Source organism: Silene latifolia, chromosome 11 (genome assembly GCF_048544455.1).
Source record: "Silene latifolia isolate original U9 population chromosome 11, ASM4854445v1, whole genome shotgun sequence".
In the NCBI taxonomy this organism is placed as follows: Eukaryota; Viridiplantae; Streptophyta; class Magnoliopsida; order Caryophyllales; family Caryophyllaceae; genus Silene; species Silene latifolia.
The window spans coordinates 60,841,182-60,913,270 of NC_133536.1; the positions used below are offsets into that span (position 1 = coordinate 60,841,182).

General features: G+C 37.5%; 1 protein-coding gene across 1 annotated transcript; it reads right to left on the reverse strand.

Annotated features, from left to right (window-relative positions):
* Window positions 1-36,399: 36,399 nt before the first annotated feature.
* Window positions 36,400-37,022, reverse strand: LOC141613483 (uncharacterized). The gene is made up of 2 exons (XM_074432222.1): window positions 36,772-37,022; window positions 36,400-36,673 (listed from the first exon to the last, which is right to left on the reverse strand). The coding sequence occupies exons 1-2, from the start codon at window positions 37,020-37,022 to the stop codon at window positions 36,400-36,402; spliced, it is 525 nt and encodes a 174-aa protein (XP_074288323.1).
* Window positions 37,023-72,089: the final 35,067 nt, after the last annotated feature.

Below are 72,089 nucleotides of genomic sequence, written 5' to 3' on the forward strand. Positions count from 1 at the left end.
CCAAGGGCAAGGTGAAGAAGAGAATAAGTGACAAGCTCCCTTGGCCAAGCTTCATCTTGAATTGGAACAAACCGTATTTATGCTTATTTGAGGATTGTGCCCAAGCATTTGACCGGTTATTGAGAGCATTGAGCAACATGGACAAGATCTATAACCATGGCAACAAGTAATGAGTTTGGTGGAGTCCTCCCTCAAACCACCATTTGTAAGATATTCTTTCCTTTAACTTTGCATTATATTTACACTTGCATTTAGTTATTTACATATACATTTAGCTTGCACTTGTATTATATTTCATATTGCATTTTCATATAGTATAGTTGCATTGTAATATATCTCATATAGTTAGTTGCATATAGACTAGAATTCATGCATAGTCACTAATGACCAATCCTATTCTTTTCTACACTAGAGATAGTGTTTAAATCGGTTTGGGGAGGTTTGATCATAAGTGACCATAGTTTAAATCATGCATCATATAGTATAGTTTAGATTGCATTCATTTGTTATATATGTCATATAGAATTGCATTTAGTTAGAGCATGCATTCATTCATACAATATCATTGCATTTGTACTTCAATTTCCATAAAATCAAAAAACCCAAAAACATGTATTTCCTTTTTATTCCTACTCCTACATGTACATTGAGGACAATGTCCAAAATAAAGTGGGGGATGGGAATTTATATTCCAAAATGATAAAAATTGAAAAAATCCCAAAAATATGTCTTTTAATTTCATAAAAATAAAACCCATAAAAATTTGAAAAATTCAAAAATTCAAAAACTTGTTCATTTCCTTTGTAGTGTAGTCTTTATATATTGTTTTGTATATATTGTGTTTGTTCATCCTTGTCCACATTGATTGACTACGCCACATCCGAGACATGAGGATATTGAAGACCGCATGGTATGATCTTTCCAATCTCCTTTTTCCTCTTTATGTTAATGACTATGTGGCTTTATTTTGATTGATGCGGTAAAAACAATGTGAATTTAGGATTGCATTTAGTTTATTTGGCATATTAGTTGGTAGAATCATATGCATTAGGATGTTTATATGTTAGTTGCATCATGGCATGTAGTTTGCATGTTAGAAAAATTTTGCGAAACCGTCTATTTGGGAAGCTTGACAAGTGTATATAGGCCCTAGTAGATGCTTTTTATTCTTAAGACTTTGCTTGTTAGAATACTTGTAAAACACCCTAGGATGTGTCATGCTAGTATCCTTTGACCCATGGATTAAGGCCTAGTCAAGAGTACCTTGTGGTGTGATAACTCCTTGGCTACCGTTTATTCCAAGGTGACCCTTGAAACCATGCATACTTCCATCATTCATCCATGTTCTACCACATTTTTGTCAACAAAAGGGAATGGGCACAAAAAGAAATTGTTCAAATTTGAGTTCAATGAAATGAAAAGTGAAAGAAAGTTTGCAAAAAAAAAAAAAAAAAAAAATGCATCAAATGAAAAGAGGACCAAAAATAGAACTCCTAAGCTTCAAATACAAGGCACCCTCGTTACTAATTGGGGTGACTTTGAAAATGTTCAAAAAGAAATGCAAAAAGTTGTCAAGTATTGAAATGCCAAAAATCAAAAAGAAATGGCAAAGAAAGTGTTCTCAAATGTCAAATGCCACAAGAAATTGGGGGGAAAACAAAAACAAAAGCAAAACTCCCAAAGTGAAACTCAAATATCTATTGATCCCTTTATCCATCATATCCATTTTTGTGCATGGTAGAGAGGGGACGACCCTTCTTCTTGTCTAGGCAAGAGGGGGAATTCCGCGATCCTCCAGTGTTTCTAACACCATAGGGAGTCTACTCTTGACAAAAGCATTTAACGATTGAGGACAAAGGTACCCTAGCTTGACACAACTTGGAGGTGATTTATTGGTATCCTTCTAGGCTTAGTAGTTTGAACAAATTGCATCTATGAAGGATTGTGTACCCTTGAATTGCTTCCCTTGTAGATGATTTCCGCCACTTAGATGAGGAAAGTGGCTATTCTTTTGTAGATGCATCCATTACTTGATTTTGTGTGCTTAATGTTTGGATGTGTCGCCATTTTGGCAAGACCCACCTTGCCTTGCAAGAAGGCATCCTACCTCATGGTTGTCTTGTTGTGAGTTGAAGGGGCGGAGTGAGACCCGCTAATTGTCTCATATCGGCTATGTTATTAGGTTAATTTAAATAAAGGTCTATTTTTAGTCACCTCTTTACTCGGGACGAGTAAAGGTTCGGTTTGGGGATATTTGATGTGACCATAATTAGCGCACATTTAGTCCCCTAATTGAGCCTATTTTGCATACTATTATAGCATTTTATGGCCATTTTATCCGTCAAAACCTTCCTATTTGCTTTTCTATCGCATTTCATATGTTTTGTAGAAAAGGAGAGAATAAGGCGGAAATTCCCGTCTTTCGTGCATATTTGGAAGCTTATTGATGATATTAGATGGACTAGTATGAAGAGGAGGCAAGAATGATGACCAAAGATGTAGGAATAAAGTGTATGTAGAAGGATCAAAGGGTTAAAAGCAAGGATGACGAGAGGGAAGGCATTACAAGAAGAAATCGCTCAAAAACCGAACCAAGAGTTGCTCCTTTGGCTCTGAAAATATGCTAGATGGAACGGCATCGAAAAATCAAGTGATCTAGGCTTTTGAATCACTCCAATAGGAGTCCGGATGAGGAAATAACGTCCGTTTTACAATCCGAGCTCAAGATACAGCTCAACCCGCTCGGGTCAAATTCAACCCGCTCGGGTTGAAGCCCAGGACGCCCATATTTCGCTCGGGACGAGCGGATTCCTCCCTTGCTATAATCCGAGCGTCTTTCCCTTAAATCCGCTCGGATTCCCCTCTCTAATCCGCCCGGATTGTCCCCAATCCGCCCGTCTTCTGGCCGGGAAAAACAAGAAATTTCATCGGAAGAGAATCCGCCGGATTCCCTACAATCCGCCCGGATTCCCCCTCGCCAATCCGAGCGTCTTGCCCAAGAATCCGCTCGGATTCCTCAGCCAAGACCCGGCCGTCCCGACTCCCATCCGCACGGATTGTAGCACATCACGTTTTCATTCTTCTAGCAACGATAAGAGAAGCCCTTCTCTCGGAGAATCCCGGAGTCTCCTTGCTCAACTTAAAAAGTGTAATTACTAGTTTAGCCCTTAGTTAACCCTAATGCATCCCACCTAATTTCTACTATAAATACCCCATTTGTAAATGATAAAAGGGGATCTCTTATGTTGTTTTAGAGTAGAAAATCCTTCTTTAGATTAGATTAGGAGTAGATTAGAATAGATTACTCTTTAATCTTTCCATAAATTACACATTAATCTCTCCTTAATTATTGTTCAAGTTTATTATTCAAGTTTATTATTGGGTAATTGAAGATTATTGGGTTATTATTGGGAGATTGACAACCTTCCATCAATCAATCGAGTTTCTTCTATTATTCTTGCTTTATTATTTGGATCATCTTAAGTTGGTATAATTCCTTTACTCTTTAATCTTTATTGTTCATTTCTTCATTCTATTATCATGTTTATACTTGTTGTGATGATTGACACCATTAATGACATGTTTCCCATGATAATGAGTGAGTAGTCTCTTGCTAGGATTAGTGGGTAATTAGGGGAAACCAACATGGGATTGATTCATGCTTAATCTAATATGTTCACATGATTAAATTGCTTGCTTGTTGTGATGTCAACTTTATGCACATGTTATGTTTGATGAAATGCTAAGCCTATGAATCCTTGCATTTACAACCATCTCTTATCTACTCAACTTGACTTGTAAGATATAAACCAACTCGAGTCTTGTTAGACCATGCATAGAAGTTGATTAGGAGGAAAGTAAGTCGACTTGTAGGTGTTGTACAATCTAATCGATTCGGCTCCGGGACCCAACCCTTCCTAAGAACCGTAAGATATAACCCAACTCGGTTCCTCCACAACATTAATCGCTTGCAACCTTGTAAACATGTTTGTATGATCAACACCATGAATCCCCTATGACCCCATGATATCCTAGCACTTTTAACCATTTGTTTACATCCTTCCATTTATTGCTTGTTTTACTATATTGCATGCATTAGTTTAGACACAACTACAAACCCAACCAAATTGTGACACTAGCATAAATTGATATAGATAGACTTAGAACCCAAAGCACACCGTCCCATGGATCGACCTCGACTTACCGCTAACTAGTTGTATGTTGAGTATTATAAATTGTGTTTGATTGAGAGCCCCGACGACGCTCCACATCAGTCATTTCATCTTTTAGCTGCATTAGTGACAAGGCAGTGCATAAGGAATGCATACTCTTCCTGCTCAACGCGTCAGCTACAACATTAGCTTTCCCCTCATGGTAGATAATCTCCATATCATAGTTCCTAATCAGCTCCATCCACCTCCTCTAATGCTTATTCAGCTCCTTTTGAGTGAAAATGTACTTCAAACTCTTGTGATCTGAAAACACCTTAAAGGTTGCCCCATCGAGCTAGTGTCTCCAAATCTTTAAGGTAAAAACAACGGCACCCAACTCCAAGTCATAAATAGAGGAGTTCTCCTCATAAGATATCAGCTGCCTCGATGCATAAGTGATGACCTTCCCATTCTGCATCAAAGCACAACCCAGTCCATTCTTCGAAGCATCGGTATATACCTCGACGTTCTCACTTCCCTCGGGTAGTGCTAAGATAGGAGCTGTAGTCAAACACTCCTTTAATGTTTGGAACGTTATCTCACAAATCTCCTCCCAGTGAAATATGTTCTCTTTCCTCATCAAAGCTGTCATCGGCCTAGCAATGGTAGAAAAGTCTTTCACAAACCTTATGTAGTAACTGGTCAAGCCTAAGAAACTCCGAATTTCAGCCACATTTTTTTGTACTTCCGAGTTTGACACTGCTGCAATCTTGATAGGATCCAGAGACACCCCATCTTTCGAAATCACATGGCACAGAAAAGCCACTTTCTCCAACCAAAACTCGCACTTAGACAACTTAGCATACAACTGGTTACCACGTAGTTTTTGCAATACCAATCGTAGATGCTTCGTATGCTCCTCTTTAGTCTTGGAATAGACTAGGATGTCGTTAATCAACGCCACCACAAACTGGTCGGTCTAAGAAACGACCTAAGACCCAATTCAACAAATCCATGAATACAGTTGGTGCATTAGTCAACCCAAAAACCATCACCACATACTCATAGTGATCATACCGCGATCTGAAAGTCGTCTTAGGAACATCGTCATCTCGGATCTTAACTGATGGTACCCTGACCTTAGATCGATCTTAGAAAACACCCCAGCTCCACTTAACTGATCGAATAAGTCATAAATTCTCGGCAACGGATACCTATTCCTCACTTTGACATGATTCAACTCCCTGTAGTCGATGCATAACCTCAAACTACTATCCTTCTTCTTCACAAATAACATTGGTGCTTGATACCGTCGTCAGGTACCAAAAATAAATACCTAGCTACTACTAACAGAAGTCAGCGGTAAGTAGGGTCGATCTCCACAGGGAGGCGGTCACTATCTACTCGTCAATTTGGTCTGTCTATGGTCACAGGATGGGGGTTTTAATTTATTTAACTAAACTAATCAGATTAAGGCAAGAGAAAAGGTTAAGAGGAATTAGTAAGAGAGAAAGGAAAACTAGGATTGTCGGTTCATCAATGAATGTCAGTTAATTGCAGCTAAGATCACAGATCAGTCGATTGCATCGGTCTAAGGGGCAACGAATATCTCCTTCCGGTCTCAATTCGCCATAAAATACTATTAGCTTAGCTTCCGCCCTCACTAAAGCATCATATTGTTCACTGCGGGTCTCACCCCTTCCAACCTTCCGGTCTAGGTCAAGGCTTACCAATGTTAAAAAGGCTAAATGCATCGATCCAAATAGCTAGATAAAGTTTAAGGCAGTGATTAACAACATAGACTTAACAATAGCGAAAGATCTATAAACCTAATTAGCAATTAACATCAGTTCACTGACTCCCCTAAATCCTAGCAGGGAAATTAGCTAGACATAATAAATAAAATAACAGCAGAAGATGAAGCAGTAAATAACATTACAAAATAAATAGAGAATAGAGAAAGAATTACTAAATAAGATCCGGAAGAAAGGCAGTGTTCAACAGAGAGAAAGGGAAAAGATTAATGTATCAAGTGTTCTTTGTAGTAGTCTGTCGTCTTCCTATTTATAGGAAATACAATTTATTTGACCTAGAAACGAAATAAAACATAAAAGGCCCGAGCCAAATAGAGAATTACTCGATCGAGCAATTTAGAATCACTCGATCGAACGGAGTCCTGGCAAAACCTCTCGATCGAGTACAAAACCTACTCGATCGAGGAACTCCATTTATGCGCATTTCGATCGAACATAAATGTTACTTGATCGAAGACTTCTTCTATCTAAAACTACTCGATCGACCACCAAAGCTTTCGATCGAATGACTTGGACTCAACCAACTACTTGTTTCGTTGATTTCAGCATTGACTTGTTTATTTAGCTCCCGAAATGACTTCACGCATCCCATAACGACAGTCTTTCCGCTCCAAATCTACTCATCCTCTAAATGCATGCAAAACGGACGATAAAAGGCTTGATTCTACCACTTTCGGGTCCATTCCTACAAATAAAGCAAAACAAACCAAAGTAGAATATTCGGGGCATTTCGTAGCATAAAACTACGAGAATAGCATAGAAATACGTGCATAAAGAGGCTTAAAAAAAATATATAAAATGCACGTATCAGTTCTCCCCATGGCGATACACTAAGTCGACTGTATCTATGCTCTAACAGATCATCCAGCTGTTTCTTCAACTCTTCCAATTCTTTCGGTGCCATCCGGTATGAAGCCTTAGATATGGGTTTTGTTCTCGGCTAAAACTCCACACTAAAAATCGATGTCCCTCTTTGGCGATAACCCTGGAATCTCTTCTGGAAAGACATCCACGAACTCCTCAACAACCGGTATCTCCATTGCTATAGGTTCCTCCGATTGACTATCCTAACAATGACCAAGGATCATAGCTGCGATAGCCTTGAACTTCGGTTTGACCACAAACCCTCGGTAAGATACACTAGTTCCCTTAGGACCCCTCAAGGTCACCTTTTTTTCTAGATGACAATCTATACTAGCTTTATACTTACCCAACCAGGCCATCCTAACGATGACCTTAAACCCACCCATAGGAAACTCAAACAAATTAACTGGAAGGTTAACTTCCCCAATAACCATAGACACTTCTTTATACAACCTCCCACACGACACCGACTCCCCCGACGGTATGACAACATTATCTTTTACAGCCTCATACTCCCTCAAACCCATAGTCAGGGCATGTCCCCTAGATACAAAAGAATGTGAAGCCCCCGAATCAAATAAAACAAAGGTGGGCGTATTATTAAAGAGAAAAGCACCAGTGACGACTTGCGCATCCTCCTCAGCTACCTGTTTGTCCATCATGAACAACTTGCCACTATTATTTTGACCTCCACCATGTACCGTGCTTGCTGATGTAGTAGACTTAGCAACCGTATTCTGATTAACATTACCACCCTGAATCTGGTAAGCCCCTCCATTATTAAGGTTGAAGTAGAGGTTGTTGCTGTTGCTTTGACCACCCTGATTAGGCGACGACCATCTGGCTTATTGCTTGAAATGCTGTAACTCGGTGACTGAATATGCTTCCCCTGGTGTTGACTCTGAAATCCCAGTCCCCCATAGCTCGTACACTCAAATCTCTTGTGACCAGTACCGCCATAGTTGAAACATTGTAACCCGGAGTTGCCACTACTGGTACGACCGCCAAAAGACGACCCTCCACTGAATCCGAACCCTCTAGAGTAAGCCTTAGCTTGGTTGTAATTACCATGCTTGAACCCCGATTGCCCGTTGTTCTCATTATTATATTTCCTCTTCTTGCTCAGCTTTTCTCTAGTTTCCTTAGCCGTGTCGACTTGTGTCTCAGCATTCCCAGCACGTTCATACACATCTTTCAGACCCTTAAGAGTCCCAGCAAATAGCCTCTCCATAATCTTTAGTGATAACCCTTGCTCGAATCGGAGAGCCAAACTCAACGGACTCAGCTCCCAATCGTCCGTGTAGCATGCTACTTCATTAAACCTCTTGTAATACTCCGCCACAGTCATACTCTTAGTCACACGAAAAGTGCTGAACTCGGCCCTCATCTTATTCCGAATGTGCTCGGGAACAAACTGGACTCTCGTAGCCTTCTTGAACTCTGCCCACGGAATGGCAGGCTCACCCTTGTTCTTGTAGTACTCATGAGCCCCCTCTTTCTCTCTATTCAACCATGCTCCAGCCTCGTCCCTTAGGTAGAATGCAAATTCTTCCACTTTCATCTCTTCCGGACAGTTTACCACCTCAAGAACACTCTAAATCCCTCGATGCCGGTTATTGAGCAAGTGAGGCGCCTCTGTACCCTCATAGGTAGTAGGACTAAAGCGCGGGATAGTGGTGCCCATCTTAGTGGCATCGACAACCACTTACTTCGCCTTCCCAACATTCCTGAGAGCCTCAGTAAGAGCGTCGTGTTGCTCGATCAACCAATAAACCTCATCTAGAGTCATCTACGAAGCCTTAAGGTACGCATAAGATCTCTTTTGCGGCATTTGGAGATGATATAAGAAAATAAACCTAAGCACGTAGCCTACGGCTCCAAATAAGAACGCAGCCGCCCAAGCAGTACTTGGTCGAGTAGATGGCGGTACTCGGTCGAGAACAAAGGCTACTCGGTCGAGTACCCAAACTTTGCAAGCTGATCAGAATCCCACATAAATCATACTCGGTCGAGTACATGAAGAACTAGGTCGAGTACGCCCCACTCGGTCGATTTTCCCCTCTACTCGGTCGAGTGATCATACTCCAGAAGCTATTGTCAACTACACATACACCCTCACTCGGTCAAGTTCCCACTACTCAGTCGAATCATGCCGACACGACTTTCCAACCACATAGTTAACCAAGTAAAGTACCAAAATACAACCAAACATCCTATTCCCATGTTACTACCACAATAAAGCAAGAAATACGGTTATACTAATCATGCCATATTATTATCCCGGCTATTCCACAACAAATAAGGCCAACTCATGCCATCTCATCTCAAACCACAACATGTACATCACTCTATAAAGCACAAATATAAACACAAGCATACACCGATCCCCACGACACACCCTGTAATGACGGGTTCGAACTTGTAAGGGTCATATTTTGGTCTTAGGACGTCTCCCAAACCTTTGCGGTAGCTCCAAACAAATTTCTACCCGAGTTCATTTTATTAGACACCCTATGTTCATTTTGTTTATTGGTTTTAGGTTCCAAAATCGTCTCTTTGATACCACTTTGTGACACCCCTATATACCGAAGTGCCTTACCAAGGACCACCTTAGCGTATAAGGGTGCTACCATCTCGGTATCCCGAGGTAGTACACATCACTGAAACCATAATTAAACAACTTTATTAAAACAACTTAAAAAGAAAGGTTACAAGTCTTAAAACTACAAACGTTACAACCAAAAGTCATAAACTAGACTCAGCTACAACTAATCGATGCAACAAGTGATGACTTCGCCCATCCATATCCCGTGAGCTATCTCAACATCCATCACCTGCTAAGCCAACTTCTTACCATCCCCGAATAGATCACCACAGTTTTGAAAACATAAAACAAGGTCATTCAACTGTATAACCAAATCAAATATACGCAGCGGAAACAAATACAACAACACAATCAATCTATATCCAACTCCAACAATTACCAATAACTGACTACACACTAAAATGTGTTGTCCTTCTAGGTTACCCATCGCAACAGGTAACCCACACCGCCAGTGGGGACCGCAGACGTACCATCTAAGCCCCGCTCATCACAACGAGCAATCCCATCTCCTTAATGTGCACATCCCCCTTGTGACGGGAGTCACAAGGGGCGAACATCGGGTTGGAACCATCTCCCAACATGGTCCCACAACAACAACCAACCAACAGTATAATCCAATCAACCTCCATCAATTCCAAACAAGAGATAACATGCCAACAATTAATCACAAAAACCTTAACCAATTACACAGCCAACCGAGTAGGGAAAACTCTACCTTATTCGCAATCCAATCAACCACAACAATTAAATCAGAAAGGCGACTCTACGAACTCGTCACCAATAACCATATCATACAATCAAACTCTACCATAAACCCCCAATCAATCTGATTAGAGTTTATCAACTACAACATGACAACAATAACAAGAGTATGATGCTTGCCAATGAAATCGACGTGGACAAAAGATGTAAAAACCCTTCAATCGAGCGAATCTAGCCTTAGGAGTGATTAGAATGGTTGGGGAAGTTACACATAGTTTAGGTTTTTAAGAAAGTGATTAAGAAATGATTAAGAAACTGTTAACAAGCCTTTGTGTACTTCTCCAAATATTTTAATCCAAACCGCGGAAATTAACCCCTTGGACCGGCTACTCGGCCGAGTACTCGACGTACTCGACCGAGTACGCCCAACTCAACCGAGTACCAACACTCTCGGTCGAGTACTGACATACCAGAACCCAACCTTAGCACATCCGACAGCCTACTCGACCGAGTAAGCCCTACTCGACCGAGTACCCTATGGTCAGAAACCTGTGGTGTTACATACGGCACCCAGCCTTAAAAGGCCACTCGTGTATACAGAACCATCCATGACAAGTCTAATTGGCCCTAACGGGGCCATTCTCATTTCTCAGGGATCCACACTTCAGTTTCCTTTGGAATCATACCTCCCGCCTTCAAGAAATTTTCAAAGGTAGATTTTAGAAGATTGAATTCGTAAAAGCGCAAGAAAGAGACCTGATAGGAGAAAACCTGAATTCTTTGTGCATGATAGACAAAATTTGAGCAGAGGAATCAATTTTGACAACTTCATCATGAATAACCTAAGGCACACTGATTTCTTCAGATACTTTCGGAACCTCAGCTGGGTTAGAGGAGGGTGCTCTCTTTTTTGGGCCCATTTTTTATTTTCTAACTTAAGAATGTTTTTGAAGAATAATAAGCTAAATTTGAAGATGACTGTAACACCCTCATTTATTCAGGAGCCTTTAGCAAGACATTCCCAAATAAATGGGAATGCTACCATCTCGGTTGCCCGAGGTAGTGAATATTAAATTAAAACAAACCAAAGTACTTTAAACAATTTTAACAAATAATTATTTTATTACATGTCAACCAAACTTGACAACTGAAATAATTAATACATCTCGCAGCGGAATTTAAATTACAAATGACAACCGTCTGACACTATGTGATCTATACTTCTAGGTAATCTTGTCGAGTCCTCACGCATCCCCATAAGCTCCCAAGTCAGCTAACTGAAGTACCTGTCAAGTCTGCTCCCTAGTTACGGTTCATCATAGGTGTTCACGAATACACTGTCAACCACGAGGTTGAGTAGAATAATCACACAACATTAAACATACAAACTTAATAGTTGCAATCACGTGAAATAAATACCACTACCAATTCTCCATCATATCCACACAGTCGTGCCAGTCCCTGACCGAGGCTCCATCACATCGTCGTCCTACCAACTTTTGGCTCGGGAATAAACACAAATTGAAAGGATTCAAAAACCTTCTAATTAAACTCTTTAATTATATATCTCAATTACTCATTAAATAGATGTTGATCTTATGCATGCATAACATAATATAAATAGAAAAGTAAGGACAAAGTTCCTTACATTAATAAAATCGGTTTATAGGGGACAAGTAAGAACACCTTTCTATACTTGTTCTTGAGCTCAAAGTAAATGGATGATCCTCTTAGTCTCAATATTGTGAGAACCTCCTTTCAATTGCACCATGACAAACCCTTAATTCTAATTAATATATTGACTAGATATATAATTAGAGACCTTAAAATATAATCTAATAATATTTCTTATTAACACTTTTAGTAATCTAAATAATATTAGATTTTTGAACAATATTATTCTAAAACTAATTTTAGAGAGATAAGAGGAAAAGTGAGACAAGTAAAAAATGTAAGAATGAATTATGATGGAATAAGAACAATTCTTATTCTTTTGTGGGGGTGGAAAAACCGGTGAAGGGGTGGCCAAAGAGCCATGTCTCTTTACTTTTTAGAGTTGTTCTTTTCTAAATGTATTAGGGTGTAGATTAGCTTACAATGGTAATCATTTTGTTTTCCATTGTACAAAAATAATTAACCATTTCACCCTAATACACTCTAAAAATCGGTGCCCCCTTAGATAATATGGAGTCCATTTTATTTTCGTCAATTGTCAATTTGTCATATAATGTGTGACTTGTAACATGTAACATGTTGTTAATAATATTAATGCATATTTAACAATTAAATATCATTTCATATATTAATTCAATTATATATAACAATTGACTAATAATTCACAATCACAAGTATTTAAAATGGATCATGTTAATATAATCTACCACACATTGTAATTATAATTGACTAATCATTCTTAATTTAATTGTTTCATAAACAAAATTTTAGTAATATAACGTTTTAATCACTAAAACGAATCTTATTTAATCGAATTACAATAAGATTCATATTCTCACTCACATATTTAAATTGTTCAATTTTAAGGAATTAATTCATCCGTATCAGTATACAATTAATTAATTTATCTATTAAGGGAATTTCCCTTTAGGTATGACCTTAAGGGATCAACTGATCACCACCGTCAAACGACAGTAATGTCAAACTCTAGTCAGCCAATCATTACTGATTAATGTTGATTAGTTGACGTATAAAAATGAATCATCCCTTTATGTATTCTTATTATGAGTTTTAATAATGTGATCGCACTATTATTGAGGACACATACTCCAACAATCTCCCACTTGTCCGAGACAAGTGTGCGTCACGAATTCTCTTGTCCTATTATAATCTCCCACTCAATGCAAGGTGTCTTATAGGTCGTTCTTGGAAGTGATCATATCAAGAGTGGTTTCCTCGATCTGGAGAGTAACTGTCTGACCGGAATTATCTACCGTAGATAACTTCCAAGCGTGGCCATGCATTTTCAGTTCACTACTCCTCGAGTGGCCCTGAGATTTTTAAATAACCCCGACAAGGGGGTGGACAATTCCTATCGCACTATTTCCTTTGTCTAGCCACAACTCATCATGACCCAAAAGATGCCCATTTGACCTCATTTACGAAAGTCGTAGAGCATAATTTAAAGTCACTCAGAAATTGTGCCAACGTGGGTGAACAGACTCTAGTCAAAGAATTGACTCAAAAGAATACTATAGTAGCTCTCGCCACGACCAGGCTATGCGAATTACCAGAACTCTATAAGCGGTCACTGCTCGACAGAGTGCCCCATACAGTCTGCCTATGTGATCGACTAGTCATCTCTTATGACCCTATGACCCTATGACACTTGAACTTGCCATCAATCGACTCATATTCTTGTCACTAGGAGACGTCACCTCATATAAGTGACTAGGGGCGAATACTATGTTAATCCAGTTCACTTTAATAGGGTTCAATATTATCTCGACAACCTATTTGGAAAACAAAGTATTATAAGAAAAGAGTTTTGAATAAAACTCAAACGATGAGTGCATTATCACATATGTAAAATTGATACCATATCAATTACTACATAATCTATAATCCATACTTAATATTGTATATAACTATACATCTTAAATCAATTGAAATGGCATGACTTATCATGCGTAGCCTATGAAAAGGCCTTGGTTAGCAAGTTTTAGCAACACCTTACACTTTCCTAACCTTACTATATACTTTTTCCCTTTGTTATGTATAATCTTTATTTTAAAACCTTTGAGTACGTGTTTAGATCCAATCAAGACATAGGCTCTCTTGCCTTAGGATAGCTCCCACTATCCTCATAGCGAGTAGGGATAGGACCTTCGGTTATTGGAACGAACTACCATAGTTCTTCCAATTCACAAAACCGAATCCTAATATCATCCCTTCCTTCTTGCATATCTTATTATTGCAAGTGTATTCAATTTCCGTTGTATATATCTCATTGTTCAACTTCCTAGGACGTTTCTAGCAGATATCCTCCTTTAAAAATATAGCCAAGATGGTTCTCCAATCATCCTTATGTGTTTAGAATATGGTTTTTGTGTAACTCCTTGCACATAAAACCATCTCATTTCTAAATGCTTAGCTTCATATCCTTAGTACTTCCTATGTACTAACTAATGAACTATGTGGCTATATAGAGACTTCTCTCAAAGATTCTATTTGTAACATCTTATTATACTCCAAGTATACGAGGTTTAAGAATGGTAATACATCTTATCGCAATGAATTAATCTCGCAGCGGAAGCATGTGGATCAAATTCTTCATGTTCAATACTTTTGAACTTGTTAAGATTATTATTACCATAAGAATATTAACTTTATGCTAATATCCTCTTAGATCTATCTTTATAGGTCTGGATACCTTAGAGATGTATTATTCTTCTCTCCTGAGTCTTTCATCATTCACAATGATCAATATGTCGCTCACATATAAGACTAATAATACCACCATACTCCCATTAAACTCCATGTATAAACAGAACTACTCGACAATTCGAGAAACGTTTATCACATGATCAAAACATACAATTCAACTCCTTAACTTCTACTTAAGATTTCTTCTTAAGTTTGTATCCTACCTTAGGATAGTTGCGACTTACAAAACTCATGCAAGATGATTTTAAAATCCAACTATATCAAATCATATCCGAATACAATGAAGCGTTGTAGTTGCGTGCAAAACCCTTTGCCACCAACAAACCAAGCTAAATAAACATTTTCATGATTATGCTTATTTCGGACTCTTGTAGAGTTGAGACTAGATAAAGCATCTTAATAAGTTACAGGTTTGTTACTTTTAAAAATAACATGACTCCTGTCCACTTAGGTTTCGAATCAATAATTACTGGTTTTGACCAAGAAGGAACATCTTCCTACGTCTTATTCGCAGTTTGTGGCTCTTGAACATTTTCTTCCACTTTGTCTTTAAGAAATAAACTTCTTTTCTCAAAAGACAGCATCACGAGCCACAAACTTGTTGTTCTCGTGATAGTTGGGTTACAAAGCCACATGCTTTCTTCCGAAACAAGCTACAACTTAGGTACCATGCCTAATCATATCATATATGAATTGTACTTGATTGCTTTAACTATGTTTTGTTTTAGTGGGAAACATAAATACTACACAAATTGTGATAGAAACTACTTCCAACTTTATAGTAAAGATTCAATCATATCGTATAGGATTCTTTGTATCCTTATAACACACCTTATCTTCATAGGGTGTGATTATGATAGTGATCTTGTGATACCATATCACACTCTATTGGTGTAAATCAAAGTCTTCACTTTATTGTTCCCAATTTTAACAAAGGACTAATACTTTGGTTTTATAATCTGTAGGTTTTGATACCTTTTAAACATTCATTGAACATATTCAAAGAATTTCTCTTCTTACCTCATTAAGTGGATACCAAGTATCTACCTAGTTCGTCGATAAAAGAGAAGAAGTAATAATGACCTTCTCAGATTGAAAATATATTCGACCATACACATTGAAGTGTAATTTGGTAAATAACTTACTCTATTCGCTATACTTTTCAAGAAAAGTCACGAAAACATCTTGCTTTGAATACAAGATACGTACATTTCATGAGATACACAATCAAATGGTGTGGGGTACTAGTCAAAACTAGTTTTAATGCGATTTTCAATCGAGAAATGAGAAATAATTTGGGGTCACCAACTCGAGTCTTGTATATATATGACATTTTATTTCTAGTTTGAATATAATTACCTTGATTTGTATGGTCTCACCATAAACTTAATCGTGGTATGTTAGGGCACAACGTTTGTTTTAATTGCATAATTGAGAAACCCTTTGCGTTTTATACAAAAACTTGAATTATATTCTTATTTAGAGTTGATGTACATCATAACAATTATTGAGGTACATTTCTAAATACAAAACTATAATGAGTACGCTACAACATTCATATGTTCATGGATGAAATGGCAACTACCCTAATTCCATTCATGCAAATTTCTGAACTTATTCTTGCTAGTGGTCATACGATTATTCAATGTTAGGATTCTAAGGATTTACAAAACCCTCGCATTGTGTTATGAACACATCCTCCTCTAAATTCCCATTTAGACAGGTGGTTTTGACATCCTTTTGCCATATTTCATAATCATGAAATGTGGCAATTTCTAACATGATTCACAAATTTGTATCAAATACTCATGATGTGGTAATTGGCAAGAATGCGATGTCAATGTCATAGATATTCAGGAAGGAATATGTTCGAGTCACACAACCAACTTCCTAGATCTTTACTTATTTGGGGTTTGTATCTATTTAAGTGTCTAACACCTTCGCTTTCGAACCTAGTTCTATCCTCAACGATTAAGATAGGTACTTACTTCTTATTGCTCCCACTCACTTTCAGAATTTCTACTTGATGAGGACTTATCTTCATATAAATTCCTAGTTAATCCTTCATAAGGATGAACTCTATTGTGGTATTTGGTCAATCAAAATTTCTGACAAATCGATTTACCAATTTAACACTGTCATGTTCTTAACAACTTAAGTGCTTGATGACAAGTGTTTAACTTGAGCAATAAGACTTTTGAACCATCGACGCATAGATGATATTATCAAAACATATTTTGACTAATCATTAGCTCTAGTCTATTTCTTCACAAGAAATCATACATAGGCATGTTAGGAATTTTAAGATGCTAATCTTATATGACATAGGACAACTCCTATCGAGTTCTATGGAATAGAACGATTCCTATAGAACTAGTCCATGCTCTACTTAAACAGTTCATTTGAGGATTTAGAAAGAGATTCTATTTGTCGTTAGTAATAGTGGTTTAGCGGAGACTCATGTTACAATCGAATGATATCGTATATGAGTAGGAGCGATGATAAAGAACAATATAAAACAACGAAATAATGGGAAAAGAAACATTCATCGTTAAAATATGAAAACATTTTAGCATGTTTATGCATTTATATAATCACCTCCACCCAATTATATAAATGATTCCGAGATCCAAATCCATATTAACTCGGGCACGGGGAAACCGATATATCCCTCATTAATATAACTCGGTGGGTTAACTCTTTAACCGATTCTACAATTAGAACTCTCGGTCGATGAAATTACGTTAGGTTCATCTTCAAGCCCCGGAACAAAAGACTAGTCTTCATGTCCCGTTGAGTCCAACCAAATTTCGCGTGTAATAACTTGTTATTATCCCACTTACCCAATGAAAAATGAAAGTACCCCGGGAAACCGAATCTACCCCAAATGTCAAAGGGATTCATTGGTCCTACTATTTGGGAAGGCTAATCTCAATTTTAAATATGTGAGAGGTCTTATCGATTTAGTATCTATCACTTTTATGTGAACTATATTAGTGAACTAACGATAATTATAATCGACACGGTCGAGAAGACGATGTGCAAATATAAAAATGCATATGATGTTAATGGCGATTTGGCAATGCATGCAAACATATAAAGCAAGCAAATAAAGTAAAATAAATTTCCTAGTATGGCCTTTCCAAAATAGAAAATCTTATATTCTATTACAAATTTGGAAACCAACTCCATTGGTTCCTTGACTCTTCAAATGGCACGCTTCCCAAGGACTCTGTCTTGATCGGAACGCCTTTCCGATTGGCACCGTCTTGAAGGAATTCCGGAATTACAAATATAATAAAATACATTGCTATTCCTATTATATATTTGTTAAATGAAAAACTAGTAAAAATAAAAGTGATACGAGATCACATTAAATTACAACCGATTCGTTAATCCCTTACATTACGGGTAATACCGATTAAAACTAAGGCCATACTAAGATAAAATTACATAATCCAAAATTACATAAATAAAATATGACATTCATCAATGAAATATGCAGCATTATTATATGATCTAACATGCCAAATTAAGTGCCAAATCGGCCTATTTAAACTTGTATCGTAAATATAAAACGGTTTTATGGAAATGCGTGATAATAACTTATTAAAATCACAAAATAATACAAAAATCAAATTTTAGTCCAAGTTAATGATCCTAACCTTTTAGGACTCAAAAATTAGTCATTACTCAATTTTTGACAATAATTCAACTTGATATAACATTTATGCTCATTTTTTACCTTAAAATCATTATCTTTTATGAAATAAATCCAAATTTAATTACAATAATTTCAAAATTTAAATTTTAAATTTTTGAACATTCCGGAATAATTCCATGACACTCATAATGTCAAAAATAAAGGTTAAAATTTTCGAATTTATTTCGAGAAAAATATAGTTGTAAGTTATCGGTTTTATCAAATAAAACATCTAAAGCATATGAAGATTAATCTAATCAATGTTCCAACTTTAGATCTGATATGTGAGATAATAATTCAACCTAAAATAATTTTCTCATGCCATGTAATTTGTTTTAGCTATTTGTGCTAAAATAGTCACTATTTATGTCATTTTTACACTAAAAAATTCATAAATCATGCAAAATAAATCAATTTCATCTAAAATTTTACACACAGTGAGTAAAATATGCATATGACAACATATTAAAATTTCACGGTCTGTTTCGAAGTTTAACTAATTTTAACCTTTTTACCTCCATTTTTTTTCATTTTTATCTCATAAAAGTTATAAATCATGCAAAATAAATCAAATTTATACGAAAGTTTACATACAATAAGTAAAATATGCATGTGAGGTCATATAAAAATTTCAAGGTCAGAAACAAAGTTTAACTATTTTTAGCATTTTAAATACCATTTTATTCATTAAAATGTAATAAAATCATTAAAAGTCATTAAATTGAGCCAAAAATTACCATAAATCATCAAATTGGCCTATATATATTTTAGGACCAGAATATATAACATGCAAAATTTTTGTGACTTTATAATATAAATTACAAAATCTCTAGTTTTATATGTTATACATTTAACTCGAAAAAACAATAAACCGATTATGTATGCAACAACCTATGCTCTTGATACCACTTGAAAGGATTCAAAAACCCTCTAATTAAACTCTTTAATTATATATCTAAATTACTCATTAAATAAATGTTGATCTTATGCATGCATAATATAATATAAATAGAAAAGTAAGAACAAAGTTCCTTACATTAATAAAATAAGTTTATAGGGCACAAGTAAGAACATCTTTCTATACTTGTTCTTGAGCTCAAAGTAAATGGATGATCCCCTTAGTCTCAATATTGTGAGAACCTCCTTTCAATTGCACCAAGACAAACCCTTAATTCTAATTAATATATTAACTAGATATATAATTAGAGACCTTAAAATATAATCTAATAATATTTCTTATTACTACTTTTAATAATCTAAATAATATTAGATTTTTGAACAATATTATTCTAAAACTAATTTTAGAGAGATAAGAGGAAAAGTGAGAGAAGTAAAAAAATGTAAGAATGAATTATGATGGAATAAGAACAATTCTTATTCTTTTGTGGGGGTGGAAAAACCGGTGGAGGGGTGGCCAAAGAGCCAATGCATGCCCCTTTGATTTTTAGAGTTGTTCTTTTCTAAATGTATTAGGGTGTAGATTAGCTTACAATGGTAATTATTGTGTTTTCCATTATATAAAATAATTAACCATTTCACTCTAATACCCTCTAAAAACCGGTGCCCCCTTAGATAATATGGAGTCCATTTTATTTTTGTCAATTGTCAATTTGTCATATAATGTGTGACATGTAACATGTAACATGTAACATGTTATTAATAATATTAATGCATATTTAACAATTAAATATCATTACATATATTAATTCAATTATATATAACAATTGACTAGTAATTCACAATCACAAGTATTTAAAATGGATTATGTTAATATAATCTACAACACATTGTAATTATAATTAACTAATCATTTTTAATTTATATAGGTAGGTCATAAGGTATAAGGAAGCAATTAGGAAATATGTAATTATTATTATTATTATTATTATTATTATTATTATTATTATTATTATTATTATTATTATTATTATTATTATTATTATTATTATTATTATTATTATTACTACTACTACTACTATTACTATTACTATTACTACTACTATTATTATTACTATTATTATTATTATTATTATTATTATTATTATTATTATTATTATTATTATTATTATTATTATTATTATTATTATTACTACTACTACTACTACTACTACCACTACCACTATAACTACTATTACTATTACTACTACTATTACTATTATTATTATTATTATTATTATTATTATTATTATTATTATTATTATTATTATTATTATTATTATTATTATTATTATTATTATTATTATTATTATTATACAAATATGATTATTATTATTACTACTAATGTTACACGAGTAGCACACGGCCCAATACTTCCCGACTCATCCAATATTCTATTATTTATTTACCGTTTCCGTTGCACTTATTATTATAAATGTAAATGTCATTAATTAATTACTTGAATTACATAAATTATTCCTATAATTACTTATCAAATTACGGGGTATTACAAAGACGACAAAGGATGATGATGAAAATGAAGATGGTAAAAGCCGAATTTATAGGCAGCGAAACCTAGGGATAATAATCATGCAAGTGGATGAGAGTAATCATGAATCTTCTAGGGTTTTATGCAAACATACGCAATAAATGCCTTATCCGTAAGAATTTGATACTCGTTGAAACACTTGAATTATCTAGAACGATGAAATTCCTGGCCTGAACAGATTATCTCCCCATTCCTGGCCTGATCCAGCAAAAATACGGAGATAAGGGGCAATTGTTGAGCAAGGATAAATTATGATGTTGGTTTTGACATTGATATTGATTGTATTGTTGATTCGTGATGGTGGTTATCGAGTCAATTGAGAAATTTACTCTCCCTGGGTATTGCTTATTGTGGTTTTACCACCCACAAGAAGGATGCAAACATTAAAGGTTTGTGTTCACAAGTGTTACATGTGATTTGTAGCAGGCGCCGTGAGGTGGCAGGTGTTACCGGTGATTAGAAGAAGACACCTCAAGGTGGCGGGTGTTACCTGTGATTTGTAGCATGCACCGCATGTTGGAGGGTGTTACCTATGATTTGTAGCAGGCAATGTAGGTGGCGAGTGTCAACAGTGATTTTTAGCAGGCGCCGCTAGTTGGCGGGTGTTACTTGTGATTTATACTAGACACCGCTAGATGATGGGATTGGTGATGTTGATATGGTTTTGGTTTGTATTGTCAATGGTTATGTTGTTATATCTTAATTATATGCTTTACTATTTGTAGCTGACTAGTGTTCTTTATTGTTAAACTATCTTAAATTATATTTGCTATTATCCATTTGACATTTAAAGCAAATGGTGGAAGTGAGTCTTGACAAGTGACCATGTGATTGCTATGGGCTGTTGGATGGGGTTTGGATCAGAGGATGCGTGTTTATTGTCGTGTTTTATTCAGTAGTTGTCATCAATTAGACCGCAATTATTTTACACTTCTGCTGTTTTCTGATTTGAGATTCGATATTTGAATGGTAACGTATTTCTTTTTTACTTTTAATAAAGTTGCTTAAATTTGCTATGTTTTTGGTTTGATATGTACTACTTCGGGCAACCGAGATGCTAATCCTCCTATTTACTTGGGGATGCCTTGTTAAAGGCTCATGGGTAAATGAGGGTGTTACACTAATAGTTGTATGTGGTATAGCAATCACAAATTATGTTACAAATATACAATTCTTGGTAGTGACAACAACAATATTCAAAAGACAAATCCTTCTTCGTCTCTTACTAAAACGTGTGTACACTCACCAATATCCTAAAACATTACCTCATGATACAAATCCAACTCATAATATGCAAATGATGCAAAGGACATATAATTATACACATACATTATTGAAACCGAGTAGGATTAACCTACCATTTAACATTCTTCACAAGCAACTCGAATCTCACATGTTTCCGTCTCACAAGACCGTCTTATTCCTATACAAACCATGTAATACTATCAAAAATACATCCTACTCTATTATACACTACAAAACCCCTTATTATTATCCACTAATTACCCATATTACACATACTAATTACTAGTTAAATACCCCAGACAAAACTCCCAAATGTTAGGGTTTAAACTAATTAAAGAAGGGTAGATCTTAACTTACAAGGTAAGAGGAAGGAAATAAAAGGATGAAAAATCCTCTAATCCAAGCTTGAATACCCTAATATGTTGTTTGTGAGGGTTTTAGAGAGAAGGGCAGTTCTAAGGAATGACCAATTTTCGTAAAACAGTCATATCTCATTCGTTTCTTGGTTATTTTGGGCGTGTGACCTACCGTTGGAATCGTAAGAGAACAAGCTATCACCTTCAATTAGAATCACATCAATAACCTATATAGATCTCATGTTATGACATTTTTAAGACGACCCTTCTATAGGCGGACATTATAACAACTCCACTAAGTCTAGTATAGGTTATACTCGGTCCACTCTATATTCATACTTCACTTTTGAGTAGACTCATCAAATCCGAGGGTCCTATCACGCATCCCAAGGTTTCTTTGTGGGTCCCAAAATATCATTCTCTCGCCATTTTACACTATCATAAAATCCATCAAGATTCTTATTGTCATTATCACTCTTATTAACCACACATGTTTATCGTACTTATCCCATGGTTCTTTGCTCAATTCTCATTACTTCCTCACGCGTCTTACTCTTTCTTTCCTTAATTCCGAATTATTACATTTACTCCCACAAAAAGAGAACTTCGTCCCAAAGTTCAACTGTCAAACTTCATAATGTTTTTTCACACGCTCGTTACCAAATTCCACAAATGACCATGTTCCGGGTTCATCACTCTTTCTTACTTATTGCAAATCCGTAATAAAATCTCATATTATAGTAGTTCCATCGATATAACTTCCACTCTACAAGCCCCAACGGTCAAAGCACAAAGTCAAACATACAATTCAAATCTCTAACCCCGTAAATAACTCCCAACTTATGTTGGTTATATGTATACGTATCTATCACGCGGTATGACTCGATTAGTATTACGTATATATATCGTCAAATTTCATACACTCACATGCATGCACATCCAATTATGAATATGCGGACTCTATGAAACAATCATAAAAATGCCAAAATTTCTCGTTATGTGACATAACCATGTTCAAAATTCCCAGTTTCGCACGCCATGCCACACATATACCGCATCAGATCCACTACATGATCACACATGTGTTTTTACATCCGTTTCTGTCCATCATAAATCCTTCCATTACTAGTGTCATACGACTTTGATTATGCATTTAAGATTACTATGCGACACACACATCATGAAAAAACTTCACACAATATGGACATTGTTATCATGACAGAATGAATTCATGGCAATTAACCTGCACCGCTCACAATTGTCACATCATCTTTATCTCGGATTTTTTGAACAATTCTTGAATTGACTACTATACTCTTCTAATGAAATGACACTCGGCTCCAAGTCTATGGCTCGTCCCGTCACCCACGTGACACCAACTCAACCTGTACTCAACCTGCTCCCCATATGATCATAAATATCATATGGATCGACAAGGGCCACCCCGAAAATAGGTGATAATTACACAGACACACAACACGCCAGTTTTAATAATTTAATATAAGACACAACATGATAATTAGATATGCAACATGCCAATGATATGAATGAGATACAATTATACAATCACCATGCCGGTACCGGGACACGCCTAGACGTACCCATAACCACCGGTGTTAGGGATACGCCCACGACACCACACCTCACCACAAAGGTACCGGGACACGCCCAGACGTACCAGGTCCGGAAGCCAGCCGGATCCCCTGCCAGGCGTCGTTTCTCACCCACACGAGTCCCTCCGAACTCAAGCCGTTAATGTGCACATCTCTCTTATAGTGGGAAGCTCCAAGAGGCGACTCAAGCGTAAGACAGTCTCCCAACCGTCTTACGTCTCCTCATACCAACCATAACATATATCACTAAATGCATCACAATATGCCAATATGCCCATTTCATAATGAATATGCATAACTCTTGCCAATTTACCTTTTTCTCATACATCATGAATGTCAATCAAACCACATGATATAATACAAATCCAACAACCTAAGAGACTCACCAATATCCTCAAACATTACCACATGATAAAAATCCGACTCAAAATATGCAAATGATGCAAAGGACATATAAATATACACACACATTATTGAAACCGTGTAGGATTATAACCTACCTTTCAGCATTCTTCACAAGCAACTCGAATCCCATATGATTCCGTCTCGCAAGATCGTCATATTCCTATACAAACCATGTAATGTGACACCCCCATACTCCAAGTGCCTTACCAGGGCCACTTAAGGTATGAGAACGTCACCATCTCGGTTACCCGAGGCAATGATACTCAAATAGACAATAACGAAACGTATTTAATTGATAATAAAGTTTAAGTCATACAACGAAGCTCCAAAACTATATAAAAGAATACAACTGTTCTCAAAATCCAAAATACTAAAACTCCTAAAATCAAACACAGTGGAAGACTCTAAGACGGGTGGTGACTCCATCCCAGCTATCCCTCGCATAAGCCATCATACCTGCTCAACAACTGCTCACCATCCTCGAATGGATCACCACAGTTTTTAAAACAATTAACGGGGTCAGTACTGATTACATAAAACAATAGCCACAAAGAAGCAGTAACACAAACAGCTCAATCAGCTCAAACCAATCTCCACAACTCCGTCTCCAACTTCACACATATGACTACACACTAAAGTGTGTAGCCCTGGCAGAGTACCCATCGCAACAAGTACTCCTTGCCGCAAGTGGGGGACCGCAGCCGTTCCCATCTAAGCCCCGCTCATCTCCATCGAGCGATAAACCCAATTTCATTAATGTGTACATCCCCTTGTGACGGGAACCACAAGGGGTGAATCAAGGTCGTGAAACCACTCCTGCAAGTAACTCCACTCAGCCAGGGACGAACCCCGAAGATCACAGACAGTTACACAACCAATCAACAATATACTATCAACAATCACCAAAACCAATCCAACATTATAATTATTTAACAATCACAACAACAATCACTAACATATTATGTAGCCAATACTGAGTAGGGAAACCCTACCTGGAAAGCAAACACCACAGACGGTCTAGCAGCTAATCAGAATCTTTCGTCAATGAATCCTCCTCCTATAGCATACATACATACAATTACTAGCACAGCCATATAAATCACCCAAAACCCCCAATATTACCCAATTAGGGTTTAACCAATCTTAACGAAATATTATAAAAATTATATAGAAAGCTTACCCTCGACACAACGATCACAATGGCGTAAAGAACGAGACGATCCTGTTGGAGTATGTGTCCTCAACAATAGTTCGATCACATGTTTAAATCTCATATTAAGAATACGTAAGGGATGATTCATTTATAGAGTCAACTGATCAACATTTATCAGTAATGATCAGCTAACTAGAGTTAGACATTACTGTCGTTTGACGGTGGTGATCAGTTGATCCCTTAAGGTCACACCTAAAGGACAATTCCATTAATAGACAAATTGATTAATTGTATGACGATACAAGTTAATCAATTCCTTAAAATTGAACAATTCAATTGTGAGAGAAAATATTTATATCTTATTGTAATTGGATTAAATAAGATTTATTTTAGTAATGAAAATACTTTATTACTAAAATTGATTATTGTTTATGAAACAATTGAGATAAGAATGAATGGCTAATTATAATTACAATATGTTGTGAATTATAATTATATGACCCATTTTATTTATGTGATCAAGAATCACTAGTCAATTTGTTGTATGTGATTTAATTCATTTATAAAATGATATTTATTTGATAAATATGCATTAAATTAATTAATAACATGTAACATACTACATGTGACATATTGTGTGACAAATGACAAATTGACAAAATAAAATGGTAGTCCATTTTATGTGAAGTGGACCAAAATGGAGGGAGTTGTGGTGCATTATGGTTGATTTATTTTATGAGAAAAAATAAGATGTAATCATACCTATTGCATCATAGCCTTAGACACCTATTTCTTGTGAGGACCAAAAGTAAAAGCAAGATGCCATCCTTTGGCATTTTCCCCTTGCTCCCACCGGTTTTCCCTCCTCTTTTGTTTAAGAGAATTGTTCTCTACTTCATTCATTCATATCTTCACATGCAAATTTCACTCTACTCTCCCACTTCTCTCTAAACTTGTTTTAGAAATAAGAAATTGTTCATCATAAATTCTAAATAACAATATAAGATTACTAGTGTAGTAATAAGTATAATATTAGAATTATCTAGTTAATTAATATACTTGTTTGAGGGATTAGTCTTGGGTGCAATTAAAGGAGGATCTCTACATTGGGATTTTGGAGGATCATCCAACACAATATAGCTCAAGAACAAATAAGGAAGGTGACCTTATTTGTGCCCTTATTTTCGAGCCACTCAACAATGTAAGGGACATTGTTTTTCCTTATTAATCTCTTATTTTGTTATGCATGCACTAGATCTTAAGAACACATATTACGAAGTTAATTAGCTCACTATTAGAAGAGTCTAATAATAGGTATATGAACCTAACAGATCCGACGCTCCTAGCCTTGGGGATTTGTTAACAATGCGAAGAACACAACTTACGTAACTTCTTTTCTTCTCAAAATGGTTTTTAGAATGATAAAAGTGTTTAGGGAAAACTGACGAATCTTTTTTATATTAATCTCGCATTATTAACAAAACCTGTCAAACTCAACCCGTAATACCGACTTACTCGATCGAGTAAGTCACTTACTTGATCGAGTGACCCTTACTCGATCGATTACCCTTCAGGCAGTCTACTGTTTTGCGTAAAAAGCTACTTACTCGACAGAGTAAGCCCCACTCGATAGAATATCCAAAGACACATAAAACCGTAGTATTACAGTCTTCCCTCCTTAAAAAGAACTTCGTCCCCGAAGTTCATCCCATAACCAAAAACAAAACACACGAACACTACTTTGACACAACAACATAACCAAAACTCAGAACAAAACCTAAAACACATCTCTCAAAACAACACTCAACCCGACACAAGACGACTACTAACTGTACTAAACCAACATAAAACATACAAAAACTCTATACGACCATCTCTTACCCCCTAAAAGAAACATGGTTACGTCCCCGTAACCACATATAACTGATCAAAAAGAGACGGATACCGCTCCCTCATATCCTCCTCCGCCTCCCAAGTAGCTTCCTCGACCTCATGGTTAGACCAAAGAACCTTAAGCAACACTGCTTCCCCATGCCTACTTTTCCTAACCTTGCGATCAAGAATCTGTTTCGGCACCTCAAGATAAGACAAAGACTCATCCAACTCGATGTTCTCTACCTCTAACACATGTGATGGATCACTCACATACTTCCGCAGCAGAGACACATGAAACACATTATGCACTCTTTCTAAAGCAGCTGGTAAAGCTAACCTATAAGCAACCTCACCCACAAGATCCAAAATCTCATATGGTCGTTTAAACTTCTGGCTCAGCTTCCCTTTCTTCCTAAATCTCATGACCCCGCGCATAGGAGACACTTTCAAAAGAACCTTATCCCCAACCTGAAACTCTATGTCACGTCGACGTAAATCTGCATAACTCTTTTGTCGGTCCTGGGCCGCTTTCATCTTCTGTCTGATCAGCTTAACCTGTTCAACCATCTCCTGTACCATCTCTGGCCCTAAAACCACTGCCTCAGCTCTATCATCCCAGCAAATCGGACTCCTACATCTCCTCCCATATAAAGCCTCAATCGGTGCCATACCTATACTAGTGTGATAGCTGTTGTTATAAAAAAAATTAATCAAATCTAATCTCTGCTCCCAGCTACCACCAAAATCCATAACACAGGCTCGCAACATGTCCTCTAAATTCTTGATTGTCCTCTCTGTCTGGCCATCTGTCGCAGGATGAAATACAGTACTCATCTTCAAGGTACTTCCCATCATTTCCTGCAACTCTTTCCATTACCGTGATATGAACCTCGCATCTCTATCGGACACTATATCCTTACGCACCCCATGCGACCGAACCACATGCTTCCTGTAAGCCAAAGCTAACTGTATCTTGGTCCAATTATCTTTCATCGGCACAAAGTGAGCTGACTTGGTCAAACGGTCAACTATTACCCATATCATGTTATTACCCTGTTGACTCCTCGGCAAACCCACTATAAAATCCATAGAAATGGACTCCCACTTCAAATCAGGTACCTCAAGAGACTTAATCTTACCTTGTGGTCGTCGCTGCTCTCCTTTAACTCTCTGACATGTCAAACAACGAGCCACAAACTCACCTGTTTCCTTTTTCATCCCAGGCCACCAGAAAGTCTTTTTAAATCTTTATATAACTTATCACCGCCTGGATGTACCGAATATGGTGTGCAATGAGCCTCTGTCATGATCATCATCCTCAATTCCTCATCATTAGGGACACACCATCTCCCATCAAATCTCACACTACCATCTGTATGAATAGAGAATCTAGACACCGTCCCTTTCTCCACTCCTCAATCTTGGGATCCAAAGCCTGTTTCCTGCGAATATCATCATAATGGTCTAGCTCCACTGTCAAGTCCCCTCTAGCATCCCCTCTCTGTCTCATATGTATCCCCATCTTCCCCACCTCATCTCTCAACCTCATCAAAGACATAGCTGTGCAAAGAGAATACACACTCTTCCTGCTCAAGGCATCTGCAACCACATTAGCTTTCCCTTCATGGTATATAAAATCCATGTCATAATCCCCAATCAGCTCCATCCACCCCCTCTGTCTCATGTTCAACTCCTTTGGAGTGAAGATGTACTTGAGACTCTTGTGATCTGAAAACACCTTAAAGGTCGCCCCATAAAGGTAGTGCCTCCAAATTTTGAGAGCAAACACAACCGCGCCCAACTCTAGATCATGTGTAGGATAGTTCTCCTCATAAGGCTTCAGCTGCCTAGAAGCATAGGCAATCACTTTTCCGTTCTGCATCAACACACCACCCAACCCATTCTTTGAGGCATCTGTATACACCTCAAAGTTCTCACTCCCTTCAGGTAATGCTAAGATTGGAGCTGTGGTCAAACGTTCCTTTAATGTTTGGAACGCTGTCTCACAACTTTCATCTCAACGAAACATGTTCTCTTTCCTCATCAAGGCTGTCATAGGTCTGGCTATCTTGGAAAAATATTTTACGAACCGTCGATAATACCCTGCCAAACCCAAGAAACTCCTGATCTCTGCTACATTCTTCGGTGCATCCCACCGAGTAACTACCTCTATCTTTGCAGGATCCACAGCAACACCTATCTTTGAAATCACATGTCTTAGAATAGAAACCTCCAGAACTCACACTTAGACAACTTTGCATACAGCTGATTGTCTCGCAAAGTCTGCAACACTATCCTCAAATGCTCCTTATGCTCCTCCTTAGTCTTAGAAAAGACTAAGATATCATCAATAAAGACCACAACAAACCGATCCAAGAACTAAATGACGAAACGGTTCATCAAATCCATAAACACTACAGGTGAATTAGACAACCTAAACGGCATCACAACATACTCATAGTGACCATACCTCGATGTAAAAGCTGTCTTCGGTATGTCCTCTTCCCGAATCTTCACCTGGTTGTAACCCGACCTCAAATCGATTTTAGAAAAGACCGCCACACCGTTCAACTGATCAAACAAATCATCTATCCTCGGCAAAGGATACTTGTTCTTCACCGTAACTCTGTTCAGCTTCCTATAATCGATGCATAACCTCAAACTCCAATCTTTCTTTTTTACGAACAAGACTGGTGCTCCCCACGGTGATACACTAGGTCTAATGTATCCCTTCTCAATCAGATCATCCAGCTATTTCTTCAGCTCCTCCAACTCCTTAGGACCCATACGGTACGGTGCCTTAGAGATTGGCCCCGTCCCCGGTTTTAACTCAACACTGAAATCTATCTCTCTCTTCAGTGGCAGCTCCGGTATCTCATCTGGAAAAGCATCTGGGAACTCTTGCACCACTGGTATCTGCTCAACTACCGGACTCTCCATACTATGGCCTCTCACATGGCATAAGATCAACGGACACCCCTTCCTCAGATATGACTTCAAGGTCACTGCTGCAATCAACTTAACTTCGGGTTTGACAACAAACCCACGATAAGACACACTAATCCTCTTAGGACCTCTAAAAGAAACCCTCTTTTGATGGCATTCTATCTTAGTCTTGTACTTACCCAACCAGTCCATACTAACTATCATCTCAAAAACCTCTAAAGGAAACTCTAACAAGTCCACTGGTAGGTCAACCTGCCCAACTATCATAGACACCCCTCTATACAACCGGCCACAAAATACAGACTCACCCGACGGTATAAAAACTTCCTCTTTTACGGACTCATACTCACTCAAACCCAACAGCTTAGCATGACTCGATGATACAAATGACTGTGATGCTCCCGAATCAAACAAAACAAAAGTAAAGACTCCATTAACAAGAAAAGTACCAGTGATAACGTGAGCATCATCCTCAGCTGCTTTCTTGTCCATCATAAACAGCTTACCACTGGTCTTCTGTCCACCTCCCTTGACAGTACTAGCTAAGGTAGACGGCTTGGCAGCCGACCCCTGGTTGTTGTTGTTGTTCGTCGTCGGTTTCTGATATGAATTACCGCCATTGCGGTTAGCCTCACCATTGTTATTACTCTGACCACCCCGGTTATTCCACGACCCAGCCGGCCTGTTACTAGCATAACTCTGTGAAGGACCCTGAGAGAAACTCTCCTGTGGCGGTATCTGGAAACTCCCACTCATAACACTGGTTCACTCATGCCTCTTGTGGCCCATACCACCACAGTTAAAACAAGTCATATCCCAACTTCTACTACCACCACCACGGCCACGCCCGTAAGAAGCTCCAGCACTAAACCCCGAACCTGAAGAGTACGCTCTCACCTGGTTATGGCCACCCTTCTTGTAACTAGACTGACCACCACCCTCACTCTCAGCCTTCCTCTTCTCAGAAGCTCTCTCACGGCTCTCCTTAGCCATCTTAACAAACCTCTCAGCCCTCACAACACGCTCATACACCTCCTTAACTTCAGTAAGGGCTCCTACCGGTAACTTCTCCATGATCTTGGGTGTCAACCCCTTCTCAAATCTCAACGCCAAGTTCTCTTGGCTCAGCCCCATGTCCTCGACATACCTAGATTTTTCATTGAACTTATGAAAGTACTCAGCAACTGTCATATCAGAAGTCATCTTAAAATCATCAAACTCCTCCCTCAGCTTACTACGCACATGCTCTGGCACAAACTCTCGCCTCATAGCTCTCTTAAACTCATCCCATGGTATCGCAGGTAACCCCTGTTTCACATACAAGTCCAAAGCACTCACCTTAACCTTGTCCCACCACTCACCAGCTGCTTCCCTAAAGTAGAACGCAGCTTGTTGCACTCGAAGCTCCTCCGGGCAATGAACCAGTTTAAGTATGTTCTCCATCTCTCTATGCCAATTATCCAGTAGAATTGGTGCCTCAGTCCCCTTGTACTCCTTAGAATTGAACCTTTCTATATGTATACTGATCTTTGAGTGATGAGGCCCTGCCTCTTTATCTTTCCAACCTTCGTCAAAGCCTAAGTGAGAGCATCTTGGTGCTCCAACATCTTAACAATCTCATCAATACTCATGTTTTGCGCCCTGGCATACAACGCTGTTCTCTTTGGCGTCATCTTTGAAACTATATAAGAAAAGGTAAACATGAACACACATCCCATATCTCAAAACACGAAAACCACCTGTGCAGCACCTACTCGATCGAGCCTCATCACCCACTCGATCGAGTTGAGGTCACTCGATCGAGTTGCCCACTTACTCGATCGAGTGCCTCGACTCTAGAACCTGGCCAGAAAGCTCCCTAAAACGTACTCGATCGAGCCAACCACCCACTCGATCGAGTTGACCCCACTCGATCGAGTGCCCTATCCTACTCGATCGAGTGCCCAAAAAAGACTTCTGCCCAGAAACGGAAAACTACCTACCCGATCGAGTTACCCCTACTCGATCGAGTCACTCACTTACTCGATCGAGTGCCCCCCACTCGATCGAGTCATGCAGACTCGTATACTAACCGTATGTTCAAACTCACACTTCCCACTATCTATAATTTTATGCAAACGACAAACAAAACATATATATACATATCTCTTTATATATACTCAACAACAGTTACTTCCCTTCCATGTTTCTAATATGCCATGTTATAAATCAACCATCATGCCATTCACATATTCACTAACAACATATATATTCATATTATCAGTTTCCTTCACTACACGACTCCCATCCTCCACATACATGCACCCACCGATTCATACAACACATTACTATATAAACACAAATCACAAGACAAACACATAGCGATCCCGACTCATATCCCATGGTGACGGTTTCAAAATTGTAGGGCAAGTTCGCCACTTTAGGACGTCTCCCAAGCCTTTGCATTAGCTCCTACAACTCCTACCCGGGTTCATTTTAGTTTGACTCCCTATGTTCATTAGGTTCATTGGTTACAGGTTTCAAGATCGTCGCTCTGATACCACTTTGTGACACCCCCATACTCCAAGTGCCTTACCATGACCACTTAAGGTATGATAACGTCGCCATCTCGGTTACCCGAGACAATGATACTCAAATAGACAATAACGAAATTTATTTAATTGATAATAAAGTTTAACTCATACAACGAAGCTCCAAAACTGTTTAAGATAATACAACTGTTCTCAGAATCCAAAAGACTAAAACTACTAAAATCAAACACAACGGAAGACTCTAAGACCGGTGGTGACTCCATCCCAGCTATCCCTCGCATAAGCCATCATACCTGCTCAACAGCTGCTCACCATCCCCAAATGGATCGCCACAGTTCTTAAAATAATTAACGGGGTCAGTACTGATTACATAAAATAATAGCCGCAAAGAAGCGGTAACACAAACAGCTCAATCAGCTCAAACCAATCTCCACAAATCCGTCTCCAACTCCACACATCTGACTACACACAAAAGTGTGTAGCCCTACCAGAGTACCCATCGCAACAAGTACTCCTCGCCGCCAGTGGGGGACCGCAACCGTTCCCACCTAAGCCCCGCTCAACTCCATCGAGCGATAAACCCAAGTTCATTAATGTCCACATCCCCCTTATGACGGGAACCACAAGGGGCGAATCAAGGGCGTGAAGCCACTCCCGCAAGTGACTCTACTCAGCCAGGGACGCACCCCGAAGATCACAGACATTTACACAACCAATCAATAATATACTATCAACAATCACCAAAACCAATCCAACATTATAATTATTTAACAATCACAACAACAATCACCAACATATTATGTAGCCAATACTGAGTAGGGAAACCTTACCTGGAAAGCAAACACCACAGACGGTCTAGTAGCTAATCAGAATCTTTCCTCAATGAATCCTCCTTATATAGCATACATACATACAAATTACTACCACAGCCATACAAATCACCCAAGACCCCCAATATTACCCAATTAGGGTTTAACCAATCTTAACGAAACATTATAAAAATTATATAAAAAGCTTACCCTCGACACAACGATCACAATGGCGTAAAGAACGAGACGATCCGACACTCCTTGCCTTGGGGATGTGTTAACAATGCGAAGAACACAACTTACGTAACTTCTTTTCTTGTCAAAAAGGTTTTTTAGAATGATAAAAGAGTTTAGGGAAAAGTGACGAATCCTTTTTATATTAATCTCGCATTATTAACAAAACCCGTCAAACTCAGCCCGTAATTCCGACTTACTCGATCGAGTAAGTCACTTACTCGATCGAGTGACCCTTACTCGATCGATTGTCTCACTTACTCGATCGAGTACCCTATAGGCAGTCTACTGTTTTGTGTAAAAAGCTACTTACTTGACAGAGTAAGCCCCCCTCGATAGACTATCCAAAGATACATAAAACCGTAGTATTACATGTAATACTATCACAAATACATCCTACATTATTATACACTACAAAACTCATTATTATCCACTAATTACCGATATTACACTTACTGATTAATTACCCAAGAAAAACCCCCAAATGATAGGGTTTAAACTAATTAAATAAGGGTAGATCTTAACTTACAAGGTAAGAGAAAAGAAGGAAAAGGATGAACAATCTTCTAATCCAAGCTTGAATCCCCTAATATGGTGTTTGTGAGGGTTTTAGAGGGAAGGGAGAGAGTTTGGAGAGATAAGGAAGAAGATAGAAATGAAATAGTAGAAGGGAGGTTTGCAGGTTTAAAACCCGTCCGCCCAGAGTGTACTCGATCGAGTGCCAAGCCCACTTGATCGAGTGACCCTCACTTGTGACCCTCACTTGGTCGAGTGTTCAATCCACTGGGTCGAGTGTTCAATCCACTCAGTCGAGTACAACGCAGTTCTCAACAATGACCAGTTTTCGTAAAACAGTTATATCTCACTCATTTCTTGGTCATTTTGGGGATGTAACCTACAGTTGGAATCGTAAGGGAACAAGGTATCACCTCCAATTGGAATCACATGAATAACCTATCTAGATCTCATGTTATGACTGTTTTAAGACGACCCTTCTATAGGCGGACATTATAACAACTCCACTAAGTCTAGTATAGGTTATACTCGGTCCACTTTATAGTCATACTTCACTTTCGAATAGACTCATCAAACCCGAGGGTCCTATCACGCATCCCAATGTTTCTTTGCGGGTCCTGTAACACCCCCATTTATTTAAGAGCCTTTACTAGGCCTTCCTAGATAAATGAACGTGTTACCATCTCAGTTTTCTGAGGTAGAGAATACAAAGATAAACGAAACCATAGTGCTTTAAATAAATATAATGTTTAAATGGTCTTATTACATAATCCAAAATAAATAATTAAATTAATAAATACAACTGCAGCGGAAACTAGATAATACGAATAATAAATATTGTTTATTCTTCTAAGGTGGTCTAGACAGCTAAGTAAAAGCCATATCCTCTCGCCATTCAGCTCCCCTTCTAAGCCTGCTCAATTACCTGAAATCAATCTGCTCCCCACCACCTGCTACAACCACGCATGACAGCCCGCAACGACACACAAATCGAAAAGACAACACAAACCCGTTTAACCACCACAACCCGACACCTCACCGTACCAACCACCACCTGCAACCACGCCAACACCACCATAAGAACTGCTCATAGCCGACTATCCAGCCATCCAAGTCCCGTGTTTAATCGTCCAACCCATAAGTCACAAATCCCGTCTTAAATCCGCGACAACCGCTACTTTAGACGCGAAATTGGCCACCCACGGTGGTCGACAACAGCAATGACAGGTCCCACTAGCATCCCCACGGTCAAGGCCAACTATTCAGGGTAACGACACGTTTCACGGTGGTCCATACGGTGTTTAAACGATAATTTAATTAAATATGACGATATAAATATAAATTAAGACGATCTTACCTTGAGACAACAATAATTGGATGAATTTTCTTATTTTTCTCCCTTAGATCTTTCTCTCCCTTGCCTTAGATCAATTATTGTGTTTTTATGTTTTTGTATGCTTATGGGTAGGTATATTAGCTTATTTATATAGATGTGGGAAGGACAGAGGGAGGAAGTTTCCTTAAAGCAATTATCTTTATTTTTCCTTTTCTTTTTAATTACTCCCATATTAGTATTCGTAATAACAAACAATTACAATCCTGACTATATACTTAACATACACGGCCTACCTGTGTCACACGGCCCACATTATTTCCGTCTTAAGTATTATTTAATTATTTTATTATCGTCTTACAATTTATTATTTAATTGATTAAATTATTAAATATCATTTGAAACATGTTTTAATATAATTCTACAGTCTAAAATACGGGGTATTACAGTCTTCCCTCCTTAAAAAGAACTTCGTCCTGAAGTTCACCAAAATACGCAAACAACAGAAATAATATCTCTAATTAATTCCAACTAAATTCCTTATTAAATCTCTCGCAAGATACTTTTATTATTAAATTATCATAAAAATGTTATAAAATACGAGATATTACATCCTATCCCTCTAAAAAAAACGGTTACGTCCCCGTAACCAACTAGCTTAAACAAAAAGACTAGGATACTTTTCTCGCATAGCAGCTTCAGCTTCCCATGTAGCTTCTTCCACCTTATGATTAGACCATAAAACCTTCACTAAAGCTGTCTCACCATTACGAGTCTTCCTCACTCTTCTATCCAAAATTTCCCTAGGCTCCTCAACATAAGACAACTGCTCATCGATCTCAATATGCTCAAGCTCTAGCACATGAGTAGGATCACTCACATACTTCCTCAATTGTGAAACATGAAAAATAGTATGCACTCTATATCTAAAGCTGGAGGTAATGCTAAACGGTAAGCCACCTCTCCAACTCTGTCTAAGATCTCATATGGCCCAATATACTTCTGACTCAGCTTCCCTTTCTTCCCAAACCTCATCACACCTTTCATAGGAGACACTTTAAGCAACATATTATCTCCCACAGCAAACTCTATATCACTCATTTTCAAATCTGCATAGCTTTTCTGTCTATCATGTGCTGCCCGCATCTTCTGACGAATAATGTGCACTTGCTCCACCATTTCCTGTACCATCTCAGGTCCCAACACAACTGTATCTACCATGTCATCCCAACCCACAGGACTCATATACTTCCTTCCATACAATGCCTCAAAAGGTGCCATACCAATACTAACATGGTAACTGTTATTATATGAAAACTAAATCAAATCCAACCTCTCCTCCCATGATCCACAAAACTCCATCACAGAAGCTCTCAGCATATCCTCCAAGGTCTGAATAGTCCTCTTAGTCTGACCATCTGTAGCTGGATGAAATGTTGTGCTCATCTTCAACTGAGACCCCATCAAATATTGCAATTCTTGCCAGAACTTAGATATAAACCTTGAATCACGATCAGAAACAATATCCTTTGGCACACCATGAAGCTTCACCATATTTATAACATAAGCTTTAGCCAACTCAGCCTTACTCCAAGTATCTTTCATAGGAATGAAGTGAGCTGAATTAGTCAATCGATCTAGAATCACCCATATCATATTATTCCCCCTCTGAGTCTTAGGCAACCCCACAATAAAATCCATCGAAATGCTTTCCCACTTCCACTCAGACACATCCAAGGATTGAACTTTACCTTGTGGTCTCCCTTTACTCTTTGACAAACCAAACATCTAGCAACGAACTCAGTGATGGAGCATGTCGTTGTACGCCATCAAACACATTTATACCCAACTACGAGTATAGCAAGCAAGTCAGGTTCGAACCCAAAGGACGAGGGTACTCAAATTGTTCAATCTAATTGTAGTTGCACTTATGGTGTCACAATTGGTTTGGGTTTGTAGTTGTGTTCTAAATTAATGAAAGCAATAAAGTAAAACAAGCAATAAAGCAAATAAAGATGTAAATAAATAATAAAGGATACTAGGATGTCATGGGATCATAAGGGAATCATGGTAAGATAGCAAAAATGAGTTATATAGATGCAAGTAATTTATTATTGTTGGAATTAAGTTAGTTCATGTCATATAATTCATAAGAAGATTTGGGTCCCGGAGCCGAGTCATTTGTGACTTTACAAACCTACAAGTCGACTTAATTCTTCCTATTAAACTACATGCATGATAAACCAAATCCTAGGGAAACTTACGTCTCGGAGCCGAGTCGGTTAAGACTTTACAACACCTACAAGTCGACTTGGGGTTTCCCTATTCAACTTTATGCATCGTCTAATAAGGCTTGAGTTGGTTTATATCTTACAAGCCTCATTGAAAAGGTAAGAGATGGGTAAAAAATGCAAGGTTTCATAATCTAGCATTTCATCAAACATAACATGTGCATAAGTTGAAGACAATAAGCAAGCATTCATATGAACTCATTAAGCATAAATTTATCCCATGATTAACTCACCTAATCCCCCCACTAATCCTAGTTAAGTAACTACTCACTTATTATCATGGAAAACATGTCATCAATGGTGTTAATCATCACAACAAGTATGAACATGATAAAAGAGTGAAGAAATAAGCAATAAAGACTAAAGACTAAAGGAATTATACCAAACTTAAGATGAACAATTGGAAAGGAAATAATAATAGAAGAAAACTGGATTGATTGATGAAGAGTTGTCAATTCTCCAATAATATTCAATTACCCAATAATAAACTTGAACGATAATTAAGGAATGATTAATGTGGAATGATTGAGATTAATCTATTCTAATCTACTCCTAATCTAATATAAGAGGACCATTTTTTTAAAGCTAAGAGGACTCTCCCTTTTGATTATTACAAATAGAGTATATATAGTGGTACATTATTAGGTTAAGCAAGGGTAGATTAGTAAATAACAATGCTTAAATGTTGAATAGAGCTTTGCAAGTCCCAAGAGAAATGCGCGGATCATGTAGCAACTCCTAAGGAGATCCGTGCGTCCTGGGCTGAAGTACGTTCGGTCCTGTAAGAGGATCCGCTCGGACTGGAACTGGGATGCTCGGATTCTCGGCTGAGAAGCGCGGTTTGGTTTCGGGACGCTCGGATCCTATGCTTTGTTGCTCGTCCAGAGCTTGGGCGGATGGATCCTGGGACAGGGTTCCTTCTCCTTGCTTATAAGCCTACGGTCCTTCTATATACTCTTTATTACTTCATCCTTGGTCGTCATTGTTGCCTCCTCTTTATACTAGTCCATCCAAGATCGTTAACAAGCTTCCGAATATGCACGAGAGACGGGGATTCCGCCTCATTATCTTCTTTCCTACAAGACATATAAAATGCAATAGAAAAGCAAAATAGGAAGGAATTAACGGATAACATGCCCATGAAATGCTATATTAGTATGCAAAATAGGTTCAATTAGGGGACTAAATGTGCATAATTAAGCGTCACATCAAACATCCCCAAACCGAACCTTTAGTCGTCCCGAGTAAAGAGGTGACAAACTATAACCTTTATTTATACTAATCTAATATAGCCGATGTGAGACGATTAGCGGGTCTCACTCCGCCCCTTCAACTCACAATAAGACATCCATGAGGTAAGATGCCTTCTTGCAAGGCAAGGTGGGGCTTGCCAAAATGACGATACATCCAAGCATTAAGCACACACAACAAGTAATGGATGCATCTACAAAAATGATTAGCCACTTTCCTCATCAATGTGGCGGAAATCATCTAAGAGGGAAGCAATTCAAGGGTACACATTCCATTATAGATATTATTTCTCCAAGTTTCTAAGCCTAGAAGGATACCAACAAACAACCTCTAAGTTGTGTCAAATTAGGGTACTTTTATCCTCAATCTCTAAATGCTTTTGTCAAGAGTAGTCTCCTTATAGTGTTAGAAATACTGTAGGATCGCGGAATTCCCCCTCTTGCCTAGACAAGAATAAGGGTAGTCCCCTTTCCACCATACATTAAATAAGGTCAATGGATAAAAGGGATCAAGATGTTTTGAGTTTCACATTGGTAGTTGGCTTTTAAATTTGTTTTTCCCCCCAATTTCTTGTGGTATTTGACATTTGGAGAACATTTCTTGCCCTTTTTTATGATTGGCATTTTGATACTCGGCAATTCTTTTCAATATTGTATTTTTGAGCATTTTTCAAAGTCACTAATTTGTTGTAAAGAGGGTGCTTTTATTAAAGCATAAGAGTCTATTTTTGCTCCTCTATTCATTGATGCACATTGCAAACTTTTTGATTTTGATTTTGGTACTTGAACTCAATTTGATGTTTTTCTGCCCATTCCCTTTTTGTTGATAAAATATGATGATAGAAGTGTAAGAACGGTTGCATGGTTTCAAAGGTCACCTTGGAATAAACGGTAGCCAAGGAGTTATCACACCACAAGGTACTCTTGACTAAGCCTTAGTCTATGGGTCAAAAGATACTAGTATGACACATCCTAAGGTGTCTTGAGGATATTCTAGCAAACAAAGTTTCAAGGAGAAAAATTATCTACAAGGGCCTTATATACACTTGTCAAGCTTCCTAAATAGGCATTTTCACAAAATTTTCTACCATGCAAACTACATGCCATGATGCAACTAACATATATACAACTCTAATGCATATGCTTCTATCAACTAGTATGCCATGTAATCTAGATGCAAACTCTAACAACACATAGATACACCACATCCTCCTTGACATGTAAGCCCATCCTCCCTATATGAATAATGAAAAGAAATGGAAGGGAAATAGGGATTAGAGCGATCATACCAAGCGGTCTTCATATTCCCTTGCTAATGCCTCAAATGTAGTGTTGTATCTATGTGAGAAGAAAACAAAAACACTAGTATATGCAATTCTACACTACTAAATTAAAGAACATGTTTTTGGTTTTTGAAATTTTCAAATTTTTATGGATTTTGTTTTTATGAAACTAAAGAACATATTTTTGGGATTTTTCAAAAATTTTCAAATTTTTATGTATTTTGGAATATAAATTCTCATCCCCCTCTTTATTTTGGACATTGTCCTCAATGTACATATAGGAGTAGGAATGAAAAAGAAATACATGTTTTTGGATTTTTAAAGTTTTATGGAAATTGAAGTACAAATGCAATGATATGATATGAATGCATGCTCTAACTAAATGTAATTCTATATGACATATATAACAAATGAATGCAATCTAAACTACACTAAATGATGCAAGTTCTCACCTATGATCAAACCTCCCCAAACCGATTTAAGCACTATTTCTAGTGTAGGAGAAATGAGATTTGGTCATTAGTGACTATACAAGAATGCAAATTTAACTATATGCAACTAACTATATGAGAGATGTGAGATATATTACAATGCAAACTAATCTAATCATATGATGTATATTACAATGCAACCTATACTATATGCACTAACTAATGTAAATGCAATGTGAAATATAATACAAGTGCAAGTGAGGTGTAAACTAAATGCAAGATAATGTAAAATGCAATGCAACTATACATAAGATATAGGGAAGGAGTATCATACAAATGGAGGTGGTGTTGTTAGGCACGTCTAGCCATCTCACTCACTCATCATCATCATCATTGCGGTTTCCATGTCCGCTAGATCCTCCTTGGTCATAGCCTCCTCCTTGGTTAAAGAATCCCTCACTTTGGTCACCAAAGTTACCTCCTTGGTTGCCATAGTTATGGAACAAGAGATGTGGTTGAGCCCAAGATGGGTGGGGGCCTCTAGGGTTGATGTACCCTTGTTGAGCCATGTTATAGTAGGAGGGGTATTGGGTTAAGTAGTTGTCAACCCTCCCATCGTGCACTCGAAGATCAACATTTGGCATGAGCTTCATCAAATCATTCATGGATGGAGCGCTTGGATCTTGAGGAGTGAATGGTACATGTTGTGTTGGGTAGGGTGGAATGGGTACATAGGATGGTGGTGCGTCACCCCATTCCGGCAACTCGCGAGGTCAATGAGGTGCTTCTTCTCTTGGTGGTGGGTTGTCATGGATCTCAATGGGGAGGAGGTAGCTCGGTCTAGGCGAGTACCGGCTCAAGCGGGGCTCGGTAGGTGGTATGTTCCACCCCAAGAGAACAAGTGGTGTGCATCCCTTTGTCAACCACTCTACACTTCCGGCTTGGTTGTAAGTACACCACCGGTGGTGGTTGAAGATAGCATCCTTATCTATCAAAGTGCTCCCCTTGAGCTTTTCATAGCTCCCATTAAGGTTGAACCCGGGGCAAAGCTGATTGGCCAAAATTGTGATGAGGCCTCCCATCACAAAGATTTTGATATTAGAATTTCCTTGAGCAAAGTCATTGAGCCTTGTAAGTATCTCAAGGGGTGTGTTGAAATTGTAAGGCCTTGTCCCTTGCACATTCAAGTAAGACTCTAGAAAGGTCAAGTCGAGAAAGGTGAACCTATCTTGCTCTAGCCTTCCATTAATAGTTCCGGCTATAAACCGTTCCGTAATCCTAATCACCGGATGTTGGATGGCAAAGGTATAGCAATTCTTATAGGAATAGAGTTCTCTCCCAGAAATGGCCCTCCATAGGTGGTTGATGGCGAAGTCGGAGGGCTTATCGGTGTTTTCCCTCGGTACCTCAAGACCAAAAATACTTGCAAAATGGTCAAGAGTCAACCTATGGTCTCTATTGCAAAGACGGAACTCCATACCAATATTTCTCCGCTGATTAGTGACAACACTGAGACTACACAAAAACTCTAGGGTGAGACTCAAGTAAGTGTCCTCATGGGCGTAGAACATCTTCTCAAGACCCAAACCAATGAAAAAGACCTCCGTTTGATGCCTTATGCTAAGTATTTCTAGTGTATCAAGATCAATGAATTGAGTAGGTTCGTAGTCCTTACCTAGCAATTGCTCAAATCGTTGGCGGTGGTCATTGTTGGTGAAGAGTACCTCCGGGAAATACTCAAGTTGTGCAACACCGTGTATCACTACATTTTCTCGGCCTCTTGCCTCCCGTGAGGTGGATGAAGTAACACCCTTGCGACGTTTAGGTACGGCCTCTGTTGCTTTCTTGCTTTTGCTCCTTAGATTCATCTTTGCTTCATGTGATTGGTAGGGATTTGCTTGATTTTTATGATGGGGATTGTTTGTGGATGATGAGATGTGGTTTTGAGTTGATAAGATAAGGAAATAGGGATGGTGGGGGCCGTTTATATCGAAGGAAGGGGGATGAGGGGGTTAGGGTTGGGCTCGGCGGATTAAACTGTGACCCAGCCAATTACCCGTCGCAATCCGTGCGTCCTGCCATCTGCTCGAGCGTCCTGAGGATGCTGCACGGGTGTTCTTTCAAGGAGACGTGTGGATTCTCTTACAGCTGGTTTTTTTCTTTCGGATTCAGTTCAAGACGAGCGTCTTGGCTTGAGGACGAGCGGATCTTGAATGGGATGTGCGCCCTAAGAAAAATATGCTCAGATTTTCTTGCAGAACAAAATCTTGCTCAATGCATGGTTCAGGACGAGCGTCCTGTGGTCAGCTCGAGCGGATCGATAGTGGGACGTGTGTCCTTGTTGGGAAATGTGTCCTCAACAATAGTGCGATCACATGATTTAAATATCATTATTAAATCTCATTTTAAGAATACATGTGGGATGTAATATTTTACAGTCAACTGGTCCACACATATCGGTTGATGCGTGTCATTTATATGATGTTCTACATCTCTTTTTACACGCATTTCAGAGCTCAATTGTGCTATATATGCCCATATTTCTCTATTTTCCTCTACTTTCGTGCTTTTGTACTTTATTGCAGAAATGTGGAGAATTTAGCGGGAAATCAAGCCAAATCTGTTTCCGAGTAAGCTGCATTGCAAATGACGTAAAGGAACCGCTTAAGGAACAAGCTTGGTGCGCAATCCAAGGCCCGAAAGACAAGTCCACGAGTTAAAAGAAGTCAAGTAAGCAGCTCAGCCAGTCGACCGACCAACCTAGTCGTCGATCGACCAAGGCTCGGTTCCCGAAGCTCTTGTTTCTTGATATTGATCGATCGACCGGCATCTTGATCGATCGACCGGACTTCGATTCCAGGCGAGATTTAGAAAGCCCGTGAAGTTTTAGGTTTTGGAATAAGTTGTTGCGTTAGTTCCTATATAACGTAATAGCGACATATCGAACAGGGGAGATCGGATTTTTATCAGAGAACACATTAAGTTTCACAGTACAATACATTAAGTTTTAATTTTAGAATAATTAGGGTTTGAGTTATTATTGAGCATCGGATCTTTCAGTTCTAATTCTTAATCTTCCTTTGAATCTTGGTAATTGTTCTGCCCTAATTTCAGTTTCTTTATTTTACTTCCATTGTTAGTATAGAATTGATAGTTAGCATTCCCAAGCCAATTATCGCTTCATCATTGTTGTTATTTATCCTAAGTATGAATTCCGTAATTGTCATTAGACTTATTGTTGTTTTTACATTTACCATGAGTAGCTAAATAGCTTGTGCTAGGATGTAGGCGATTTATGGCTAGGCGGCAATAGGTTAGACACGGACTGAACCCGCGTGTCAGTCGATCGATCGACTGACATAGTTGGTCGATCGACCGACCTTGTAAGGTTACTTTCGTTTTAATTGTTTTTAATCTTGTATCTGACGAGTTGAATGCATGCGACCAGTTAGACACCTCTTTTGTGGTGACCCATTAGACCGAGAGGTAGGGTAGTTATTTGACCATCAATTAATTCGACTAAACTGTGCTAAAGATCGAAAGATAGGTATAGTTTAGACCATTAGTCACTTTTCAGGACGAAAGTTAGTATTAGTGACATTAGGGACCTATAGCGAGATCGAGAGATGCTATTTGATAGGAGTGGACCGAGAGGACCTCTTATTTCCCGCCTTACCGTGCTTATTTTGGACCGACTTAGTTTTCGCCGCATTTGTAATGACCCGACCATCCTAGTACCTTTCTTTTATCTGTTTAATCCACATCTTTAGTTTATTTTCTTCTTTTTGTTATTAGTTATAGACCAATTCAACCAACCCCCACAATAGTTACCTTAGATCGATCATAGAACAACCAAAGTTTACAATCGCCTCCTTGTGGATCGACCCTGTTACCACTAGCCTAGGTTAGTCTTAATAGGAGTTTATAAATATTATCTTTGGTACTCAATGACGGGTATCAAATTTTGGCGCCGTTCTTGGGGAGGCAATAGTCCTAACTTTAGTTGTTTTTGTTTTCGGTCTTTCTCGGTTTAAGGGACTTTTGTTCCTTAAACTTTTCTTATATTCTTGTTGTAGTTTCATCTTATGCGCAGTCACGGGGTGGAGAATTACTACCATTTGACTCGAGATAGAGAAATCTTTGCGCGGGTTGAGACGAGCACGAAGGATATTGTCGACAGAGGAAGAGCTGAGTACTCTGTCAAGCTATCTCGAGCACGATCTGTTTGAAGAAGACCAACAGTCTTCACCCACCTCTTCGGTGAAACAGATTACCTCTCCGAAATCTCGGTCATGGCCGAGGAAGCGAGTATAGCTAGTTTTTCGGAGCCAACAGCCGCCGACTTGTACAAAGGGTTCGAATTACCAGGAGAAGCCAGGAAATTCGAACCAAAGCCCGCCTACATTACTATGGTCGAGAGAAACCGGTTTGGGGAGCTGCAAATGAAGATGCGGCTAAGCACATGGAGACTTTTATTGACTCTGCAGCGCCATTCCCCCACCGGTGGCGTGACCCAGGATCAAATCAAGGAGACCATGTTCATCTTTTCCCTTCGTGATGCCGCAAGGGAATGGTATAGGGATTTGGATAAGACCGTTCGGAGATCACGATTGGAATACACCTGGCATTGGCGTTCTACAAGAAGTACTTCTCGCTTCAAGGACGATCGCCATTAGAGCTCAAATTACGGGCTTTAAACAAGGGCCGGATGAGAATTTCCACGAGGCATGGGTCCGATTCAAGAAATTGGTGCGGACCATACCGCACCATGGGATTGCAAAATGGAGTTTGTGCAATCATTTCTACAATGGGTTGTACGACGATCAGAGGGCCATTTTGGATTTCTTTGCCAATGGGAGATTTCTTTGAAAATTTAGGAGCAACCAAGGGGTGGAAGATCATTGACGATCTAGCTACCCACAAGGCCGAGTATGGGAATTCGAGAGGGAACCGAGGAGAGAGCTGTTGAATCCTCCTCTGTTCTTTGCACTTGAGGCTCTTACCGCGAGATTCGACAAATATGAGCTAGGGGGAGCATCTAAAGGTGGGATCTACCAAGTCAATCTTTGTGCGTGGACGGTCCCTTCGTCGTGAAAGGTGTGGAGTTGAGGGCCATGTCTCGAAAAACTGCCCTAGCCCTTTTGAATCATGTCGCCTTTCAACACTATAGGGCGAACAACTCTTACTACGAGCCACCGCATCCGAACTTGAGTTGGAGAAGCCAGAATGTCCAAAACCCCACTCAACCTCCAGCAGCCGTATGTTCCGCCTCATCAAAAGCAACAGCAGTACCAGAAGCCTCCTTATGTGCCGCAGCAGCAACAATCACAAAATTCTGAGTTTTCTGAGCTCAAGAATCTGCTGCTAAAGGAGTCCCAAGCAAGAGAGGCCGGGATGAAGCTACTTGAGAGCCAAATTGCTCAACTAGCTAGCAAAAGCAACACTCGAACTCCCGGACACTTACCCACTCAACCCGAACAAAAGGAGACCCTAAATGCTATCACCTTGAGGAGCGGGTCTACCCTTGACGGTCCCGCCATGGTTGAGAATGCTGTTGAGAAAGATGAGCCAGAAACAAGCCAAGAGAAAGCTTCAACGAACAATTCAAAGAAAAAGACGTCTGCCAGGAAAATCAGTCGATCGACTGATATACCTAGTCGATCGACTGAGGTGCGGGTTACAGGAGCTTCTGGAACTGTGCATTCCAGTCGATCGACTGAGGAGGTTGGTCGATCGACCAATATCGCTGCTGATACTGAAGAATCTCGTCCTTTAATGCCAAATAATTTACGAGATCACTTGTTCCGGGGTACCACAGTCCCGAAGATTTTAGGGGCAGGCCCGAATGCTGATGGGTCGGTCTCGGCTCCGAAGTTCGATCCAATGACGGTCAATGGGTCTCATTTGAGACGGTCTGAGGAAGGGTCTAGCTTCAACAAGGAGAAGGTGACGGACTTTCAGCCAAAGTCCAAGGACGCCGGCGCGCGCGAATTAGAAGAGAGGGCTAAGGTGCTCCTTACTGACCCCATATCCAGGAGAGACTCGTGCCGACCAAAGAAAGGTATCTTTCAATAAGTTTGAGAAAGTTATCCGTAGTCTTAATGTGCAAGTCCCCTTCCTTGAGTTAGTTAACCAAGTACCCGCTTACACCAAATTTATGAAACAATTTGTTGTCAAAAAGCGGTCACTTGAAACAGTGCACACTGTCGCACTCACAAAGGAGTCTTGTTCTTATCTGTCTCACACCGCGCCCCTCAAGCTAGAGGACCCGGGCAGCTTTTCTGTCCCTTGCAAAGTAGGTACCTTCTCAATTGAGAAGGCATTGTGTGACTTAGGGGCCAGTATAAGTGTCATGCCCATGAGTTTGGCTAGGAGACTCAAGTTGACCCGGTTTGCTATCACAGAAATGACAGTTCAGATGGCTGACCGATCTGCGGTCGAGCCTATAGGAGTCCTAGAGGACATACCCGTCCAGATAGGGAAGTTTTTCTTCCCTGTCGACTTTGTAGTCCTAGATATGCCTGAGGATGAACATATACCGATCATCTTAGGAAGGCCGTTTCTGCACACTGCCGGTGCAGTTATTGACGTCGGTTTAGGAACCTTGACCTTCAAGGTTGGGAAACATTCTATCGTTTTTGCCCAACCTACTAAAAAGAAGGATGCCATGTGGCCTGTTACTTGTAATACGGTCTCTGAAAAGAGATCGTACTTTGTGCTTCCTGAATTGCCTATCCCTATTACTACTGCTGTGCTAACCCCTCCGCCCCGAACAGGGAGCAAGAAGGAGGAAGAATTTGTTGTTTTAGATAATACAGGAGCTGGTTTGGGGAAGGAAGAGCCGCTGGATGCTCCAGCTGCGACAGAGCAGATCGTTTCAAGAGGAGGTCTTGGATGCTTAAGCTATGGGACTGATGAAGAAGTAGAGGATGAGCCAGCCAAGGTGAGATGGGCTGATGTGGACTCCGATGGTTCTGAGGGAGTCCTTGATTGGGAAGATGACGACGCTGATCAGCTGAATTCTCCGTCTGTCGAAGCGGGAAGGGTGGCGATAAGATGAGCACCATTGAAGCTACCTCTAGTAGCCAGAAGCCGACGAAGTGGGCCATACCATGGTCCTTTTTGATCAACTACTAGTTGATCAAATTCGTTATAAACTTCATTTTATTGCTTTCGAACCATTTTTTTTTTATTGCTTTTGTGTGCGCGAAAACTTCGCTTTTATTTTCGTTTGCTTAGGATTTTTAAGTACTATAGACTTCGTTCTGGGTTTTGCGCAATTTTGGGCGCGTACTATTGTGCATTTGCAGGTATTTAGAGCTTATAAGCTCAAATCATTGAGCAATTACGAAGAAATAAGACACTGCAGCAGTGTTTTCAGTCGATCGACTGGTATCTTTGGTCGATCGATCAACTGAGACTTACGGGAGCTAATGTTTGTTCTCGCCATTTAGTCGATCGACTGCCTCTGTAGGTCGATCGACTGCTGCTGCTGCTATATGCGTCCACGACCTCTCCCCTGCTGTGATTGGTCGATATGCGGATTTAAGGGAGTCTCCTACTCCACTTTATTTTCCGTCGAATTGTCTATTCCTTCTTTTGTCTCATTTATGCACAATATTTACGTTCCAAAATTGCTTTCTTCCGTCTTATGCGTGGTTTTGATTGTCTTTCAGGCACTCTTGTCGGTAGCATCGCTCTTTGAAACCTCCTAGCTCACGCTGGTTTGGGAGGTTTCCTTTGCGCTTAAAGTCTTGTGAGTTCCCAAGTCTTTCCTTTATGTCATTGTGTTTTATTTCCCATTTCTCGCAAATTCCCGTTTCTCCATTTTTCTTCATTACATGATTTTGCACAATGGGGACATTGTGCGATTTGGTTTGGGGAAGGGTTTTGCGTCGCATATCATATGTTTGCATTCACGTTTACTTTTTGTTTTGCATTGTTTATTTCATTTCACATATATATACAGAAAAATCAAAAAAATTGAAAAATTTCAAAAATTTCCATAAAATGCACGTTTATTTTAGCATATAGGTCGAGTCGGAACGGTAGTATTTCTATGATGATTTAGCATTTGCAGCTGTTTTGCCTGAGCCTTGCTTGACTTACATGTTACTAGTAGAATCATAAGTGCATACCTGCGAGTTTTCGTTAAATTTATTTGCCGAGCCTGAGACTTGACTTTAATAATTGGCAAGCTACATCATATTTCTGAGTTATTAGAGCCTACAACTGGTGTCATTCATGACCAGTTTATTTAGGAATGTGAGTAGTACTCCTTATGAGGCATGTTTCCTTAATTTGCATAATTATGAATTTGATCTACTTAATACCTGTATGCATTCGGTTTGTGGTTAGTTGACACATGTGGTAGAGGTTTCCTTTTCTCATTTTACCCATAAGCTCCACATCTGCCAAAAATATCCTTTTTTTGTCCTATTTACTACATCCTACATTTAGCCTGTCCTTTGTCAAGCTGGTAGCCTGTGTCCTTGGGATTGTTACTCATTTTTGGTGGTATATGCTCTATTGAGATGTCGTTGGGAGAATGAAATAAAGGAGGAAAGAAAAAGAAAAAGAAAGAAAAATGAATGAAAAAAAAAAAAAATGATCCGAAGAAGAAAAGAAAAAGAGGTCCTGTACTGTTTAGGCAGTCGATCGACTGCCAAATATGGTCGATCGACTGAGATTCGTGAAAGAAAAAGAAAATCAATTCGCATACTTTATCCTTATCTTTTGGCGATTTTTGCTCCCATGATTCATTTATATCCTATGGGGAGTTTTATTGATTTGATAGTTGGAGATTGTGAGTTTTGTGCTCATTATAGCACCGTTTCGTTCGTTATTGAGCAAGAAGTTGGACTTTGTCACTTGGTTCCGTTTTGGTACTAGCTTGATCACCTGTACCTCCACTTTACCATAAAATGTTTTGCCTCTTCTTACCCATACCTCACATTTCCATAATTATACCTCGGCATGTGTCAATGGTCATCTGTTTGGTTGGAATGCATATGCACGGTCATAGAGGTCATCTTCATAATTTATTGCTGGCATGTCTTCATAGGTCGTAGTTAGGTGAGAGTCACTACAAAATTAATTCTTTCTATCTTACGAATTTATCACCTGTTCTTAATTGAGTGATTTGAGCGACCCGCGAGAGTCCGATTTGATAAGTCTCTATAGTCAACGGTTCATTCGTTTTTTTTTGACGACTTATAATTAATTTTGCATGATTCATATTACTAGTTGATTGTTGGTTATGCATTAAATTGGTTTAGGCCTTACAGTTTGCATTTCGCTCTGATGTTTGAACTCGTTCCATTAGGTCATTAGATCGAGTCTAGTTCTTGCTTGGGGACAAGCAAGGTTTGGTTTGGGGAGATTTGATGCGTGTCATTTATATGATGTTCTACATCTCTTTTTACACGCATTTCAGAGCTCAATTGTGCTATATATGCCCATATTTCTCTATTTTCCTCTACTTTCGTGCTTTTGTACTTTATTATTGAGAAATGTGGAGAATTTAGCGGAAATCAAGCCAAATCTGTTTTCGAGTAAATTTGCATTGCAAATGACGTAAAGGAACCGCTTAAGGAACAAGCTTGGTGCGCAATCCAAGGCCCGAAAGACAAGTCCACGAGTTAAAAGAAGTCAAGTAAGCGGCTCGGCCGATCGACCGACCAACCTAGTCGGATCGATCGACCAAGGCTCGGTTTCGAAGCTCTTGTTTGCTTGATATTGATCGATCGACCCAAGCATCTTGATCGATCGACCAGACTTCGATTCCAGACGAGATTTAGAAAGCCCGTGAAGTTTTAGGTTTTGGAATAAGTTGTTGCGTTAGTTCCTATATAACGTAATAGCAGCATATCGAACAGGGAGATCGGATTTTTATCAGAGAACACATTAAGTTTCACAGTACAATACATTAAGTTTTAATTTTAGAATAATTAGGGTTTGAGTTATTATTGAGCATCGGATCTTTCAGTTCTAATTCTTAATCTTCCTTTGAATCTTGGTAATTGTTTCGCCTAATTTCAGTTTCTTTATTTTACTTCCATTGTTAGTATAGAATTGATAGTTAGCATTCCCAAGCCAATTATCGCTTCATCATTGTTGTTATTTATCCTAAGTATGAATTCCGTAATTGTCATTAGACTTATTGTTGTTTTTACATTTACCATGAGTAGCTAAATAGCTTGTGCTAGGATGTAGGCGATTTATGGCTAGGCGGCAATAGGTTAGACACGGACTGAACCCGCGTGTCAGTCGATCGACTGACATAGTTGGTCGATCGACTGACCTTGTAAGGTTACTTTCGTTTTAATTGTTTTTAATCTTGTATCTGACGAGTTGAATGCATGCGACCAGTTAGACACCTCTTTTGTGACTGACCCATTAGACCGAGAGGTAGGGTAGTTATTTGACCATCAATTAATTCGACTAAACTGTGCTAAAGATCGAAAGATAGGTATAGTTTAGACCATTAGTCACTTTTCAGGACGAAAGTTAGTATTAGTGACATTAGGGACCTATAGCGAGATCGAGAGATGCTATTTGATAGGAGTGGACCGAGAGGACCTCTTATTTCCCGCCTTACCTGTGCTTATTTCAGACCGACTTAGTTTTTGCCTTGGAAGTCGTAATGACCCGACCATCCTAGTACCTTTCTTTTATCTGTTTAATCCACATCTTTAGTTTATTTTCTTCTTACTGTTATTAGTTATAGACCAATTCAACCAACCCCCACAATAGTTACCTTAGACTGATCATAGAACAACCAAAGTTTACAACTGCCTCCTTGTGGATCGACCCTGTTACCACTAGCCTAGGTTAGTCTTAATAGGAGTTTATAAATATTATCTTTGGTACTCACAGCGACGGGTATCATCGGTAATGATTGGCTGACTAGAGTTTGACATTACTGTCGTGCAACGGTGGTGATCAGTTGATCCCCTTAGGTCATACCTATAGGGAAATACTCTTAATTGATTATTTAATTAATCGTATACCGATACGAGTTAATTAAATTGCTTAAAATTGACGGATGATTTTGTGAGTATAATTTACGTAACTTATTGTAAATATGATTAAATGAGATACGGTCTGAGTAATCGAATTGTATCATTGCTCAGATGAAATTATTGTTTAAGGAAACAATTGAATTGAATGAATTATTATAAATACAATTTATTGTGATTTATAAATTGGTAAAATATTTTGGTACAAGTAATTATGAATTACTAAGTCGATTTTTGTATATGACGTATTTTTATTAATACGTTGATTTTTAATATGATGAAAATACATTGCATTGTAACATGTCATGTAACATGTAACATGTGACAAAATTGACAAATGACAAAATATAAAATGGACTCTCCATTTTATAAGTGCCGAAATATTAAGAGGGAGTTAGTGGAAATTGTGTTAATTGTTTAAATATAAACACAATGATGAAAGCTAGCTAGTAGGCATGCCAACCTAAGCTTTTGAGAAGAGCAAAATCTAAAGGCATTGGGCATGCTACCCAAGGCCATTTTTTCGGCCACCCTAAGGAAAGAAAAGGAGTTTTTCTTTTTCTAATTCATCCATTCATAGAATACAATAATTTTCTAGTGTAAGAAAATTAAAAAAAAAGCTCTCTACATCTTATGAGATTTCTAGAGAAATAAAATCACAAAATCCTCTTCTCTCTCAACCGAAATTTATGAGAGATCAAAAACATTTTGTGTCATATTTTTAAGTAAGACTAATAATAATTCTAGATCACATTATTTTTAGTCTTTAAGATGTATTCCTTGGGTATATGCTTTTGGGAGGGATTCTACACTTGAATCCTTGTTCTTCCATTTGGAAAGCTCAAGAACAAGTGAGTAGGTGAACTCACTTGTGCCCATAAATCCGAATATCACATGGTGAGATATAGATTTTTCCATCTCTTTATTTAATGTTTGCATGCATAAGACCTTTATTAATTTTATGACAAATTAATTTATAAACATATATGAATATGTTAGTGTATATGAATCTACATTTCTTTCAATTGGTATCAGAGCCACGGTTGTTTGCATGCAAATTGGTTAAAAGTTTTTCCGAGTTATATGAATAACAAATAAAACTTGTAAAATTTGTGTTATTATGATATATCACGAAATTATTACATGCATGTTAATATTTCTGGTCCTAAAATGTTTTAGGATATTTTGGTTAATTTTTCGGATTTTTATTGTTCATAATTTACTATAATGGCATTTAAATGTGATTTTATGAGTAAAAATGTCATTTTTGTCTAAAATTAGCTATACTTCGAATTTTCACTTGGTTTTTGGATATGTTGTCACATATATTATTTTGAGATAACCTGTAAATTTTCATAATTTTTGGACTTGTTATGCTCTAAAAATGATTTTTTCATTATTAAATACGGATTTAGGTGAAAAATAAGTTAATATGAGTTAAATTTCGAATCTGGTCATAGAAAATTAATATGCTGTCACATGCAATTTTACAAGATGTGTGTAAAATAATTGGCTATAAAGAAGTCTTTTTGCATGATTTATGAATTTTTGAAGAAAAATGGCATAAATAGTGACATTATTAGTGAAAATTAATAAAAACATAATCTATGACTTAGGAAAAACGTCTAATGTTGCATTTTATTATCTTTTTCAGATCTAAAATTGAAAAGTTAATGAAAATAATTTTTCCATGTTTTTATGATTATTTTATTAAAAATCGATAAACCGCAACATTGTTTTTCCGGGAAAATTTCGAAATTTTTAACCTAAGATTTTGAACATTATGAGTGTCATGGAATTTTTCCAGAATGTTCATGAGTTTAAATTTCAAATTTTGAATTTATTTGAAATTTTGTGATTTATTTGAAGTTTAATAGCTTATTTTTGTAATTTTGGTCCATTTATGAACAAATTTGTAAATAAAGGTTAATTATGGTCAAATTATTAGTGAAGACTAAGTTTTGAGTCCTAAGAGGTTAGGGTAATTAACTTATGCATAAATATGAGTTTATGCATTTTTGTGATTATAAAATGTTGAAATCACGCAAATCCGTAAAAACCGAGTAATATACGATATTGGCTAATTAAAGGCGATTTAGCATAAAATGGAGCATGTTCATACATATTATAATGCTGCATTTTTCTTTATGATTGTCATAATTTTTAATTTATGTAATTTTGAATTATGTAATTTTACTTAGTATGGCCTTAGATTTTAATTGGTATTTCCCGAAATGTATGGGAATATCGATTCGGTTGTAATTTTATTGTGATCTCGTATCACCGTTTTGTAATTTAATAGATTTATTTTATTTTAGTTACAAATGTATAATAGGAAATTATGTAATTTATTATGTAATCTTATTCATTAGGAGTTCCCAAAGACGGATTTCTTCAAGAATGGCGATACATAAAGACGGTGTTGCCTCGAGATGCGTGTCACAACCGAAGTTCAAGGGACCAATGGAGTTGGTTTCCGAATATGTAATAGTTAAATAGTTTTTCTATTTTAGGAAAGGCCATACTAGGATTTATTTATCTTTATGCTTGCATTTTATTTTATGTCACATGCATCGCTAAATCGCCATAACTAAACATGCATCCTTATTTTATCGAGTTTATCGACCGTGTCAATTAAAATTATCGTAGTTCACCGCTTTAGTTCACTTAAAACGTGATAGATAATAAATTGACATGACCTCTCGCTAAAATAAACAATTGAGACTTAGCCTTACCAAATAGTAGAAACCATGAAAACCTATTTCGTGAGGGAGTGCACTCGGCCACACCGGGGTACAAACCTTGTTACGTAGGGGAAGTGGGTGATAAATGTCTATCCACCGAATTCATGTTGATGAGGGTTTTATCGGCCACACCGTGCCCAAGTTAATGTGGGTTTGGATCATGGACACATTTATTCGAAATTTGGATTGAACTCAACAAAAGTTTTTCGATAAGGGTTTCATCGGCCACACCGTCCCCTTGTTGAATGTGTTTTGGGCTAAAGATAAATGTTAATGTAATATTATCGACCAAGAGTTCTAAAAGTAGAATCGATTAAAGCGTTAATCCACCGAGTTATATTGATAAGGGTTTCATCGGCCACACCGTGCCCAAGTTAATATGAATTTGGGTCTTGGAATCATTTATCATAGTTGGGTAGAGGTCACTATGTAAATGCTTTACTTGTTATTTACAAGTATTAATAAAACGATGAATGTTAAGTTTTCCATTATTCCGTTATAATATTGTTCTTTTTCTTTACCACAATTCATATACGATATCATTTCGTTTTTGATTCAAATCTCCATTGAAATATCGTAACTAAAGACAAATATGAGTTTGCTTCTAAAACCTCAAATGAACCATTGCTAAGGATCTCTTGTAAAGAGTATAGATTAAAGTTATTCATTATCAAATAGGTTTTTGATTCTTGACTAACACATCTACTTACAATGGATTGTTATTCATATACTTAATTGAATTAAGTACCTTGAAGCGATAAATTGTTTTGGTAACTAGATTTGTTGGAAATCAAAATTGACCAAAATAACGCAACCACTTCAGTGAAAGTTTTAAGACTAAAACGAACAAATGAAGAGTAATCTTCATGGATTCAATTTTGCTTCTCAAAGCAAAGACTCATTGAAATGAGTGGGAGCATTCTCTTAAACCGTTAAGATGAGAACGAGGTTCAAGAAGTAAAGATAATAATGGTATTGATACAAGGTAATGTTAAAAGTAAAGTTGTTGAGAATGACGATACTAAAACCTATCAATCCCAACCGATAAAGTTTCCATTGTCTTAAATGTTAGACACGAGAAAGGAAACTACCCCAAATTATTGAAGAATCAACAAATTAGTTGTGGGACATCTAATAGGATCTTCTTCTTTAAATGTTTATTTGATTAAACATAATTTTTGCTAGTACCACTTCGTCAATATTAGAAACCAATGGAGGTTTTCATCATTGTACTTGATACATAGGATGATTAGAATATGACGACTAGCAACAATCATATTGAGAGATAGAGTCATTGTGTAATCAATCTAGTTTTGGGTTTGGAGTTGTACTTAATTGTGACTATTAAGTACATAAACTCTAAATAAGAATACAATTTGTTAAAGATACAAAAGAGGTTTCACTTTTGTGACCCTATACACCATGATTTGATGTATGGCTAGCCCATCATCAAGGTGATTATATTCTAAACCAAACTAGAATGATATATCATGAAGATGATGCAAGACTCAAATTGGTAACCCAAGATTAAACCTTAATTTCTGGAATGATGAACGCAAAGAGTTATCGAGTACTCTTGAAACCATTAGATTGTTAATGGAATATGCGTATCTTGTATTCAAAGCAAGATGTCTCGTGCCTTTTGGTTGAAAAGGAGATCGAGGTTATAAATCATCAATCCAAAATAGATTGATCATCATCTTTTACCAACGATTTAAGTTGACACTAGTGTGTTCACTTAATAAGGTAAATAGAGAAATCTTTGAAGAAGTTCAAGAGTTCAAGGAATCACGATTTAGTCGTGATGGGACTATCAAAGTGAAGACTTTGATATAAGCCAAAGGAAATGTGATATAGTATCACAAGTTAATCTCTCTTAGCACGCATTATGAAATAATGTGTGGATGGATAAGAAATCAAACGCTATTCGATATGGTTTGAACTTCAATCAAGTTACTTTGAGTTACTTGATCCGTTTGGGGATTTTATCATTTTGTCTAAAATTATTTTACCATGTTTGTAAGTTTTCACAAGAAACAAATACTCAATTTTTCCCTTTCAATTATCACGAGTACGACGGGTTTGTGGCTCGTGAAGCTGTCTTTCTAAAATACAAGTTTATTTTTGAAGACAGAGTGGGAGAAATTATTCAAGAGCCACAAAGAATGTTATGTAACAAGAAACTGGTCTTTCTTGGCTACATGAGACGTTTTGTGTAAGACGTTGTTTCTTCAAAACCTAGGAGGTTAAATTCGTCACTTGTTAAAAATGATGAATTCATGCTACTTTTAAGAAAGTAAAGAGCTTATAACTTACAAAAGAAATTGTTTGATTCAAGTTGATTACTTCTAGAAAGTAATGAACATATGACTTACATAAGAGTGTTTAAGTCACAACTCAATATAAGGCTTAGAGCCATGGAAATCCGAAATAAAAGGGCTTGATTAGTTGCAAAGGGTTTTGCACTAATAAAGAGAGATTTCAAGGTTTGATTGGTTGCAAAGGGTTTTGCACCAATTGAAATGCTTAAGCCTATTTGGATCTTCTTAGGGATTGTGTTTCATTATTATGAAATACATAGCGAGTGAATCTAAAACCCACTTCTTCAATTAGAAGGAATGTATTCAATACATATCTTGAGTTTTGAAGATTCTTGCAATCCTAAGATAATGTGAAACTTAAGAGAGGGTCTTAAGTAGGACATCAATGAGTTGGAATCAACATTTTGGATCATGTGATAAAACATTTCTCGATAAGTCGAGAAGTTGTGTTTATACATGGAGTTTAGTGGGAGTTACGGAAATTTTAATTAGTCCGATATGTGGATGACATATTGATCATTGCGAATGATTTAAGACTTTTGGAGTATTATAATACATCTTGAATATCCGGATTTATGAAGATAAATCCACATGATATTAGCGTCGTTAAGAAGTCTTATGTTGATAAGATTCATGACTAGTTCAATTAAATTGAATATATTTGATTGATTTCATTTGCTTCCGCTGCCGAATCAATTAAATGAATAATGATGTATAACACTTCATATGCTTTGAGTATGATGAATTGTTTTCAAAATCGAATTTAAGTAATCCTTGCCAAGTAAGCCATATAGATTACCCTTAAGTGCTTGCAGAAGTATTAAGGAAGTAAAGCAAAGTGTTTATGATGCAATATTGTGTAAGGGTATTACACAAGTGACAATTGACAATTGAGATTGCGCATGGTTTCCGACAAAACCATAATCAAAACACACTAGGATGGTTAAGATACCATTGTGGCAATGTTAATTAAGAAATAGATTTTCTAGAATCATTCTAAGCAATAAAGAACAATGAGAGATATTTATAACGGAAATTGAGTACACTTGCGATCATGAGATGTGCAAGAAAGATGAGTCCCGCACATTTGTGAAAACAAAGTGGGAGCTATTCTTAGGCTAGAGGACCTATGTCTTGATTGGATCTCGACACGTACTCGGAAAGTTTTGTAATGCAAATGTATACATTACAAAGGAAAACGAGTATGTAGTGAGGTTGAGTAAGGTACAAGAAATTGATAAAACCTACTAACCAAAGCCTTCTCAAAGGCTAAACATGATGAGTCATGTCATTTCAATTGAATTGAAATGAACAACTATGTACAAGATCAAATTAGATTGTAGAACATGAAATAGTAATCAGGCATTGACTATTCATGTGTGATAATCGCATTTGTCGTTCGAGTTTTATTTTAAAACTCTTTTATTATACTTTGTTACATCCAAACGGGTTGTAGAGACAATTGAACCCGGTTAAAGTGAACACGGATTAGCATTGTATTCGCCCATAGTCACTTGTATGAGGTGACGTCTCGAAGTGACTAGAGTGTGATGCGATTGATGGCAAGTTCAAGTGCCATACAGTCATGTGAGATGACTAGTCGATCACATAGGCAGACTGTTAGGAACATTTTGTCGGGCCTTATGACCGCTTATAGAGTTCTGGCAAATTTATATAGCCTGGTCGTGGCGAGAGCTGCTATAGTATTCAAATGAGTCGATTCTTTTGACTAAAGACTATTCACCTAAGATGGCTCGAGTTTGATTAACTTTGATTTGTGTTACTACGACCTTCGTAAATGGGGTCAAATGGGCATATTTTGGGTTATGATGGCTGTGGCTAGTCGAAGGGAATGAGTGCGATAGGAATTGTCCATCCCCTTGTCAGGGTTAAAACAATATCTCAGGGCCACTCGAGGAGTAATGAACTGGAAATGCGTGGCCACGCTCGGAAAGTATCTATGATAGATAAGTCCGGTCAATCAGTTATTCTCCAGATCGAGGAAACCACTCTCGATATGATCACTTGCAAGTACGACCTGAAAGACACCTTGCATTGAGTGGGAGATAGTAATAGGACAAGAGAATTGGTGACGCACACTTGTCGAGGACAAGTGGGAGATTGTTGGGAAATGTGTCCTCAACAATAGTGCGATCACATGATTTAAATATCATTATTAAATCTCATTTTAAGAATACATGTGGGATGTAATATTTTACGTCAATGGTCAACACATATCGGTAATGATTGGTGACTAGAGTTTGACATTACGTCGTGCGGACGGTGGTGATCGATTGATCCCCTTAGGTCATACCTATAGGGAAATACTCTTAATTGATTATTTAATTAATCGTATACCGATACTAGTTAATTAAATTGCTTAAAATTGACGGATGATTTTGTGAGTATAATTTACGTAACTTATTGTAAATATGATTAAATGAGATACGGTCTGAGTAATCGAATTGTATCATTGCTCAGATTTAATTATTGTTTAAGGAAACAATTGAATTGAATGAATTATTATAAATACAATTTATTGTGATTTATAAATTGGTAAAATATTTTGGTACAAGTAATTATGAATTACTAAGTCGATTTTTGTATATGACGTATTTTTATTAATACGTTGATTTTTAATATGATGAAAATACATTGCATTGTAACATGTCATGTAACATGTAACATGTGACAAAATTGACAAATGACAAAATATAAAATGGACTCTCCATTTTATAAGTGCCGAAATATTAGGAGGGAGTTAGTGGAAATTGTGTTAATTGTTTAAATATAAACACAATGATGAAAGCTAGCTAGTAGGCATGCCAACCTAAGCTTTTGAGAAGAGCAAAATCTAAAGGCATTGGGCATGCTACCCAAGGCCATTTTTTCGGCCACCCTAAGGAAAGAAAAGGAGTTTTTCTTTTTCTAATTCATCCATTCATAGAATACAATAATTTTCTAGTGTAAGAAAATTAAAAAAAATGCTCTCTACATCTTATGAGATTTCTAGAGAAATAAAATCACAAAATCCTCTTCTCTCTCAACCGAAATTTATGAGAGATCAAAAACATTTTGTGTCATATTTTTAAGTAAGACTAATAATAATTCTAGATCACATTATTTTTAGTCTTTAAGATGTATTCCTTGGGTATATGCTTTTGGGAGGGATTCTACACTTGAATCCTTGTTCTTCCATTTGGAAAGCTCAAGAACAAGTGAGTAGGTGAACTCACTTGTGCCCATAAATCCGAATATCACATGGTGAGATATAGATTTTTCCATCTCTTTATTTAATGTTTGCATGCATAAGACCTTTATTAATTTTATGACAAATTAATTTATAAACATATATGAATATGTTAGTGTATATGAATCTACATTTCTTTCAGTCCTGTCTCCAAGTCGCGCGGATTTTGTGACAACATTCTTTTTGCCTGAATCACAGCTTGGGACGAGCGGGCTACTGTCGGGACGTGCGTCCTGAGCTGTTCTTTATCAACACTTCAAAGATTTCATACTAATCCTTTCCCTTGTACCCTTTTGGTGATTCCTTATCATCAATTTCTGAAAATTTGCTCAAAGAATGGATAAGTAACCCTCCCTCACAACTCTCATGTAGGAAAATGCAAGTAATCTAAAAGTATATTAAATATTATACAATGCAAAATTGTCGAAAGGAATATGTTACAAATGGTGGTTTGAGATAGGACTCCACCAAACTAGTTTAGAATGTTGAAATCCATTGTCCATAGAGCTTAAAACTCTCAAAAGTTGGTCAAAAGCTTGTGAATGGTCCTCAAGTAAGCATGAGTAAGTTTAGAACAATTGCAAAATAGAGTAGGGCCAATCCATGAGGGATCTTCCCTTGAATTCCTTCTTTTTCTCTTTTTCTTTGTTATGATGGCCTTCCCGGCTCTTAAAGTTAGCAAACTTAAGATTCTTGTTATGGGGGCTTTTCCGGTTGCTCCTATTTCTTCCAAAGTTGATGACGAAAATACTTGGACTAGTCAATCCTCCAAGGATAGAAGGTGAACTTTCATTGCATTGATGATGGGGTGTCTTAGGAGTTGGGATAGTTGGTGCCAAATTTTCACATATAGGCTCCTTCTTAGCCTTGTCTTTGAGCTTTTCCACTAAATAATTCTTGTATGACGATTTGACTTTCGTGATAAGGTCCATAATGTCATCTCCAACTATCATGAGCTCCATAGTGGGTTTGAAAAGGTTCTTATGAAGGCACTCCTCTTCCTCATTGAAGCAATCTTCAAACTTCTCAAGGATGGGTTCCTCAAGCAAGTTGATCTCACAACTCCACTTATCATTCAAGCCTATCTTTCCCTTATCATCTTCTTCCATAGATGCGTCATTATTGTTTTCTCCATATGAATCATAAATAGGGGCTTTACCCCTCCTTAATAACTCTTCCTCCAACACCTCGACATTCACATCAAACGACACACCCTCATACTCACAAAGGTGAAGAATATTTGTCTTACTCAGCCTCATATCTTCTTCATCAAATACCACACTTTCATACTCACAAGAGCTCAAGGAGATTGGCTCTTCCTACTTCTCATTGAAGGTAACTCCTTCAAACTCGCATTCATGATCAATGTCTAAGGAATGGTAAGGAGTAGTTACTTGGGCTTCCTTCATTTGGGCAATTTGAATTGCCAACTCCTCACTATGGGTAACAATGCTTTGAAGAACATTGTCCCTATTTTGGCTCTGCTCTAACACTTGTTTGAACAAATTTTGTTGATCTCCCATCATTTGGAGAACCACATTTTGAATGTCAAAATTGGGCTCATATTCTTGTTGTAGGTGGGTGTGAGAGTGGTTGTATTGTGGCATTTGGAATTCATTGTAAAGTGGGTATTGGGAGGGTAGTTGTTGTGGATATTGGATGTGGGGGCTTTGGTATGGGAAGTTTGTGGGGGTAACTTGAGTTTCCATTGTAGAAGTTATAGGATATGGGTGTGTTTTCTTGCTTAACAAACCTTCTCCATTCATAGATGTCATACTCATTTACTCCAACTCGCCCATATACTTCTTCTTGTTGGATGTCATGTGCCATCATCATTGTTAGAATAAAGAGGCAACTACAAATATGGAAACTACAATAACATTGTAAGAATGAACCTTGAGGAACAAGTTCCTCAAGGTTAAAGCACAAGAAACGAAATTCCCAAGGAACCAAGGCTCCTAAAGAAGAAGCACAACTAAAACTAGACAATAGAACGATTTAAATACACAACACCGTCCCCGGCAACGGCGCCATTTTTATGGAACGTGTCGTTGTACGCCATCAAACACATTTATACCCAACTACTAGTATAGCAAGCAAGTCGGGGTCGAACCCAAAGGACGGGGGTACTCAAATTGTTCAATCTAATTGTAGTTGCACTTAGGGTGTCACAATTGGTTTGGGTTTGTAGTTGTGTTCTAAATTAATGAAAGAAATAAAGTAAAACAAGCAATAAAGCAAATAAGTATGTAAATAAATAATAAAGGATACTAGGATGTCATGGGATCATAAGGGAATCATAGTAAGATAGCATAAATGAGTTATATAGATGCCAGCAATTTAATATTGTTGTAGTTAAGTTAGTTCATGTCATATAATTCATAAGAAGATTTGGGTCCCGGAGCCGAGTCATTTGTGACTTTACAACACCTACAAGTCGACATAATTCTTCCTATTAAACTACATGCATGATAAACCTAATCCTAGGGAAACTTACGTCTCGGAGCCGAGTCAGTTAAGACTTTACAACACCTACAAGTCGACTTGGGTTTTCCCTATTCAACTCTATGCATCGTCTAATAAGGCTTGAGTTGGTTTATATCTTACAAGGCACATTGAAAAGGTAAGAGATGGGTAAAAAATGCAAGGTTTCATAGTCTAGCATTTCATCAAATATAACATGTGCATAAGTTGAAGAACAATAATCAAGCATTCACTCATTAAGCATAAATTTATCCCATGATTAACTCCCCTAATCCCCCACTAATCCTAGTTAAGTAACTACTCACTTATTATCATGGAAAACATGTCATCAATGGTGTCAATCATCACAACAAATATAAACATGATAAAAGATTGAAAAAATAAGCAATAAAGTGTAAAGACTAAAGGAATTATACCAAACTTAAGATGAACAATTGGAAAGGAAAGAATAATAGAAGAAAACATGATTGATTGATGAAGAGTTGTCAATTCTCCAATAATAACCCAATAATCTTCAATTACCCAATAATAAACTTGAACAATAATTAAGGAAAGATTAATGTGGAATGATTGAGATTAATATATTCTAATCTACTCCTAATCTAATCTAAGAGGACCTTTTTTTTTTAAGCTAAGAGGACTCTCCCTTTTGATTATTATAGATGGAGTATATATAGTGGTACATCATTAGGTTAAGCAAGGGTAGATTAGTAAATAACAATGCTTAATTGTTGAATAGAGCTTTGTAAGTCCCGAGAGAAATGCGCGGATCATGTAGCAACTCCTAAGGAGATCCGTGCGTCCTGGGCTGAAGTACGTTCGGTCCTCTAAGAGGATCCGCTCGGACTGGAACTGGGATGCTCAGATTCTCGGCTGAGACGCGCGGCTTGGTTTCGGGATGCTCGGATCCTATGTTGAGTTGCTCGTCCATAGCTTGGGACGGACGGATCCTGGGACAGGGTTCCTTCTCCTTGCTTATAAGCCTATGGTCCTTCTATATACTCTTTGTTGCTTCATCCTTGGTCGTCATTCTGGCCTCCTCTTCATACTAATCCATCCAAGATCGTCAACAAGCTTCCGAATATGCACGAGAGACGGGGATTCCGCCTCATTATCTTCTTTCCTACAAGACATATAAAATGTAATAGGAAAGCAAAATAGGAAGGAATTGACGGATAAAATGGCCATGAAATGCTATATTAGTATGCAAAATAGGTTCAATTAGGGGACTAAATGTGCGCAATTAAGAGTCACATCACTCAGCAACCTCTTTCTTCATCTTAGGCCACCAAAACGTCTTCTTCAAATCTTTATATAACTTATCTCCACCCGGATGAACAGAATATGGAGTAGAATGAGCTTCAGATAAAATCTTTCTTTTTAATTCTTGATCATCAGGCACACACCATATCCCTTTAAACCTCAAGCCACCATCGCTGCCCACGTGAAACTGCTTCTTCTCGCCTTCCACCATGGCCTCACCCACGGCCTCTCTCCACCGTGCCACTCTCGCATCTCCTTCTTGCTTCTTCCTGATCTCTTCATACAACTCTGCCTCAATTGTCAAATCTCCAATTGTATCTCCTTTCTTGATCATAGAAATGCCCATCTTTTCCCCCTTCTCACGCAATTTCATCCTAGACATGGCAGTACACAAAGCATGGACAAATTTTCTACTAAGTGCATTTGCCACCACATTAGCCTTCCCTTCATGATAAATTATCTCCATGTCATAATCTCCAATTAACTCTATCCATATCCTCCTTCTCATATTTAGCTCCTTCTGATTATAAATGTACTTTAAGCTCTTGTGATAAGAAAATACCTTAAAAGTAGCTCCATAAAGATAATGACGCCACAATTTCAAGGCAAAAACCACTGCTCCTAATTACAAATCATGAGTTGGATAATTTGCTTCATACTGCTTCAGCTGTCTCGAGGCATAAGCTATTACTTTCCCATTCTGCATAAGCACACATCCCAAACCATTCTTCGAAGCGTGTGTATAAACTTCAAAATTCTCACTCCCCTCAGGTAAGGCTAAAATAGGAGCTGTAGTCAGGCTCTCCTTCAAGGTTAGGAATGCCGTCTCACAACTCTCATCCCACTGAAACTTATTCTCCTTCCTCATCAAGGTAGTCAAAGGCTTAGCTATTTTTGAGAAGTCTTTTACAAACCACCTATAATAGCCAGCCAACCCCAGAAAACTTCTAATATCCCCCACATTCTTTGGTCTCTCCCACTTGGACACTGCCTCAATCTTGCTTGGATCCACTAACACTCCCTTTTTAGACACCACATGCCCCAGAAAGGCAACTTTATCTAACCAAAACTCACACTTGCTCAACTTAGCATAAACATTATTTTCCCTCAGGGTCTGCAACACAATCCTCAAATGCTTCTCATGCTCTTCTTTATTCTTATAATACACCAGGATATCATTGATAAAGACAACCACGAACTAATTCAAATAGGGACTAAACACACGGTTCATTAAGTCCATGAAGACTGCCGGTGCATTAGTTAATCCAAATGACATAACAACAAATTCGTAGTGTTCGTACCTTATCCTGAATGCAGTCTTAGGAATATCTTCATCCTTAATTCTCAACTGATGGTACCCCGACCTCAAATCAATCTTAGGAAATATCCAGCCCCACTCTGTTGGTCAAATAAATCATCAATCCGCGGCAAAGGGTAACGATTCTTGATAGTCACATTATTCAGCTCTCTATAGCCAATACACAACCTCATGCTCCTGCTTTTCTTCTTAACAAATAACAAAGGTGATACACTTGGCCTCACATAGCCCTTATCCAACAACTCCTCCAACTGTTTTTTAAGCTCCTCCAACTCATTAGGTCCCATCCTATAAGGTGCTTTAAAAATTGGTCCCGCCCCAGGTTTTAAGTCAATGCGAAAATCAATATCCCTCTGAGGTGGTAACCCTGGAATCTCATTGGAAACACATCCTGAAAGTCTTGCACAACATGTATAGATGCCGCCCCAGGCACCTCCTCTCACATTTCCCTCACGTGACACAAGATCAACTCGCCTCTCTTCCTCAAACAATATTTTAAGGTAACTGTTGAGATAAGTTTTATTTTTGGTTTAACTACAAATCCCTTATAAGAGACTTTTATTCCCTTAGGTCCACTCAAGGTTGTTGGAATATGTGTCCTCCGACAATAATGCGATCACAACTGTTGATCATGATGATCACATGTTTAAGTCTCATTTTAAATAATACAATTGGGAAGTATTTTACTGTCAACTGGTCAACATATATCGGTAATGATTGGCTGACTAGAGTTTGACATTACTGTCGTGCGACGGTGGTGATCAGTTGATCCCCTAGGTCATACCTAAAAGATAATACTCTTAATTGATCATTTAATTAATCGTATAACGTTACGAGTTAATTAAAAATAATTTACGGATATTTTGGAAGAAAATTTACGTATCTCGTCTGATTAAAGAAGATACGGTCTAGGTAATTGAATTGTTTCACTACTTAGATGAAATTATTGTTTAAGGAAACAATTGAAATTGAATGAATTATTATAAATACAAGTTATTGTAATTTGTAATTGGTAAATTATTTTGGTACAAGTAATTGTGAATTACTAAGTCATTTTTGTATATGACGTATTTTCATTAATACGTTGATTTTTAATATGTTAAAAATACATAACAATTCTATGTAACATGTGACATGGGACATATTGATAAATTGACAAAGATAAAATGGAATCCATTTTATCCTCAAATGGACCGAAATATTGGGTGTGATTAACAATTTATATAATGTTAATTAAGACTAGTGGAATACATGATTATTTCTCTATAATAGGCATGCATACCTAGTGTCTTTTGTGGAAGAGCACCAAGCCCATGCATTGGCCATCCCACACCCTCCTACCCGGTTTCCCCTAGGAAAGAACAAAGGGGCTTTTGCTTAAACTTTGATCATTTCACTACATGCTTTAGTGTATGATTCATAATATTCATTCTATCATCAAATATTATTTTTAGAGAGATAAAAATAATTTTTCTTCCTTCTTCTTCCTCTTGACCGAAATCCAAGAGGACCAAAAAATACTTTGGGTCTTTTATTTAAATTAATGTTATTCTAGTATTGATAATATTAATTTTATTAAGAATATATCTTGGGTATAATTCCTTGGGAGGGATTCTACATTTGAGTCCTTTGTTCATCCATTTAAGGAGAGCTAAAGAACAAGAGAGTAGGAGAACTCTCTTGTGCCCTTAAGAACCGAAAATCTCAATGTAAGATGAACATTTCTTCTTTATATTGTTTATTAGTTTGCATGCATAAGATCATTTATTAATTTTATGATAAATTAAAATGGAACATATATGAATATGTTAGTATTTAGATCTACTAATCCTTCAATCGGTATCAAGAGCCATGGTTGTTTGCATGCAAATCGGTTAAAAGTTTTTCCGAGTTATAAGAATAACATATAAAACTTGTATAATTTGTGTTATTATGATATATCATGAAATTAATTTATGCATGTTAAAATTTCTGGTCCTAAAATGTTTTTAGGATATTCTGGTTATTTTATGGATTTTTATTTTCATATTACATTATAATGACATTAAAAATATGATTTTATGAATAAAATGTCATTTTCGGACTAAAATTAGCTAAACTTCGAATTTTCCAGTGATTTTTGGATATGTTATCACATAGATTATTTTGAGATGACCTGTCAATTGTCATAATTTTTGGACTTCTTATGCTCGAAAAATGGATTTTTCATTATTAAAATCGATTTTAGGTGAAAAATAGGTTAATATGAGATAAATTTCGAATCTGGTCATAGAAATTTAGTATGTTGTCACATGCAATTTTACAAGATGTGTGTAAAATAATGGACTATAGTGAAGTCTTTTTGCATGATTTATGGATTTTTGAAGAAAAATGGCATGAATAGTGACTTAATTAGTGAAAAATTAATAAAACATACTCCATGACTAAGGAAAAACGTCCAATGTTGCATTTTATTATCTTTTTCAGATCTAAAATTTAAAAATTGGTCAATATAATTTTTCTCATGTTTTTATGATTATTTTGTTAAAAACCGATAAACCGCAACATTGTTTTTCCGGAAAAATTTCGAAATTTTTAACCTAAGTTTTTGAACATTATGAGTGTCATGGTATTTTTCCAAAATGTTCATGAGTTTAAATTTCAAATTTCAAATTTATTTTAAATTTTGTGATTTATTTGAAATTTATAGCTTATTTTTGTATTTTTGGTCCATTAATGAACAATTTTTTAGAAATATGAGTTAATTATGGTCAAATAATTAGTGAAGACTAAATTTTGAGTCCTAAGAGGTTAGGGTAATTAACTTATGCATAAATATGAATTTATGTAATTTTTGTGATTATAAAATGTTGAAATCACGCAAATCAAAAAAAAAAGAGTAATATACGATATTGGCTATTTAAAGGCGATTTAGCATAAAATTGGGCATGTTCATACATATTATAATGCTGCATTTTCTTTATGATTGTCATAATTTTAATTTATGTAATTTTTGAATTATGTAATTTTTACTTAGTATAGCCTTAGATTTTAATTGGTATTTCCCGAAATGTATGGGAATATCGATTCGGTTGTAATTTATTGTGATCTCGTATCACCGTTTTGTAATTTAATAGATTTATTTTATTTTAGTTACAAATGTATAATAGGAAATTATGTAATTTGCTATGTTATTTAATTTATCTCGGAGTTCCCCAAGACGGATTTCTTCAAGATGGCGATACATAAAGACGGTGTGACCTCGAGATGCGTGCCACAACCGAAGTTCAAGGGACCAATGGAGTTGGTTTCCGAATATGTAATAGTTAAGTAGTTTTTCTATTTTAGGAAGGCCATACTAGGATTTATTTTTATATTTTGCATTTTATTTATAAGTCACATGCATCGCTAAATCGCCATAACTAAAACATGCATCATCATCTAATCGAGTTCATCGACCGTGTCAATTGCAATTATCATAGTTCACCGCTTTAGTTCACTTAAAACGTGATAGATAATAAATTGACATGACCTCTCGCTAAAACAATTAATTGAGACATTGCCTTACCAAATAGTAGAAACCATGAAAACCTATTTCGCGAGGGAGTGCACTCGGCCATCCCGGGGTACAAATCTTGTTACGTAGGGGAAGTGGGTTATGAATGTCTATCCACCGAATTCGTGTTGATGAGGGTTTTCATCGGCTATCCCGTGCCCAAGTTAATGTGAATTTGGATCATGGACACATTTATTCGAAATTTGGATTGACCTCAACGGAAGTATTCGTGACCGTAGTCGCATGTGTTCCGGGCTATAGATAAACATTAGAAGAATTTTATCGACCAAGAGTTCTAAAAGTAGAATCGATTAAACGTTAATCCACCGAGTTATATTAATAAGGGTTCCATCGGCTATCCCGTGCCTAAGTTGATATGAATTTGGGTCTTGGAATCATTTATAATAGTTGGGTAGAGGTCACTATATAAATGTTCATATCTTGTCAATCTTTTACAAGTATGATTTAAAAAGACAAATGTTAATATTTTCTTTTCCTCCATACTTGTAGTTCATTACAATGAATCCATCAAATGCTACCGCACCGATAACTATTGAGTCTTACCACAATGTTTTTGACGACGTTTGCTCCAACAATGATTTCGACACTACTAGAGAACTTCATTTTGGGATAGGTTCGGATGGAAACCTTAACTTCATCACTTCTTCTAAACCACCTACTACTACTAGATCTCGTGTGAGCCCGTCTCAGGAAGACTACCTCATACAATCTATAGGGTCTTTGTCTCTGGAAGATAAAGATGCCAAAACTAGTGGGAGCTCAAGCAATCAAGCTCTTGCTTCAAAGGGCAAAAAGTTCAAGAAGAAGGGAAAGAAAATCAAAAACTTCAAGCAAGTTAATGATGAGTGCCATTATTGCTATGGCATGGGACATTGGCTTAGGAATTATCCCGTATATTTGCGAAATATAAGGGAAGGAATCATCACTCCAAAAGGTAAAATTCCTAAGAAAATTTATGTTATTGATATAAATTATACTTCCACTACGACATGGGTACTAGATACCGGTTGTGGTTCTCACGTTTGTAATCATTTACAGGGTTTAAGAGATGTGGAGAGGCTTAGCAAAGGAGATGTGGATCTACGCCTTGGAAATGGAGCTCGAGTAGCGGCCGAATCCAAAGGAACTTATGTTTTAGCTTTGCCTAACGGATTTGAGTTGTATTTACATAATTGTTTTTATGTGCCTACACTCTCTAAAATCATTATTTCAATCGCCATGCTAGACATGGACGGTTTTTGTTTTGTCATTAAGAACAATCGTTGTACTTTTTCTGGGAATGATTTGGTTATAGGCCAAGCTTCTTCCATCAATGGCATTTACGTTTTAGAGACCTCAAATCCAACTAATGATATTTATAACATTCAATCAAAGAAACTCAAATCAAGTTACCCAAGTGAAGCGTTCATTTGGCATTGTCGATTAGGTCACATAAACGAGAATCGCATCAAAAGATTAATTTCGACTAATGTGATTACACCATTTGATTATCAATCATATGGTACATGCGAATTTTGCCTACTTGGCAAAATGACTCGTAATCCTTTTAGTGGTAAAGGGACACGAGCTAGTGAACTGTTGGGACTCATACACACCGATGTATGTGGACCAATGAGTATCACCGCTCGTGGAAATTATGACTACTTTATAACCTTCACCGATGACTTGATTAGACATGGGTATGTCTATTTAATGAAACATAAGAGTGAAGCGTTTGAGAAATTCAAGGAATTTCAAAACAAAGTAGAGAACCAATTGGACAAAAAGATAAAAGCACTACGTTCCGATCGTGGTGGAGAATATCTTAGCCTTGAATTCGATTCACACTTGAAGGATTGTGGTATTATATCACAACTTTCTCCACCCGGAACACCACAACTCAATGGTGTTGCCGAAAGGATAAATCGAACCCTACTTGATATGGTTCGATCAATGATGAGTCAAACCGATTTACCAAACTCGTTTTGGGGATTTGCGATTCAAACCGCAATTATATCTTTGAATAATAGTCCCACTAAGGCTACCGGAAAAACTCCATTTGAAATGTGGAAAGGAAGAGTTCCTAATCTATCCTACATGAAAATTTGGGGATGTGATGCTTACGTCAAGACTAAGAATGACAACAAGCTTGCCCCAAGATCCGAAAAATGCACCTTTGTAGGTTACCCCTCGAATTCTCGAGGATACTACTTCTACAAACCTCAAGATAACAAAGTGTTTGTGTCTTGCGAGGCTGTCTTCTTAGAAAGAAACTTTAGTTCTAAGAGACAGAGTCGGAGAAATTTTGAAATTGACGAAGTTCAAGAGCCACAAACCGAGGTAGAGACGCAAGAAGATGTTCCTTCGTCGTCTAACGCGGTTATACCTCCTCCACTAAGAAGAACGAGTCGAGTAATTCGCCATCCCGATCGATATGTGGGACTTATCGAGGAAGATGGAACACTTGATGTGTTGCTTATGGAAAGTGACGAGCCCGCTACCTACAAAGCCGTAATCTCTAGTCCTAATTCTTCCTTATGGCTTAAAGCCATGAAGTCCGAAATGGATTCTATGCTTGAAAACCAAGTTTGGGACTTGGTAGATTTGCCTAAAGGGGCAAGACCTCTTCAATGCAAATGGATATTCAAAGTCAAGAATGGCATAGAAGGACATGATGATGCCTACAAAGCTAGGCTAGTGGCAAAAGGATTTACCCAAGTCCAAGGTCTCCATTTAGAAGAGGAGGTGTACATGAGACAACCCCAAATATGGCAAATGGATGTCAAAACCGCTTTTCTAAATGGGCATTTAGAAGAGGAGGTGTACATGATACAACCCAAAGGTTTTGTTGATTCTAAAAATCCTAACAAAGTGTACAAGCTTAAGAGATCCATTTATGGTCTTAAGCAAGCATCTAGAAGTTGGAATCATCGATTCAATCATGTTATAAAGGAGAATGGCTTCACTCGAAATGTTGAGGAACCATGTTTATACATGAAATTTTTTGGGAGCAATGTTGTGTTCCTAATCTTGTATGTCGATGACATACTACTCATTAGAAATGACATTCCAATGTTGTCTTCTGTTAAGAAATGGTTAGGTAACCACTTCCAAATGAAGGATTTAGGAGAAGCACAACGCATATTAGGTATCCGGA

What these genes read in the sequence shown, in the direction of transcription:
- LOC141613483 (XM_074432222.1), bottom strand. Translation starts at nt 37,022, where the DNA reads ATGGCACCTTTTGAGGCATTGTATGGAAGGAAGTATATGAGTCCTGTG. An exon ending in CCTATGAAAGGTGTGATGAG is followed by an intron (nt 36,674 to 36,771) that starts GTTTGGGAAGAA and finishes CATTACCTCCAG; the next exon opens with CTTTAGATATAGAGTGCATA.